This window comes from Nicotiana tomentosiformis, chromosome 11 (assembly GCF_000390325.3).
Source record: "Nicotiana tomentosiformis chromosome 11, ASM39032v3, whole genome shotgun sequence".
NCBI lineage: Eukaryota > Viridiplantae > Streptophyta > Magnoliopsida > Solanales > Solanaceae > Nicotiana > Nicotiana tomentosiformis.
In genome coordinates this window covers 96,311,098-96,383,186 of record NC_090822.1, presented here as the reverse complement: position 1 = coordinate 96,383,186, position 72,089 = coordinate 96,311,098, and the positions used below count along the sequence as shown (strand labels likewise).

Below are 72,089 nucleotides of genomic sequence, written 5' to 3'. Positions count from 1 at the left end.
CCGATGCCAAAACCAACAAAACCACGTCCGAATGACCTCAAATTTTGCATACACGTCACAAATGACACTATGAAGCTACTCTAACTTCCGAAATTCCATTCCGACCCCGATATCAAATTTTTCACTGCCGACCGAAATCGCTAAATTTTCAATTTCGCCAATTCAAGCCAAATTCTACCACGGACCACCAAATCACATTACGGACGTACTTCTAAGTCCAAAATCACCTAACAGAGCTAACATAACTATTAGAATTCAAATCCGAGATCGTTTACACATAGGTCAACATCCGGTTGACTTTTTCAACTTAAATTTTTACTTAAGAGACTAAGTGTCTCAGTTCACTCTGAAACCACTCCGGTCCCGAACCAACTAATCCGATATAATATAATATAGCTGAATAACACAAAAAAAAGTAAAAATAGGGAAGACTGGACTATAACTCTTAAAACGACCGGCCGGATCATTACATTGTCGTCGTGGTCTGTGTTGTTGAGATCAAGTTTGTTAGAAAGAAAGAAAGAAAGAAAGAAGATAACAATAATTAAAACGTAAAAGGACCTTGTTTCAATTAAGATGGACAATTGCTTTGGTTCTGCATTGCCAAAAGCAAAATGTTGATTCTTTTTGTCCAATTGAGAGAGATCCTGTTCACAAGGACAACATATCAAAATTATTAGGTGACTTAAAGCTTCACTCTGTAAAATAATTAGGTTAAGCCAACTGTCAAAACTACAGCTATGATTATAGTGTGCAGTGCAATCATTTTATTTTATTTGGTTTTGGGAGGAATTAATGTAAATATGCACCCTCAGTTTATTGTTTCATGTAATCAGCATGATAGGGAAGGAGTAAGATATAAGAGCATTACACTTCCTAAAATACTTCTTTACCTTAGTTGAAGCCCTTCAAAATCAAACGCTTTCAAAAACTAAATAAACTGAGATGGCGGCCACTAGAAACAAACAAAATTCACAAAACTAAGGAAAAATAAGTCGTGTTAAATGGTATTGGATTGTGATGGTAGGCTAGGAACACGTGTTTTAGTCGCATTCTGCACTCTAATTAATACTGCACTTTGAGCTTGTTTGAGCTTAAATGATGATGATTTGCACTTATTATGTGTTTTATGCTTTGTAGGAGATGTTTCTGAGTTAAGAAGATGTTTTGGAGCTAAATCGAATTATTGGAGCTTTCAAATCTGAGTAAAAGCAAATGAATTAAACCGGGATTGCGTCCGGGGCTCGTGGACCGGCATTGCATACGAAAGATGGAAGAAAGCGCAAGGGTTATAACATTTGTACTATTGCTTCGCACCATGCGTAGCACAGTGCGACACATCAGTGTTAATGTACGCCAGAAATTTGAGAAGTTCAGAGACTTGTAATTTTTGGGCCTGACAGATTGCGGTGAGATAAATATGATCTTTTTACTCTTAACCAATGATCTTATGTTCGAACATTAAAAATAGAAAAATATTTAATAGGATACGCTTCCTCCTTTAATACGCCTTACTCGCCGCGAATCCTGGTTAATCAGGTCACGAAGCGAGTATGAACATTAGGTGGGAAAGTAAATCTTTTTTTTTAAACAAGCTCAAAACTCAATTGGTTATGCAACCCAACGGCTATGCCAGCTTTTTGTAAAGGTCAAGTTGTAGATATAAAAGAATAAGATTCAGTTCTCTTTGGTTAGTCTTTTAAATATCTCTAACTCCTTAAACCAACTATTGGGGTCTGGGGAGCGTAGTGTATACACAGACTTTATTCTTACCCCGAGAGAGTAGAGAGATTGTTTTCGAAAGACCCTCGGCTCAAAAAGACGAAAACACGCAATATCAGTACCACCAACAGATACCATAGAAAAAATAACATCATCATAAAAACCAGAAAATAGATGTAAAACAAAAGCGATAGCCAATAAATAGAACCGGCACTATGAAAAACGAAAGAGTAGTAAGACACAACATTACCACTAGGTGTCTCAGACAAAAACCTTACCAGACTAGCCTCACAAGGTACGAAGTAAGGAAAGACTCAACTATCTCCTTACCTACAATCCTAATACTCGATCTCTATCGCTTCTTATCAAGGGCCATGTATTCAGATATCTGAAGCCTCGGCATGATAATGAAAATAGTCATATTTTGGTTGCAAGATAACCCCTTCTTCGATTAGTGAGCTTAGTATTTAGAAATAGAACGTTTAAAGACTTACAGGTCATTTGGTTGTACTATTGTTGACCCCGTAAGCAAAACAATAGTCACGACATAACTAATACAATGTTTAATTCGCAATATTACATAATATACGTATTAAATTATGTAAGATGTAATGTGAAATAAGAATACGTGTATTAGAAATGCTCTGATTTACTATTTTACGTATAATAATTCCTGCATTATTAATCACCACATAAATAATTCGTACATTATAACCTCCACATAATTAGCAAGTGAACCAAGCAACCCCTTATTCTTTGTGGATATGTTTAGAAAGGTAATAGTTTTATCTTTGTTACCTAATTTACCATTCTTTTGAATGTATAATTTAGTATCTAATAATTTAAAATATATCATATAAAAAATATATAGTGATTTGTCAATGATAATAAACTAAGAAAGACTTACATTAGATGGTTATCTTTGAAGTAATTGTTGGGAAAACCATCATTTTATAAATATGTGCTCGTGAATCACTATTTGAGATGAATTTGATGTCTTATAAATACGTAAACATATGTGAAAATGATTTCTCCATGCTTGCCACTCAATTGATAGGCAAATAGAGAATTTTGTTCAATTGGATCCATATTTAGAAGCTAATCGTGTGAAATTACAGTGAATTATGATATAGTTTAATTACACAAAACATGAAATAGTAACGATTTGTTAATATTTTGGAATTACAATGAAAGGACGCGTTACCAGTAGATAATTTTGTGTGTTTTAAATTTTCGGTTTTAACTCTTTCGGATGGGAATGCACATCATGTACTACTATATTTTAAGATTAAAATTAAATTCGATCTAAGCCAAATATAGTCAACCTCCTAGAAGTTGAATTTGATTTGAATCAAATGTTATACAGCCAAATTTGGGGAGCGTTAAGATTTCAAAGTTAGATCCTACATTAATAATTAACCAAAGCATCATCATAATACTTTCCTAGGATGATTTTCTTTTTAAAAATATAATTATGGCGTGCATCGAAAATACTTTGAGGTTTGAATAATTATGTTAATTTTAATGAAACCAAAGGAACGATGATTCATTGATTTGTGATGAGCATGTGGCATGTCGGTAATAATCGTGGATTGTTTAAGTGATCTTTTGAAACCCAACATGCCCATCTAAATAAATTTGAGCATTTAACTCCATTTATACTTCGTTTCTTGTCTGTAATTTCAAGAAAGGCCAAAATTCTTCGGATGCACTAATCATATTGATGTTGGGCATATTTTTTATATGTTTTAATGTTATTTTACTCATGTTTTAACCATTTTTTGGTGCTATTTAGTGTTAAAAATGTCCAACATGTGTTAATTATTGATTTTATGACTAATTAAGTTATGTGTGATGATTTAGGATGTTTGGAGTGTAAAAATATGAAGAAAAGATGCTTCAGCTGTAGGAGAAGAGGGCGGATGTGTCGCATCCAACCTTCCAAAAAAAAATAAAGGCTAGTTGGTTCACCTTTAGTAGTGAAGTCGGGATAAGGCATCCATCTTAGCATCTGTACCTGGGCACAGCAAGGTTGAGGGAACAGAGAGTGGACGCAAAGCATCCACCCCAGCATCCAATGCTGAGAAGTTCAAGTTGAGGCGGACGCAAAGCATCAACCCCAACATCAATTCCTGAAGCTGATTCGGAAAAGGAAAAGAGAAACTTTGACCCACGACTTTTGTACGCAATATATATGTCACACCCCAAAATCTGACCTGCCGTGATTGCGCCTATCTCGAAACTAGTCAAGCCGATAACATCAATAACCCCTAATTTTCTTTAAGTTTGAAAAATATAATAACTTGAGTCTAATAAAAGGCCTCACAATTTTCGATACAAACACTCCCAAAATCTGGTGTCACTGAGTACATGAGCATCTAATTATGAATATAAGTCTGAAAAATACGGCCCGTAACAGTTTGAGGACAAATACAGTAAATAAGGAGATAGGGAAGGAAAGGCAAGGTCTGCGAAATATGGCAGCTACCTCAGAATCTCCGGAAAATCAGCTGTATGAAAGAATCAACACCCGCTATATCCGGAAATACCTGGATCTGCACACGAAGTCCAAGGTGTAGTATGAGTATAACCAACTCAGCAAGTAACAATAATAAATAAGGAACTGAAGATAGTAACGAGCTACACAGTTATGGTTTATTTCCAGTAATTCCAGCAAAGAATAGACCTGCTATCAAATCTGGCAGTTTAATGTCAAATCAATTTTTATACAGTTCCTATTCATATAATCCGTATATAAAACTCTTTCAGAGATTTCACAACAATGACAGATAACAACTAAGTGCAACAACAAATAAAAATCAAGTACAATCTCTGAGGACAATAATCACTCACTGGGCTCCCAGCCCTCATCACTCACTCTCAATGGGTACCCGCACTCACTGGGGGTGTACAGACTCCGGAGGAGCTCCTACAACCCAAGCGCTATAATCTGCACTGCCAACTCACGTGCTGCACGGACAACTCATGTGTCATAGTATCAATATTTGGATCCGCACGGCCAACTCACGTGCTACAAGGACAACTCACGTGCTATAGTATCAATATCTGGATCCGCACAGCCAACTCACGTGCTATAGTATCAATATCTCACAATCCGGCCCTCGAGCTCACTCAGTCATAAATCTCTCCAGTCTCCCGGGCTCTCAATAATCATGAAATCAGCCCAAACAACAATGATATGATGCATCGAAAATGAACAAAAGAGACTGAGATAAAATAAACAAGTAAACTGTGACTGAGTACCAAACAACAATTTAGCAGATAATTCAATATGTACACGACCTCTGTGGGTCCCAGTAGTACCAACATATAGCCTAAACATGGGTTCTAACATGCCTTACAATCAAATTTTCACAACACATAGAGAGCATATAGCTAACAACAAGTTATTCAACTTTACAATCTCACGGGATGGACCAAGTCACGATTCCCTCAGTGCACGCCCACACGCCCGTCACCTAGCATGTGCGTCACCTCCAAAGTAATCACATGATACAAAAATTCGAGGTTTCATACCCTCAGGACCAGATTTAAAACTGTTACTTACCTAAACCTATAAAATTATTTATTCCGCTCTGCCCTTGCCACGAGAATTGGTCTCTGAAAGCCTCGTATCTAGTCACAATTAATTCGATTCCGTCAATATAAATTATTGTAATTAATTCCATAAAGAAATATTAATTTTCAATAAATTTTGAAATTAACTCAAAAATCGCCTGTGGCGCCCACATATAGGAACCCGACAAAAGTTACATAATATGAACGCTCATCCAACCATGAGTCCAACCATATAAATTTTACCAAAATCCGACACCAACTCGACCCTCAAATCTTCAATTAAAGTCTATGAAGATTTCTACCATTTTCAACTCAATCCTTACCCATTTGAACTTAACAATCTTTTCACAACCTTATTGGTATGTATATATAATACTCTTACACCCAAGAATCATACTATTAATCATCCATTTTTACTCCAAACCTGAAATTAAAGAATTGAGGAAATAAATTCTTACCTCTTTGAAACCCTAGCAAGATCCTTGTGAAATCTTCAAACCTTGAACAAGAATTGATGGGTAAATCACTAAGTCTTCACTTTCTCTCTCTAAAATGATCTCATCTCTCTCTAAAATATGAGATGAAACCCTTCAAAATGACTGCCAATAGTGTTTTATAAGAATGGGGTCGGGTTTATAAAACCAGAAAAATGAAGCTCCGGAACAGGTTTTGCGGTCGCATATGCGACCGCATAATGGTTATGTGGACCGCATATCGGTCGCATAATCAGTGTCCAATACTAGCAAACATCTGTCTATGTATGCGGTCACTATGCGGCCCACATACCTGTTCTGCGGTCGCATAGTGACCGCAGAATAGTTATGCGGTCACATATTCGACCGCAGATTTCATCCAAACTGGCCCTCTTCTGCCTCACTTCTGCGGCCATTATGCGGCCCGCAGAGTGATTATGCGGTCACATAATGGACCGCAGAAACATGTTTTTTCGCCAAAGAATTTTCTCTACTTCTCGGTGCATTGTTCAACGCAAAAAGTCCGAGCCGCGGCTAGCTTGCTCGCCACGAGAAATTTCTACAACCTTTATACTAATTGATCTACCTCGACACCACAAAACCTTAATTTTCTTAGCAAAATTCTCTGGGTCACTACACATACGTCAACATCTGCTCAACCTTTTCAACTAAATTTTGAAACCTTGGAACTAGGAGTTCCAAATCATTTAACAATCTCACCGGACCCGAACCAAATACCCACGGCAAGCCATATAACAAATGTAAAGCATAAATTGAGCAGTAAATGGGAAAACGGGGTTATAATGCTCAAAATGACCGGCCGGGTCGTTACATTTTCCCCCTCTTAAATAAACGTTCGTTCGTCCTCGAACGGGTTTAGAATAATGCCTGGAGTCTCAAATAAGTGTGGGTATTTACTCCGCATCTCCTGCTCAATCTCCCAAGTAGCTTCTCCGACTGGCTGGCCTCTCCGCTGCACCTTCACTGATGCTATGTTCTTGGACCTCAGTTTTCGAACCTGCCGGTCTAAAATAGTTACCGGCTCCACATCATAAGTCAAATTACCGTCCAGCTACACTGTACTGAAATCCAGAATATGAGACGGATCCCCGACATACTTTCTGAGCATTGATACATGGAACACTGGATGAACACCTGATATACTAAGTGGCAAAGCAAGTTCATAAGCCACATCTTCAATTTTCTTAAGCATCTCAAAAGGCCCAATATACCGAGGGCTCAACTTGTCCTTCCTCCCGAACCTCAACACACCCTTCATTGGTGAAATTTTGAGCAGAACCTTCTCCCCAACCATGTAAGCAATATCACGGACCTTCCTGTTGGCATAACTCTTCTGTCTAGACTGCGCTGTACAAAGCCGCTCCTGAATCACTTTAACCTTCTCCAAAGCATCCAGAACCAAATTAGTACCCAATAGACTAGCCTCACCCAACTCAAACCAGCCAACCGGAGATCGACACCATCTCCCATATAATGCCTCATACATAGCCATCTGTATACTCGACTGATAGCTGTTATTGTAAGCAAACTCCGCAAATGGCAGAAATATATACCAAAAACCTCCAAAATCAATGACACAAGCACGTAGCATATCCTCTAATATTTGAATAGTGCGCTCGGACTGCCCGTCTGTCTGAGGGTGAAATGTTGTACTCAACAGAACTTGTGTGCCCAATTCTCGTTGCACTGCTCTCCAAAACTGTGATGTAAACTGTGTGCCCCGATCTAAAATGATGGACATCGGCACACCGTGTAGGCTAACAATCTCGCGGATATAAATCTTAGCCAACCGCTCCGAAGGATAATTAGTACCAACTGGAATAAAATGAGCGGATTTGGTCAACCGATCTACAATCACCCAAACTGCATCAAACTTCCTCAATGGTAATACGCTCCCATTTCCACTCCGGAATTTCAAGTCTCTGAAGTAATCCTCCGGGTCTCTGATGATCGTACTTTACCTGTTGACAATTTAAATACCGAGCTACAAACCTAACTATATCTTTCTTCATTCGCCTCCACCAGTAGTGCTGCCTCAAATCCTGATACATCTTAGCGGGGCCTAGAAAAATAGAGTACCGCGAACCGTGAGCTTCCTGGAGAATCAGCTCGTGCAAACCATCTACATTAGGCACACATAGCCTGCCCTGCATCCGTAATACATCGTCATCTCCTATAGTGACTTCCTTGGCATCACTGTGCTGAACTGTGTCCTTAAGGACAAGCAGATGTGGATCATCATACTGGCGCTCTCTGATGCGATCATATAAAGAAGACCAAGAAACCACACAAGCCAAAACTCAATTAGGCTCGGAAATATCCAATCTAACAAACTGGTTGGCCAAGGCCTGAACATCCAAGGCTAAAGGCCTCTCTGTTACCGGTAAGTATGCTAAGCTGCCCAAACTCTCCGCCTTACGACTCAAGGCATCAGCCACCACATTGCCCTTTCCGGGATGATAAAGAATGGTGATATCATAATCCTTAAGTAACTCCAACCACCTTCGCTGCCGCAAATTAAGATCCTTCTGTTGAAACAGATGTTGTAGACTCCGGTGATCGGTATAAACCTCACAATGGACACCGTACAAGTAATGCCGCCAAATTTTCAAGGCATGAATAATAGCTGCCAACTCAAGGTCATGGACTGGATAATTATTCTCGTATACCTTTAACTGTCTGGACGCATAGGCAATCACCCTACCGTCTTGCATTAGTACTGCGCCGAGACCAATACGTGACGCGTCACAATACACAGTATAAGACCCTGAACCTGTAGGCAACACCAATACTGGAGGTGTAGTCAAAGCTGTCTTGAGCTTCTGAAAGCTCTCTTCACATTCAACCGACGATTTTCATATACTCATAAAGCGCAATATAACCTGTATCTAGAAATTTCCTTACTCGAGTCATTCTAGAACTCCACCTCTGCAAGTCATCACCGATTCCCAAGTATACTTCATAACAAAACAAAAAAGAAATTTGACATATAACCATGAATTGTATTGTCAATAGCAGGCTCCCCCACTTGGCTCAAAGCCATAGATTAAAATACTTAATAACTCACAATACCCATACTTTATTACTGCCTTAATACAACAATCGGTTCAACGAAAGTTCTTCTCAGGCTCAAGACACACCAACCATAAAATACCTCAATCATTCGCTAATCTCGCATTCATTCTCTTAACACTCAAGTCAACTTTCTCAACAGGATTCAAATTCAAATCTCAACACATACGCCTAGCTGGTAGAAAAGAAACTCTCCACTCAATTTTATAATGAACACGCCTACATAGATTACTGCACAGGAGATAACCTACCTGCTTAGTCTCAAATTGGCATCTTGTTATACCATTTCGCAGCCACAATTACTATGAAATTACTTAATCTTTCTAAGTCCAAACTCATTAACCAGACACGAGAATTTAATTTTCCCCAAAATTTAACGTGAAAGATCTCTCAAAACATTCACACTCGAGATTGTACGTCACATCAAAACAAAAATAAAGAACCCAATGGCCTTCCTTTACATTTCAAGGAAACACTTCTCGTCATATTCAAATCGTCTTAACACATCCCGCAGTTACATCATACTCATCACAAATCCATTCCACCGCTCATCGAGTCACAAATTCCACTCGTAAAGACATTACCAGACATATGAGTCCAAATGTACAGGTTACAACTGAAGCTACCAAGCCTAAGCTGCGGTCTAAACCTGGCCTTAAGTCCTCAAGACTAGCCTATCACCAAAACACAGAATACACATCTTGAACCTTGTTCATAGAATCACAAACCGGCAATGCACAACTGATACCGAGCGCTCATGTGCGCATACGAATGTGTGGAAGGAGTTATGTTTCAAGCTGAATCAATTCCGCACGATAGAATACAAGAAAGTGAAATTTTTCTAAGGGTTCGACAACCTCTCGAAGATAAGTACAGACGTCTCCGTACCTATCCGCAATACTCTACTAAACCTTCTCATGACTCGTGAGACCTATGTCAAGTAACAGTCTGAGACTAAATACAGTAAATAAGGAGATAGGGAAGGGGAGGCAAGGTCTGCGAAACACGACAGCTAGCTCAGAATCTCCGAAAAATCAGTTGTGTGAAAGAATCAACACCCACTATGTCCGAGAACACATGGATCTTCACACGAAGTATAGGGTGTAGTATGAGTACAACCAACTCAGCAAGTAACAATAATAAATAAGGAACTGAAGATAGTAACGAGCTACACGATTATGGTTCATTTCCAGTAATTCCAGCAATGAATAGACCAGCTATCAAATCTGGCAATTTAATGTCAAATCAATTTTTATACAGTTCCTGTTCATGTAATCCGTATATAAAAATCTTTCAGAGATTTCACAACAATGACAGATAACAACTAAGGGCAACAACCAATGAAAATCAAGTACAACCTCTCAGGACAACAATCACTCACTGGGCTCCCAGCCCTCATCACTCACACTCAATGGGTACTCGCGTTCACTAGGGGTGTACAGACTCCGGAGGGGCTCCTATAGCCCAAGCGCTATAATCTGCACGACCAACTCACGTGCTTCACGGACAACTCATATGCCATAGTATCAATATCTAGATCCGCACGGCCAACTCAAGTGTTGCACGGACAACTCATGTGCTGTGGTATCAATATCTGGATCCGCACGGCCAACTTACGTGCTATAGTATCAATATATCACAATCAGGCCCTCGGCCTCAATCAATCATAAATCTCTCCAGTCTCTCGGGCTCTCAATAATCATGAAATCAGCCCAAACAATAATGATATGATGCATCAATAATGAACAATAGAGACTGAGATAAAATAAATAAGTAAACTGTGACTGAGTACCAAACAACAATTTAGCAGATAATTCAATATGTACACGACCTCTGTGGGTCCCAGCAGTACCAACATATAGCCTAAACATGGTTTCTATCATGCCTTACAACCAAATTTTCACAACACATAGAGAGCATATGGCTAACAACAAGTTATTCAACTTTACAGTCTCACGGGATGGACCAAGTCACGATTCCCTCAGTGCACGCCCACACGCCCGTCACCTAGCATATGCGTCACCTCCAAAGTAATCACATGATACAAAAATCCGGGGTTTCATACCCTCAGGACCATATTTAAAACTGTTACTTACCTCAACCCGTGTTATTCTTTTTTCCGCTATGCCTTTTCTACGAGAATTGGTCTCTGAAAGCCTCGTATCTAGCCACAATTAATTCGATTCAGTCAATATAAATTATTATAATTAATTCCATAAGGAAATATTAATTTCCAACAAAATCCAAAATTAACTCAAAAATCATCCGTGGGACCCGACAAAAGTTACAGAATATGAACACTCATCCAACCATGAGTCCAACCATATAAATTTTACCAAAATCCGACACCAACTCGACCCTCAAATATTCAATTAAATTCTATGAAGATTTATACTATTTTCAACCCAATCCTTACCCATTTGAACTTAACAATCTTCCCACGACCTTATTGGTATGTATACATAATACTCTTACACCCAAGAATCATACTATTAATCACCCATTTTTACTCCAAACCCGAAATTGAAGAATTGAGGAAAGCAATTCTTACCGCTTTGAAGCCCTAGCAAGATCCTTGTGAAATCTTCAAACCTTGAACAAGAATTGATAGATAAATGACTTAGTATTCACTTTCTCTCTCTAAAATGCTCTCATCTCTCTCTAAAATATTAGATGAAATCCTTCAAAATGACCGCCAATATTATTTTATAAGAATGGGGTCGGGTTTATAAAATCAGAAAAATGAAGCTCCAGAACAGGTTCTGCGGTCGCATATGCGACCGCATAACAGTTATGCAGACCGCATATCAGTCGCATAATCAGTGTCCAATACTAGCAAATATCTGTCTGTGTATGCGGTCACTATGCGGCCCGCATACCTGTTCTGCGGTCGCATAGTGACCGTAGAATAGTTATGCGGTCGCATAGTCGACCGCAGATTTTATCCAAACTGGCCCTCTTCTGCCTCACTTCTGCGGCCATTATACGGCCCGCAGAGTGATTATGCGGTCGCATAATGGACCGCAGAAATGTGTTTTTTCGCCGAAAAATTTCCTCTACTTCTCGGTGCATTGTTCAACCCAAAAAGTACGAGCAAAAAGGGAATTCAATCGAGGGAGAGCAAAGAGCCGCCGTAGAGGTCAGATTTCATCTTCTTCCACAAATTTAGTAATTTTTATGTTTCTTTGTATGATTTGTTGTTTAGCTACCATGTCTATAGGGGGCTAAACATCACATTCTAGGATTGTGGTTCTTTCATTACTATTGTTATTCGAATATTGATTTTTCTTTCTTGATTTATCATATTAGTTTATTTATTCAATCTTGCGCTTAATTATTTGATTGTTTGATCATCAATTGAATACTATCTACGAATCTAGAATTGAACTCGAAAGTGGAAATTCTAAATTGCACATAGGATTGAGAAGAGCAAGTTCTTGAACCTGGGCATCAGGGAACAAATTCGCGATTAGGATAGACATATACCTAATTGCATTGCTTGGTTGATGTACTGGAATTATAAATGCATTCTTGTTAGTCTAATTCCATATACATATAGGCGTTAGGTTGGCTTGAATAGGCGAGTAAGATCTCGACAGATTCTTATGAGCAATATTAACCATGTCAACCAATAAACTAGATAAATTAGTTTGTCAATTCAATTGAAGAATACAATAGGAATGTTAGATAGCCCATAATCCTAGATCGTTTTTATTACATTGGTAACATAAAAATCCGCGCTTCCTTTATTCAGACTTCACTATTTATTTTCTTTTTAGTTTAATTACTTTAGCATCACTACTTTTGGGTTTAATCCTTGTTTAGATAATTAGGATAGTCTGATCTAGCTAATAGTTGATAACAAGTCCTCGTGGGTTCGACACTCTATCTTATCACTTTATTACTTGACGACCGCGTATACTTGCGTGTGCGTTTGATCGCAACACATATTTATATCTATCTATTTATATTTATATTTATTTATCTCTATCTATATTTTATATTTATATTTATATTATTATACAACACAAATATTGAAAATCAACTATTGAACGTCTAATATACTGTTCAACTATTGATTGAATTTTATGCCCTTAATTAGTTACATTTATTTTCACAAGCAATCATAAGAAAAGGACAAAACTGAAAACCATTAAGATAAAGAGTTGTAATAGAATAGGAACTTAAACGTGGAATTTTGATAAATATGCGATAAATTAAATCCATTCGAATTCAAATTGAGTATGTATGTGTAACAACTTCAAAATACAAATTATATTGATAGTAATATCTAACGATTACAACTCAAAAGAAGCAGAACACCATTAATGGAAATATGAAATTCAGGAGCTAAGTAAGATAGGAGAGAACCAAAAGAAGGAGATGAGAAGATAGATTGAAGAAGGAAATGAGATGCCAGAAGAATCAGGACGAGAAACTCAGAATTGCCTTAGCACATAATTCACGATAGCGTGTGAATGTGATATCTTGTATTATTTAACGACGATATCAAGTGCCTTCAGCTTGGATCCCAAATTAACCTTTCTGAAGGCCTGGCCAATTGCTTATTCTCAGTCCAAGATCTATTTGTGTGACATACTTGATGATATTTTTATTGGGCTGGGATTGATTAATAAGAGTACGACTTCAATCTCTTTACGTAACTATATTAGCTAAGCAAAACAGTCACAAAATTTATCAAACAAACACTGCTCTGAAGAAAGAGAATCCAAAAAAGAACTGTGACTGGATATTAGTTTGTTTTTCCATACAAGACAATTACTATAAACGCTTCGTCAATTTTCTTTGAAGAGTACAAGCTTTTCTTGTAGGGCTTTCAGTCTAGATCTGCCCTCCTTTGGCTTAGGGTGCAAGAATGAATGTTGCTCTAATTAAGTTGAATCTCTATCCAATCCTTTAGACTTTACAAGCGTGTTACATGCCAATAATTTCGTTATGTTTTATTCAATATCTACATGTTCTCACTAATGATTATATTTTATCATGTTGTTCTCTTTTATTTTTTGTTTTTTTAAAAAAAAAAATTCTCATCATAAATTTTTTGATATCCGATGTAGTTCGAGAAAATCGCTAGGAAAAAGAAACATAACATTAGGAATATTTTCATTTAGCTAGTAAGATCTGTTATATGATGGGGATAAGGATCTATTGATAATATTTCTTTGAGGACTATGGTTGGGGTGTCATCCGACACTGTTTTGTCGGAAAAAAATTATTAAATATTTATACTAATATTCTGCAAAATTAAGCAATATATAATAATGACACCCCTTCTTGTCAAAGAGTACTTCTTAGTTCACTAGTCAAGCTCATATTTGGGCTTGTAAAGGTCATAGGTTTGAGGCTAGACCTAGACATTCTTTTTTTGAACATCTTTGAGCGAGTATTTTTGTTAAACTTTTGAGGTTAAGAATAATCAAAACTACACCTCTATTTGCAATAATATTCAATTAAATCATTGGGCCAAAGTTTTCAACTTTTTGGAAAATGATATTAAATAATACTTATTTTTTTAAAATATAAATATGACACCGCTTCCAAAAAATTTTACATACGCCCCTTGTTATATGGCTTTTGGTATTGGAGATGAGTTGTTCCATATATCGATTTTTTAACATGCTAGAACGTTAAATATGGAACGATACAAATATCTAAGCTTATTAATCGACTTTTATGCTCTTCTAAAATTAAATTATATATTCACAATGATATTATCTCAATTACATTTAGGAGTATCTACACCTAATAGACACGAAATTGAACTCAAGAAAGTTCTCTTAGAATTCAAAATACTTTAGGAATCTTCTACGTCAAGTAGACATGTAATTGAACTAATTACTGTAGCTTAGGAATATGCAAATTCCGCACCGCTGGACTCTCCACAAGTTTGCCAATCTCGTCACAAATATATACACAATTATGTAATATATAATATTTACAAACATATGTCAATTTTCTTTCACAAGAATTTTCATTTATAACGATTAGTGAAAAATATACGTGAAACACACATACATAGAGACTAGTTAAACTAAAAGTAGAAAGCTCATGCATTCAAAGTTAATTTACAATAATATCCTTTGAAACTTGAGTTATCATTTTGCCCCTAAAGAAAAATAATAAACCTTCAATTAACTAATAGGTCCAAATCTTCCCTGAACTTTACGATACGGACTACAAAACCCTCGTTAGAAGTTTGGCCCATTACCAACCTTGCTGTTACACTCTTGACTCGGATACCCCCTTAATTTTAAACGGATGCCACAGTGGATAAGTTATCTACTCATAATTTGACATGTGGAATTTTAATTTACACCCAAATATTTTAATTCATACCCAATCGGATTTAATTAGCCTACTCGTTACCCGACCCATATAACTTAACCTTTTTATCTCGTATAGTTAAAAATATTTACCGACTAAACCACATTGTTTTGTCTCGTTTGGTCCGCTAAATTCCCCTAGGGTTTCTGCATATGCGAAGAAATGCCAATCGAAGGAGGTTTCTGCTGAAATTTACAATATATTTTTGACTTTTCTAGTCAGGGTAAGTTACTTTGCTTCTTTTTGTTACATTTTACTGTTGGGTTAGGGTTTTAGGATTAAAATCGTTTTAATATGCCATTTAGTGGAGTTAATGTTTGTCTGTTTATAAGCATTATATATGTTGGTTTATTGCTGAATTTTGTGTATTCTTATGATTTTGTTGGGGATTTGGTGGTCCCGAAATCAGATTTGTCTTTTAGGGTTTATTTTTATTCTATGCTTTATCTTTATACGTATCTTTTATGATGTGGTCCCATCTTTGTTTTTATTGTTTTCTATTTGTTTTCCTAGCTTTCGAAAGATAATTTTAGAGGTTGATATTGTGTTCAATTATGGGGGTAAATGGGTATTTTCACCTGACCTAGGAATTTGTGCACTTTTGGACGGACATCATTCGATCATGATTTATTGAGTTATAAGGATATATGTGATGAGTTTACCTCTAGATTAGGGTTTTTCAAAATTAAACAATTGTTAGTGGTTGGGCCTTCGGGTACGTACTATTTGGTAGAAGGTGATGAGAGTATCAGGGCTCTTCTTTGCTTATTATGTAACAAATTAAAGGTCTTAAATTTCTTTAATGCTGATGAGATTGAGTCGACTGTTTTTGCTCCACATATCACAGACCATACAGAAATATATTATGTAGATATTGGGGTTCGTACAGACTGTGAACATAGTCTTGGTTTTGGTGGGGAATATTGTCACGACCCAAAATCTTACCACATGCGTCATGATGGCAGTTAGTCTCTAAGACTAGGTAAGCCGATTATAATTACATTTCGAGCCATTTTTTAAACATATATTTTAATACAAGTGTCGAAACCAAAAGCGGAAAATAAATATAACCACCTCCCAAGACTGGTAATACTATACATGCAATGATCTAAAGGGTCGAATATACAATATTGTTCGAATAAGAGTTGACAGTACAATAAAATGGAAAGACTCCAAGGGACTGCGACGGCCAAACAATTCTACCTTGAATCCTTGCGATCAATACACTAACTCTATCCGATTCCGATATCTTCAATATCTGGCTCTGCACAAAAATGAGCAGAAGTGTAGCATGAGTACACCACAGTCGGTACCCAGTAAGTATTAAGACTAACCTCGGTGAAGTAGTGACGAGGTACGTCAAGACACTCACTAGTCAAATAACATGTGCAATATAGCATATAAAAATAATAGAAAGCAAATAGCAGTGATAGCAACAACAATCAACTCACGTGCCAATATTATCACCATTTACTCACGGCACCTCGTGCCCACATTTCATATCACAACTGCATGGACAATTCACCAGGAAGAAGACATAATAATATAATGAAATGACCGAGAAGTGAACAATGAGAAATTACAGAAAGATAACAACACAACAAATAGAGGTAAATTGTAGGGGCGCTCTCGAGGTACCGCCTCGTAGTCCCAAAGTAAATACACAATTGGAAAGCTCCCGAGGTATCGCCTCGTAGTTCCAAAAGTAAATATGCAACAGGGGATCTCCCAAGGAATCGGCTTGTAGTCCCAAAAGTAAATATGCAACAGGGGATCTCCCGAGGAATCACCTCGTAGTCCCAAAAGTAAATATGCAACAGCAAAGATGAAAAAATAACTCAGCAAGAACAACTTCTTCTTTAATCCAAAATTTCTGATAAATATATTGAGGTCTCAATTTAAACTTATTTAATAAATTATTTGCAGATGGAAAATCCATAATATAATTATTTCCAGGAGATGTCAACTCAACAAGCACACGGAATTCACATAAAAATTACAGTAGCAATCACACCAAATTATCATATAAAACACATTCGACAAACAAAGAAAGAGGCATGACAAATAATGATTTAATAAGTGCCAGCAATTTCCAATTTAATACTTAAAAATGCCTACGAATTTAAACCAATAAAATTTACACATATAAGTCCGAGTACGTACTCATCACCTCGCGTACACGGCTTTCACATTACACAAATGGCACATACAACTAAATACCTAAGGGGTAATTCTCCCACTCAAGGTTAGGCAAGATACTTACCTTTTTTTTTTTGAAGTTACGTCGATATTCCAAAATAGCCTTCTTGCTTGAATTGACCTCCGAAAAGCTCCAATCTATCCAAATTAATTGTATAACTTCATTAAAATTCATCGGAAAGAATTTTGGATAATAAAATATTAACTTAAAATTTTACGTTAAAAAGTCAACCAAAAGTCAACGCGGGGCCCGCATCTCGGAACCCGACAGAATTTTTACGGAATCCGAATACCCATTCCGATACGAGTTTAACCATACCAAATTTACCAAATTCAGACATCAACTCGACCTTCAAATCCTCAAATCTTATTTTCAAATCCTTAGGCCCAAATTCTCGAATTACACCTCAAAAGCACGTAATCTAGTCGGAATATTCGATGATAATTCAATATTATTGACTAACAATGACCACAAGTGACTTACCTCAATATTTTCCATGAAATGTCTTTGAAAAATCGCCCCAGCCGTGCTCTTTCGCCCAAAAATGTTGAAATGAGCTACAAAAACAAAACTGCTCAATAGAAATCCATTTTCCATCACTAAAAGTCCAAAATCACCATAAGGAGCAATTGGAACAATCAAAACTCCATTCCGGGGTCGTTTGTACAAAAGTCAAACTTCGGTCAACTCTTTTTACTTAAGTTTCAATAAAATGAGAACTGTTCTTTTAATTTAATCCTGTATCATCCGAAAACCAAACTCGACCATATATGTAAGTCATAATGCACATTACAAAGATGCTAGGGACCTTAAGCTGCTGAAGGGAAAATAAATTCTCAAAACGACAAGTCGGGTCGTTACATTCTCCCCATCTTAAACAAACATTCATCCTCGAACGTGCCAAGAATCTTTCCGAGGATATTAAATTACTGAGTTTATTATTACACACACACTCGCGGGTGAGTCTACGTCACCATAAATTTAACATAGATCCGACAATGCCATCCTAATCGAAGATTATTTCTTTCATCCATACTTATAAACTTTAAAACCAAATTTCTTACACTCCAAACATTTTAAAAAGGCCTGATTTTCATATCAACACACGGTATTAGTCTCAACCGGCTGTAGTAACTTGTGCCTACACACACATCATACATATGCCCATAACCACATCTCTGGACATAATAGTTGTTGATAATCAATTTCAGCATCGTCAATTAACCATATTTTAACCAAAATCGCGTTTCGAATTTTCACAACACTGACAGCAAAGCGTGAGGCATGAAGACCTCATAATTATTTATTCGACTTAACGAGTCACATTTAACGCCACCTAGGCACTGACCTCGTGGGCTAAAACTCAATAATTACAACACGAAATGGCTAAATATGCATAGAAAAATACATACAAGAATTATCAAGTAAGCCTAAGAGGCATGACTCCCTATTAGTACTATAGTAATAATTTAATTTCACAAGGGAGAATTTAAACACATAAATTTTCATCACAAGGATCTCGTCCTTATATAACTTCCACCGCGGCTTGTAGCCCGATTTAAACATATCAAATCATATTAAAATGCGAGGATCCCATCCTCAGCTCTGAATCACAAGTAATATGCACATTGTGCCAATCGAAACCTTTCCATTTTCTTCTTTAAAATAATTTCCGTTAAACAAGGTCACAACACATAATGAAACCCTATACCAGTAGAGCATATAATTCATAAAATTGAAATCAATTATCTCGAAATTACATCAAAACCCATTCTAGGGAGTAACAGAAAGTAACTTTTGGACTCATAGTCCTCAATAGTGTGCAAAACAAAATGATAGACACAGGCTAACACCATCAAATCTCCCAACAGGGATAAACACAAAAGTAGATTACAGAATTACGAAGCTCGCCTATAAGTGGAGCATGATAGGAGGACTCACCTCGATACACAGAACCAGATCAAATTATGGGAAATATTCCTTTATAACAAATCAAGATCGTACCAGTAACGACAAGATCTAGTGTATCGGCCTCAACCAATTCATAGCAATTATATCAACGGGCTGGGCCTCCCCCCTAGGGCGCTCACTACCCGCCTGTCCTCCACCCCTAACTTGCTATGCCTGTGGAGTAGTAACTGGAACATGGCATGTAGCCTGAGTGCTTTGATGAAATACGTCTCTCCCTAGTCTGGGACAATTTCTCATGATGTGCCTAGTATCACCACATTCATAACAACCCTCTTTGTGGGTTCGACTGCTCATACTAAGTCTGTGCCGGATAACTGAAATAACCATTGTAAGAACCTCGTGCCAGTGGTGCACTAACAGTATTAACTGGAGCAGTACGAGTACTCTGAATTGTGGACTGGATTGACCGACTACTCGAGCTTCCGCCATGATAAGTGATAGCTACAAAGTAGAATCCACTGAATTCTCCAAAGTTTCGAGACCTCTTGGCCTCCTGTAGACTCCTTTTCCGCACTTCGAAAACGTTCTAACATCCTGACAATCTCCACTACTTGCTGAAATGGAGTATCAAACTGCAACTCCTGAGCCATACATATTTTAAAATCATAATCGAGCCCTTCGATGAATCTGCGGACTCGCTCTCTAACTGTAGGAACCAAAATAGGTGCATGGCGGGCTAACTCACTGAACCTGATAGCATATTCTGACACCGTCATGGCGCCCTGACGCAACCGTTCAAACTCTGTGTGCCACGCATTCCGGAGAGTCTGGGGAACAAACTCTTTCAAAAAATATCTCTAAAAATTGAGCCCAAGTTGGTGGTGTTGCAGTGTCACGACCCAAATACCTAACCAGTTGTGATGGAGCCTATCGTGGAACTAGGCAAGCCGACATTCTCAATATGCTTTCAATATATAACAGAAGTGAGCTAAAGCAATTAAACTAACTGAAGGTTTACATAATAACGGGGTAAAAACCCAAAACACATGTGCGGAATGATAGCTCGACATCGGGGTGTCACTAAGTCATGAGCATCTAACAACCAATCTAGAAACAGAGTCTACTACAGTCCGTGCCAAATGCCAATACAAGAGAGAAAAGATAATAAGAAAGGAGAAACAAGGACTGCGGAAGCCGGCAGGTAAGTCTCCGATAATCAGCCCACGCACGAACTCAACGACCGCCAGAACCGTACACACCTGGATCTGCACATGAAGTGTAGGGTGTAGCATGAGTACAACCAACTCAGCAAGTAACAAAATTAAATAAGGAACTAAGAAGCAGTGACGAACTATTAAAATACAGATCATTTCAAAAAGATTTCAGTAAAGAGTGAACATGTTTTCAAATCCGGTGGTATAAGTCAAATCAGTTCGAGCTAAAGTAAAACAGATATGAATCTTCTAGAAATTTCACAACAACAACAACAGATAACAACTAAGTGCAACCATAAATAAAAACAAGTACAACCTCTCAAGGCATCAGCCGCTCAACTCATCTTAACAGCTCATACGCTCGGCTCTCAGTCATCAATACACACTCTCAATAAGTACTTGTGCTCACTTGGGGTGTACAGACTCCGGAGGAGCTCCTTCAACCCAAGCGCTATATTGCTGTGGCGTGCAGCCCGATCCAATATTGTTGCGGCGTGCAACCCGATCCAATATTGTTACGGCGTGCAACCCGATCCAATAAGATATATATATAGCCCGAAGGCTTGTTGCGGCATGCAACCCGATCCAATATTATTGCGGCGTGCAACTCGATCCAATATTATTGCGGCGTGCAACCCAATCCAATACTATATATATATATATATATAGCCCGAAGGCTTGTTTCGGCCTGCAAACCGATCCATATACCTCACAGCTCGACACTCAAGCCCTATCTTAGTCACTAACCTCTCCAGCCCCTCGGGCTCACAGAATATCATAATAATTAGCCCAAATAGAGAATACAACAAGTATCAACAAGAAATGAGAGGGAACGAAGATATAACACACAAGTAAGACTATGAGTGAGTACAAGACAACAATTAGCAGTCAATTCAACAAGTATTCGACCGATGCGGGTCCCAATAGTAATATCATATGGCCTAAGCGTGGTTTCTAACATGAAAGGCAGTCAATTGCTCAAAGACAAGGAAAAATAAGTAATAACAATGGCTATTCGACATTACAATCTCACGGGATGGACCAATTCACAATCCCTCACGGTGCACGCTCACACGTCAGTCACCTCCAAATATTCACATCATACCAATTCTTGGGGTTTCATACCCTCAAAACCAGATTTAAGACTGTTACTTACCTCAACCGCGCAAAAATCCTACTCCGAAATGCCTTTGCCTCTCGAATCAGCCTCCAAATGTCCCGAATCTAGCCACAAACAATACGAGATAATTAATATTGGCTAAAAGGATCAATTCCACAAGAAAACTACTAAAATATAGTCTAATATCTGAAATCGGCTCAACCCTCCCCCGGGCCACGTCTCGAAACCAGATGAAAGTCACAAACCCGACGAAAGTCACAAAACCCGAAAGCCCATTCACTCACGAGTCTAACCATACCAAATTTATCAAAATCCTACCTCAATTGCCCCTCCAAAACCCCAAGATTCACTCTCCAATTCCCAAGCCCTAATCTCCCAAATCTCACCTCAAACACTCACCAACTAGGTGTAAAAGCAGTGGGGAAACACCATTATTAAAGATAAATAGGCACAAGGAACTTACCTCAGTGATTACTCCGAAATCTCTCTCAAAATCCCAAAAATCCGAGCTTATAAATGATGAAAATGATGAAACATCTCGAAGTGTTCTATTTATAGGTTCTGCCCAGACTTCTCACACCAGCGGCTCCATTTTCGCATCTGCGGGCAAAGCCCCGCTTCTACGGAAAAATCCCTAAACACTGCCTCCGCTCCGGCGATCAAGTGACCGCATCTGCGCTCTTCGCGGGTGCGGGAACTACATCGCACATGTGGTCCAAACTCGCACCTGCGCCCCTAAATCCGCTTCTGTGACCATCGCATGTGCGGGAATGCCATCGCACCTGCGTCCTCTACCCAGATCCTTCTTAGCCACATCTACAGCTCCTCCTTCGCTTCTGGGGGCTCGCACCTACAGTTCCCACTCCGCAGGTGCGGTTACCCTAGTAGCAGCAGCTGCAGCTGTAATTCCTCAACTCCCATCAAGCCGTTAACCACCTGAAATCACCCCGGAGACTCCGGAACCTCAACAAATCATACCAAAAAGTCATATAACCCCATGCGAACTTAGTCGAACCTTTAAATCACTCAAGACAACCTCAAAACACCAATTACACCTTGATTCAAGCCTAAAGAACTTCTAAACTTTCAAATTCCACAAACGACGTCGAAACCTACCAAACCACGTCCGATTGACCTCAAATTTTACACACAAGTCAAAAATGACACCACAAACCTATTCCAACTTCCGAAAATCCAATCCAACCCCGATATCAAAATTTCCACTGCCGGCCAAAATCGCCAAAATTTCAACCTTCGCCAATTCAAGCCTAATTCTACTACGGACCTCCAAATCACATTTCGGACGCGCTCTTAAGTCCAAAATCACCTAACGGAGCTAACAGGACCATAAAAATTCAAATCCAAGGTCGTGTTCTCACAAGTCGACATCCGTTCGGCTTTTTCAACTTAAGCTTCCAATTAAGAGACTAAGTGTCTCAATTCACTCCAAAACCACTCCGGACCCGAACCAACCAAACCGGTAAGACATAGTACAAATGTAAAGCATAAAAGAAGCAGAAATGGGGATAACGGGGCTATAACTCTCGAAATGACCGACTGGGTCGTTATATCCTCCCCCTCTTAAACAAATGTTCGTCCTCGAATGGGTCTAGAAACATATCTGGAGTCTCAAATATGTGTGGATATCTGCTTCGCATCTCCCGCTAGGTCTCCCAAGTGGCCTCCTCCACAGGTTGACCTCTCCACTGCACCTTCACTGAAGCTATATCCTTTGACCTCAACTTCCGAACCTGCCGCTCCAAAATGGCCACCGGCTCTACATCATAAGTCATATCACCATCCAACTGAACCATGCTGAAATCCAAAACATGGGACGAATTGCTGATATACTTCCGGAGCATAGAAACATGAAATACTGGATGCACACTCAACAAGCTAGGTGGCAAGGCAAGCTTGTAAGCTACCTCCCCGATCCTCTGAAGTACTTCAACAGGCCCAATGAACCGAGGGCTTAACTTTCCCCTCTTCCCAAACCTCATAACACCCTTCATGGGTGATACCTTCAACAGAACCTTCTCCCAGACCATGAAAGACACATCATGGACCTTCTTGTGAGCATAGCTCTTCTGCTTAGACTGCGCCGTGCAAAGCCGCTCCTAAATCAATTTCACCTTCTAATGCATTCTGGACCAAGTCTGTACCCAAGAGCCTAGCCTCATTCGGCTCAAACCATCCCAGCGGAGATCTACACCGCCTCCCTTATAAAGTCTTATACGGAGCCATCTGAATGCTCGACTGATAACTATTGTTATATGTAAACTCCGCGAGTGGCAGAAACTGGTCCCCTGAACGCCCAAAATCAATGACACAAGCGCATAACATGTCCTCCAATATCTGGATAGTGCGCTCGGACTGTCCGTCCGTTTGAGGATGAAAGGCTGTGCTCAACTCAACCTGAGTACCCAACTCTCACTGCACGGCCCTCCAAAACTGCGATGTACATTGTGTGCCTCTATTTGAAATGATGGAAATTGGGACACCATGAAGGCGAACAATATATCAGATGTAAATCTCAGCCAACCGCTCTGAAGAATAAGTAGTGCCAACTTGAATGAAGTGCGCAGACTTGATCAGCCGATCCACAATCACCCAAATAGCATCCAACTTCCTCGAAGTTCGTGGGAGCCCAACTACGAAATCCATGGTGATTCTCTCCCACTTCCACTATGGGATCTCTAACCTCTGAAGCAAGCCACCCGGTCTCTGATGCTCATACTTAACCTACTGACAGTTGAGACACCGAGCCACAAACCCAACTATATCCTTATTCATCCTCCTCCACCAATAGTGCTGTCTCAAATCCTGGTACATATTTGCGGCACCCGGATGAATAGAATACCGCGAGCTGTAGGCCTCCTCAAGAATCAACTCCCGAAGCCCATCCACATTGGGCACACATATCCGGCCCTGCATCCTCAACATTCCATCATCACCAATAGTCACATCTCTAGCATCACCTCACCGAACCTTGTCCTAGAGGACGAGTAGATGGGAGTCATCATACAGACGCTCCCTGATACAATCATAAAGAGAAGACCTAAAGACCACACAAGTCAATACCCGACTCGTCTCCGAAATATCCAATCTGACAAGCTGACTAGCTAAGGCCTGAACATCCAATGCCAAGGGTCTCTCTGCTGTTGGAAGATACTCTAAACTCCCCAAACTCTCCGCCCGGTGACTCAAGGCATCGGCCACCACATTAGCCTTCCCGGGATGGTACAAAATGGTGATATCATAGTCCTTAAGAAGCTCCAACCACCTCCGCTAATGCAAGTTAAGATCCTTTTGTTTGAACAAATGCTGCAAACTCCGATGATCAGTTTAAATCTCACAATGGACCCCGTACAAATAGTGCCGCCAAATCTTCATGGCGTGAACAATAGCTGCTAACTCAAGATCATCGACATGATAGTTCTTCTCATGGGTCTGCAATTGGCATGAAGCATAAGCAATCACTCTACCCTCCTGTATCAGAACACATCCAATACCTATTCACGAGGCATCACAATACACTGTGTAAGAACCAATAGTTGATGGCAGAACTAGAACTAGGGTTGTGGTCAAAGCAGTCTTAAGCTTCTAAAAGCTCTCCTCACATTCATCCGACCACCTGAATGAAGCACCCTTTTGGGTCAATTTGGTCAAGGTCGATGCAATAGATGAAAAACCCTCCACAAAACGACGGTAATAGCCTGCCAAACCAAGAAAGCTCATAATCTCTATGGCTGAGGACGGTCTGGGCTAACTCTGCACTGCCTCTATCTTCTTCGGATCCACCTGAATACCCTCGCTGGACTCTACGTGCCCCAAGAATGCTACTGAACCGAGCCAAAACTCATACTTGGAGAACTTTGCATAAAGCTTCTCCTCCCTCAATCTATGTAACAATCTCCTCAGATGCTGGGCATGTTCCTCCTGGCTACGAGAGTACACCAGGATATCATCAATGAATACAATAACGAACGAGTCCAAATAAGGCTGAAACACACTGTTCATCAAATGCATGAACGTTGTTGGGGAGTTAGTCAGCCCAAAAGACATCACAAGGAACTCATAATGGCCATATCGGGTCCTAAAAGTTGTCTTAAGAATATCCAAATCCCGAATCTTTAGCTGGTGATACCCTGACCTCAAATCAATCTTAGAGAACACCCTCGCCCCCTGAAGCTCATCAAATAGATCATCAATACTTGGCAAAGGATACTTGTTCTTGACCGTGACCTTGTTCAACTGCCTGTCGTCAATGCACATCCTCATAGAACCATCTTTATTCTTTACAAATAGAACCGGTGCACCCCAAGATGACACGCTAGGCCGAATAAAACCTTTATCAAGGAGTTCCTGAAGTTGTTCCTTCAAATCCTTCAACTCCACCGGTGCCATACGATACAATGGAATAGAAATTGGCCGAGTGCTCAGCACCAAATCAATACCGAAGTTAGTATTCCTGTTAGGGGCATGCCCGACAGGTCTATAGGAAGCACATCCAGAAAATCACGCACCACCGGAACAGAATCAATGGCAGGAGTCTCTGCACTGACATCCCTCACAAAACCCAAATAGGATAGACAACCCTTCTCAACCATCCGCTGAGCCTTCAAGTATGAAATCACTCTACTGGGAACATAGTCTATAGAACCGCTCCACTCAACTCTCGTCAACCCCGGCATTACTAACGTCATAGTCTTAGCGTGACAATCTAGAACAACATGACATGGAGACTACCAATCCATACCTAATATCACATCAAAATCGACCATACTGACTAGCAAAAGATCCACTCTGGTCTCCAAACCCCCAATAGTCACCACACATAACCGATATACGTGGTCCACAATAATAGTATCACCCAAATGAGTAGATACATAAACAAATGAAATTAAAGACTCATGGGGCATATCCAGAAAATGAGCAAAATACGAGGAAACATATGAATAAGTGGAACCAGTGTCAAATAATATAGAGGCATCTCTGTGGAAAACTGAGACAATACCTGTAATCACAACATCTGAAGCAATGACATCTGGTCTAGCAGGGAGGGCATAGAAACGGGCCTGGCCACCTCCTGATCTGCCTCCCGCTCTCGGGCGACCCCTAGCTGACTGGGCTCCATCTCGGGCTGGCTGAGCGGGTCGTGGAGGGGCTAGTACTGATGACATAAACTGGCTCCTCTGTGGAGCTAGACCTCCCATTATACGTGGACACTCTCTCGTCATGTGAAAAAACTTCCCACACTCATAACAACTCCCCGGTGCTGGTGCAGGGGACTGAAGGAAGCCCCGAGCACCAGGATAACTGGTAGAAGGACCTAGCATAGACAAACCCTAACCCAATGGAGCATGAGATGAACTCTGCACTGGGAAGGCACCGGGAGATGAACGACCTTGCTGATAACTATGTGAACCATGGCCAGATGATGCACCATGGTGACCTGGATGAGCCGTCTGAGCATGTCTGAAAGGACGGCCTCTATCGTGCTGGAACTGACCCCCAGAAGGAGCACCGCTAAATCCTACCTATCCACGAGGATTCTTGGCCTCCCTCTCAACCCTCTCCTGGCTGCGAACCATCTCAATCTGATGAGCAATGTCGACAACCTCGTCAAAAGTAGCACCAGACACTCTCTCTCTAGTCATAAGCAATCGCAGCTGATAACTGAGGCCATCTATAAACCTCCCGATCCTCCCCTTGTCTGTGGGAACCAACCAGATAGCATGACGGGCCAACTCCGAGAATCGCATCTCATACCGTGTCACAAATATATCACCCTGACGAAGCTGCTCCAATTATCTGCACAGCTCCTCTCTGCGGGGCTGAGGCACGAAATTCTCCAGAAAGATAACGGAGAACTGCTGCCAGGTAAGGGGCATTGCGCGGACCAACCTACGCCTCTCGTAAGCCTCCCACCAACTGAATGCAGCCCCAGAGAACTGAAAGGTAGTGAACGAGACCCCACTGGTCTCCAGAATACCTATTGTACGGAGTATCCTTTGACACCTGTCTAAGAAACCATGTGCATCCTCTCCCTCTGCACCACTGAAAGATGGAGGCTGGAGTCTCCCAAACCTCTCAAATCTACGCTGCTCATCCTCAGGCATAGCAGGAACCACATAGTCCTTAGCAGCTACAACCGGCTAGGCTGGTGGTGCCCCCAGTGTCTAGAATCTTTGTACCACCTGCTCTACTGTGCGGGCAGTGGGAGTCTGAGCACCTCCCCCCAGCCTGAGAAGTGGCTGTTATGGCCGGAACAGAGATCGCCTGAGCAAGACTGGTACACGCGGTCAGAATCTGAGCTAAGGCCTCCTGAAGGCCTGGAATCACAATAGGCACAGGTGGTGCCTGAGCTGGTGCATCAACAACTAGAATCTGGTCCTGATCTAGGGCAATTGGTAGATTTGCATGTATTATCCCAACTGTTATGCGGGCTGCACCTCTACCCCTACCGCGGCCTCTACCGCGTCCTCGGCCTCTCGCGACCTTGGCTGGTGGTACTGGTGGCTGTCCATCCTGCCCGGTAGTATGAGTCCTTACCATCTGTGAGAAAATGAAACAACAGATATTTAGTTACTAGAATTAACAGATTCGCACGACAAGAATTCAAGAATGTGGATTTTCCTAAGGGTTCTGCAGCCTCTCGAAGATAAGTACAGACGTCTCCGTATTGATCTGTAAGACTCTACTAAACCTGCTCATGACTCGTGAGACCTATGTAACCTAGGCCCTGATACCAACTTGTCATGACCCAAATACCTAACCAGTCATGATGGCACCTATCGTGGAACTAGCAAGACGACATTCTCAATATGCTTTCAATATATAACAGAAGTGAGCTAATGCAATTAAACTAACTGAAGGTTTATATAATAACGGGGTAAGAACCCAAAACACAAATGCGGAATGATAGCCCGACATCGGGGTGTCACTAAGTCATGAGCATCTAACAACCAATCTATAAACAAAGTCTACTACAGTCCATGCCAAATGCCAATACAAGATAGAAAATATAATAAGAAAGGAGAAACAAGGACTGAGGACGCCGGCAGCTACCTCGTAAGTCTCCGATAATCAGCCCGCGCACGAACTCAGCGACCGCCAGAACCGTACACACCTGGATCTGCACAAGAAGTGCAGGGTGTAGCATGTGTACAACCAACTTAGCAAGTAACATAATTAAATAAGGAACTGAGAAGCAGTGACGAACTATAAAAATACGAATCATTTCAAAAGTTTTTAGTAAAGAGTGAACATGCTTTCAAATCTGGTGGTATAAGTCAAATCAGTTCGAGCTAAAGTAAAACAAATATGAATCTTCCAAAAATTTCATAACAACAACAGATAACAACTAAGTGCAACTATAAATAAAAGCAAGTACAGCCTCTCAAGGCAGCAATCACTCAACTCATCTCAACAGCTCATACTCTCAGCTCTTAGACCTCAACACACACTCTCAATAGGTACCTGTGCTCACCGGGGGTGTACAGACTCCGGAGGGGCTCCTTCAGTCCAAGGGCTATATTGCTACGGCGTGCAGCCCGATCCAATTTTGTTGCGGCATGCAACCCGATCAGTATTGTTGCGGCGTTCAACCCGATCCAATAATATATATATATATATATATATATATATATATATATATATATATATATATATATATATATATATATATATATATATATATATACTGAAATATTGTTGCGGCGTGCAACCCGATCCAATATTATTGCGGCGTGCAACCTGATCCAATATTGTTGCGGCGTGCAACCCGATCTAATAATATATATATATATATATATATATATATATATATATATATATATATATGTATATATATATAGCCCGAAGGCTTGTTGCGGCATGCAACCCGATCCATATACCTCATAGCTCGCAGCTCGCAGCTCGTCACTCAGGCCCTATCTCAGTCACTAACCTCTCCAGCCCCTCGGGCTCACAGAATATCATAATAATTAGCCCAAACAAAGAATACAACAAGTATCAACAAGAAAAGAGAGGGAACATAGATATAACACACAAGTAAGACTATGACTGAGTACAAGACAGCAATTAGCAGTCAATTCAACAAGTATTCGACCGCTGCGAGTCCCAACAGTGATATCATATGGCCTAAGCATGGTTTCTAATATGAAAGGCGGTCAATTGCTCAAAGACAAGGAAAAACAAGTAATAACAATGGCTATTCGACTTTACAGTCTCACGGGACGGATCAAGTCACAATCCCTCACGGTGCACGCTCACACGTCCTTCACCTAGCATGTTCGTCACCTCCAAATATTCACATCATACCAATTCTCTGGGTTTCATACCATAAAAGCCAGATTTAAAACTATTACTTACCTCAACTGCGTAGAAATCCTACTCCGAAATGCCTTTGACTCTCGAATCAGCCTCCTAATATCCTGAATCTAGCCACAAACAGTACGAGATAATCAATATTGGCTAAAATGATCAATTCCACAAGAAAACTACTAAAATATAGTCCAAAATCCGAAATTGGCTCAACCCAGCCCCCCCCCCGGGCCCACATCTCAAAACCGGAAGAAAGTCACAAAACCCGACGAAAGTCACAAAACCCGAAAGCTCATTCACTCACGAGTCTAACCATACCAAATTTATTAAAATCCGACCTCAATTTCCCCTCCAAAACCCCAAAATTCACTCTTCAATTCCCAAGCCCTAATCTTCCAAATCTCACCTCAAACACTCACCTACTAGGTGTACAATCAGTGTGGAAATAACATTATTGAAGATAAATAGGTACAAGGAACTTACCTCAGTGATTACTCCAAAATCTCTCTCAAAATCCCCAAAATCCGAGCTAAAAAATGGTGAAAATGGTGAAAAATCTGGAAGTGTTCTATTTATAGGTTCTGCCCAGACTTCTCGCACCTGCGGCTCCATTTTCACATATGTGGAGCCGCATCTGCGGGAAAAGCCCCGCTTATGCGGAAAAATCCCTAAACACTGCCTCCGCACTTGCGATCAAGTGACCGCATCTGCGCTCTTCGCGGGTGCGGGAATTACATTGCACCTGCGGTCCAAACTCGCACCTGCACCCCTAAATCCGCTTCTGCGACCATAGCAGGTGCGGGAATTCCATCGCACCTGCGTCCTCTGCCCAGATCCTCCTTAGCCGCATCTGCTGCTCCTCCTTCGCTTCTGCGGGCTCGCACCTGCGTTTCCCACTCTACAAGTGCGGTTACACCTGTTGCAGCAGCTTCAGCTACAATTCCTTAACTCCCATCAAGCCGTTAACCACCTGAAATTACCTCGAGGCCTCCAGGACTTCAAACAATCATTCCAACAAGTCATATAACCCCATGCGAACTTAGTCGAACCTTCGAATCACTCAAGACAACATCAAAACACCAATTACACCCAGATTCAAGCCTAAAGAACTTCTAAACTTTCAAATTCTACAAAACGACGCCGAAACCTACCAAATCACGTCCGATTGACCTCAAATGTAACAAATAAGTCAAAATTGACACCACGAACCTATTCCAACTTCTAAAAATCCAACCCGACCCCGATATCAAAATTTCCACTGCCGGCCAAAATTGCCGAAATTTCAACTTTCGCCAATTCAAGCCTAATTCTACTACGGACCTCCAAATCACATTCCGGACACGCTTCTAAGTCCAAAATCACCTAATGGAGCTAAGAGAACCATAAAAATTCAAATTCGAGATCGTTTTCCCACAAGTCGACATTCGGTCGACTTTTTTAACTTAAGCTTTCAATTAAGAGACTAAGTGTCTCAATTCATTGCAAAATCACTTCGGACCCGAACCAACCAATCTGGTAAGACATAATACAACTATAAAACACAAAAGAAGCAGAAATGGGAGAAATAGGGCTATAACTCTCGAAACGACCGGCCGGGTCGTTACATGTATCGACTGGTCTACCCTCTTCATAAACTTGCCACCATTGATACGCTGCTCCTGACAGCTAAAATGTAGTAAAGGTAACTCCGCTCACTTCCACAATACCCATGGTACGGAGAATACGATGACACTTCTCTAGAAGTCCCTGGGCATTCTCGGTAGCTGTGCCACTAAAAGTAGGTGGACTATACCTCTTAAATCTCTTTTGTTCTTTTTCTGACGTCTCTGGCATGACCTCAGGCTAAACCGAAATAACAAGTTGTACCGGCAGCACATCCGGAACTTGACCAATGTGAACCTGTTGCTCTGGAGTACAGGCGGTAGGTGTTTGAGCTCCTCTTCCTATCTGTGAAATATTTGGTGAAACGGAGATCAATCTCGCCTCAGTTAATGTACCAAACATATTCAGGAACTGTGCTAAAGTCTCCTGAAATTCGGGGGGGGTAACAACATGTGCTTATGGTGCCTGTTTCCTAACTGGAGCTACTGGTGGCTCCTCAACTGCTACTCTGACAGGTGCTCTAGCTGCGGCATGTACCCTTCCTCGGCCTCCACATCGGCCTCTACCTCGACCCTGGCCTCTTGCGGCCCTAGCAGAATGTGCGGGTGTCTGCTCAGCTGACTCGGTAGCACGTTTCCTCACCATTTGTGAGAGAAAATTTCCTAACCGTTCTGTAGCCTCTCGAAGATAGGTACAGACATCTCCGTACCGATCCGCAAGACTCTACTAGACTTGTTCCTGACTCGTAGAACCTATGAACCTATAACTCTGATACAAACATATCACGACCCAAAATCTCACCATATGCATCGTGATGGCACTTAGCCTCTAAGACTAGGTAAGTCGATTACAAGTGTCAAAACCAAAATCGAAAAACAAATATAACCACCTCCCAAGACTGGTAATACTGAGTCATGAACTCTAACTGAATACATGCAATGATCTCAAGGGTCGAATATACAATATTGTTTGAATAAGGGTTGACAGTACAATAAAATGGAAATACTCCAAGGGACTGCGACGACCAAGCAGCTCTACCTTGAATCCTTGCGATCAACACACTAACTATGTCCGAGTCCGATATCTCCAATACTGGCTCTGCACAAAAATGTGCAGAAGTGTAGCATGAGTACACCACAGTCGGTACCCAGTAAGTATCAAGACTAACCTTCGGTGGAGTAGTGATGAGGTACATTCAAGACACTCACTAGTCAAATAACCTGTGCAATATAGCATACAAAAATAATAGAAAGCAAGTAGCAGTGATAGCAACAACAATCAACTAGTGATATAAACAGCAAGGTAACAAGTACACTATAAATATTGTTCCAACGAATAATAAACACCAGTACAACTAATTAATCAAGTCCTTCAAAATATACATCTTTTATCTATAAGTTCTTCAAATAAAAATCTTTAGAATGTAATCCGTACAATTAGATATATCTCGAATATACTTCCTTCAAATAAATATCTTACGAATATAATTCTTTCAAATATAATTCTTCCAAGTAAATATCTTTCGAATATAATTCTTTCAAGTAAATAACTTTCGAATATAATTCTTTCAAATAAATATCTTTCGAATATAATTCTTCAAATAAAACCTTTCGAATGTAATTGTTTCAAATAAAATCTTTCGAATATAATTGCTTTCAAGTAAAAGTCCGCATTTGACACCTCATTTCATAATCATAAAAATTACAGGTCTCAGCCCACTATCACATTTTCAGGGCACCTCGTGCCCATATATCTATCAGAATCGCACGGATAACTCACGTGCCAATATTATCACCATTTACTCAGGGTACCTCGTGTCCATATTTCATATCACAACTGTACGGATAATTCACCAGGCAGAAGACATAATAATATAATGAAATGACTGAGAAGTGAACAATGAGAAATTACAGGAAGATAACAACATAGAAAATAGAGGTAAATAGCAAGGGCGCTACCGAGGTACCGCCTCGTAGTCCCAAAGTAAATACACAATAGGGGAGCTCTCGAGGTACCTCCTCGTAGTCCCAAAAGTAAATACGCAATAGGGGATCTCACGAGGAATCACCTCATAGTCCCAAAAGTAAATATGCAACAGGGGATCTCCCGAGGAACCGCCTCGTAGTCCCAAAAGTAAATATGCAACAACAAAGATGAAAAAATAACTCAGTAAGAACAACCTCTTCTTTAATCCAAAATTTCTAATAAATATATTGACGTCTCAATTTAAACTTATTTAATAAATTATTTGCAGATGGAAAATCCATAGTGTAATTATTTTCAGGAGATGTCAACTCAACAAGCAAATGAAATTCACATAAAAATCACAATAGCAATCACACCAAATTATCATATAAAAAAAATTTGACAAACAAAGAATGAGTCATGACAAATAAGTATTTAATAAGTGCCCGCAATTTCTAATTTAATATTTAAAAATGCCTACGACTTTAAACCAATAAAATTCGCACATATAATTTCGAGTACGTACTCGTCACCTCGTGTACACAGCTTTCACATTACATAAATGGCACATACGACTCAATGCCTAAGGGGTAATTCCCTCACTCAAAGTTAGGCAAGATACTTATCTTTTTTTTTGAAGTTACATCGATATTCCAAAATAGCCTTCTTACTTGAATTGACCTCCGGAAAGCTTAAATATATCAAAATTAATTGTATAACTTCATTAAAATTCATCAAAAATAATTCCGGATTATAAAACATCAACTTAAAATTTTACGTTAAAAATCAACCAAAAGTCAACGCTGGGCTTGCATGTAACAACCCGGTCGGTCGTTTCGAGAGTTATAGCCCCGTTTTTCCCATTTCTGCTTGATTTTATGCTTTTCATCTATATTATGATATATCGGGTTAGTTGGTTCGGGTCCGGGGTGGTTTCAGAGTGGATTGAGACACTTAGTCTCTAAAGTAGAAGCTTAAGTTGGAAAAGTCAACTGGACGTTGACTTATGTGTAAACGACCACAGATTTGATTTTTGATGGGTCTGTTAGCTCCTTCAGGTGATTTTGGACTTAGGAGTGCATCCGGAATGTGATTTGGAGGTCCATGGTAGTATTAGGCTTGAATTGGCGAAAGCTAAAATTTTGGCGATTTTGGCCGGCAGTGGAAATTTTGATATCGGGGTCAGATTGGATTTATGGAAGTTGGAGTAGGTTCATGGTATCATTTCAGACTTGTGTGCAAAATTTAAGGTCATTCAGACGTGATTTGGTAGGTTTCGGCATCGTTGGTGGAATTCGAAAGTTTAGAAGTTCTGAGGCTTGAATCCGGGGGTAATTTGGTATTTTGATGTTGTTTTGAGTGATTCGAAGGTTCGACTAAGTTCGTATGGTTTTTAGGATTGGTTGGTATGTTTGGTTGAGGTCCCGGGAGCCTCGGGCATGTTTCGGATGCTCAACGGGTCATTTTTCGACTTAGGGAGTTGGCAGATTTTCTGGTGTTATTGAAGACATTTGTCTTCATCGCATTCGCGAGGGAGATCTCGCGATCGCGTAGGTTATCTGAGAGGTCAGCTAAAATTGCTCTTCACGTTCGCGAAGATGAAGACGCGATCGCGTAAGGTTATCAGGCAGTGCACCGTGAATGCATGGGCTAGGCCGCGTTCGCAAAGAAGAAGTGAGGCAGTAGTGGAGTTTGAGTGTTACTCTTCCCGATCGCGTGAGGACAATTGCGATCGCGTAGGTGTGAGCAGCTAGTGCATTGCGTTCGCGTGAGGTGTTACGCATTCGCGTAAAGTAAATTTCTGAGGGAGCGAAGTTGTTCTTCGCGATCGCGAGGCCTTTTCCGCGATCGCGATTAAGGAAATCTGGGCAGCAGTGTTAAATTTCAAAATCGAGGGTTTGAACCCATTTTACATATTTTGAGCTAGAGACCACGGATTAAGGCGATCTTTGAAGGGATTTTCAGGGAGTTGATTGGGGTAAGTATTTCTCACTTGATTTTGGTTTAAATTCCATGATTATATCTTGATTTTTATCATCTAAATTATGATTTGGGTTGAAAAATTGGGTAAAAAGTGGAAGAGTTCTTGAGATGGAATTTTGAGGTTTTGAAAGGGATTTTGTTGTCGGATTTTGGTAAATTTGGTATGACTAGACTTGTGAGTGAGTGGGCTTTCGGGTTTTGTAATTTTTGTCAGATTTTGAGACGTGGGCCCGGGGGTCGGGTTTGGGCCGATTTCGGATTTTGGCTATAATTTGGTATTTTTCTTGTGGAATTGATCCCTTTTGATCGTATTGTATTGCTTGTGGCTAGATTCGGGATGCTCGGAGGCCGATTCGAGAGGCATGGGCATTGCAGAGTAGAGATTTTCTCGGATTGAGGTAAGTAACGATTGTAAATCTGGTCCTGAGGGTATGAAACCCCAGAATTTTGTATCATTTTACTATTTGGAGGTGGCGCACATGCTAGGTGACGGGCGTGTGGGTGTGCACCGTTGGGGATTGTGACTTGGTCCATCCCGTATCAACTGTAAAGTTGAATATTTTGTTGAAACAATATGATTCTTATGTGTTTTAGAAAGAATTTCTATAAGTCAGGTTGGATGCCATGTTTAGGCCTTATGCTAGTGTTGTTTGGACCCTTAGAGGTCTTTTCTTTCTATCCTCTCATTATTTTTGATTAAAAATCTATACCCAGTCATGTTTATACATATTTACAGCATAACTCAGTCTCTATTACTCTATTTTGATGCATCATATAAATGTTGTTTCGGCTGAATACTTTGTTTTCTGAGAGACCGAGAGGTTGGAGAGGTTTATGACTGAGTGAGGCCGAGGGCCTGATTTATGAGGATATTTATGGGATCGGGGCTTCACGCCGCATCATGTTTGATATAGGCCGAGGGCCTCATTGATTTATGTTATGATTGGCTTGATATAGCGCTTGGGATGAAGGAGCCCCTCCGGAGTCTATGCACACCCCCAGTGAGCGCAGGTACCTACTGAGTGCGAGTGTCGAGTGCCGAGTGCGCAGTGACTGGGGGCATGAGTGATAGTGAGGTCTGCCCAAGGGGCTGTATACGAGTGATTGTGAGTTTTCTCGAGGGGCTGTATATGAGTGATGTTGCCCGAGGGGCTGATTATGATTTCATTATTTTTTGCTTACTTTTGCATTGAGCCTTTATTTGAAAATTGTTGACAGATGTCTTTAAATGATTTTTCTGGAACTGGATTTAAAAGAGCTTATTTGATTCAAACCCTAGTTTTAAAATCATGCTGTATTTTACTGAATTTTTTTGTGATATGAACTTTACTTGCATTATTGCTCATCACTACTTCTCAGTCTTTATTTACTGTTGTTACTTACTGAGTTGACGTACTCACGTTACTCCCTAGACCTTGTGTGCAGATCCAGGTGTATCTGGATACGGTAGCGGCTGTTGACTATTCTGATTGCAGATTTTCTCGGGGATAGCAAGGTAGCTGCCTGGCGATCGCAACCCTGCTCTTCTCCCTCTTATCTTCCTTTAGTTGTATTTAGCTATTTTCCAGACTATGTTAGTCTTGATATTGTCGGACAAATTATAGTAGATGCTCATGACTAGTGACACCCCGATGTCGGGCTTTTCTTTTCCGCACTTTTATTTTGATTTGAACTCATTTACGAAGGTTTTTATGTTAAATAGCATTGAAATTATCTTTGAAATGAAAATATTGATTTTTTTTGGAAATTAGTCGGCTTGCCTAGTTCGACTATAGGCGCCATCACGGCAGGGTTAGTTTGGGTCTTGACACTGCATCTCGGAACCCGGCAGAATTTTTACGGAATCCGAACACCCATTCCGATACGAGTTCAACCATACCAAATTTACCAAATTCCGACATCAATTCGACCTTCAAATCATCAAATCTTATTTTCAAATCCCTAGGCCTAAATTCTCGAATTACACCTCAAAATACGTAATCTAGTCGGAATATTCGATGATAATTCAATATTATTGACTAACAATGATCACAAGTGACTTACCGCAAGATTTCCCGTAAAATTTTTCTGAAAAATCACCCTAAGCCGTGTTCTTTCGCCCAAAATGTTAAAATGAGCTAAAAATAAAACTGTTCAATAAAAATCCATTTTCCGTCACTAAAAGTCCAAAATTACCATACGGAGCTATTGAAACCATCAAAACTCCATTCCGGAGTCGTTTGCACAAAAGTTAAACTTCGGTCAACTATTTTCACTTAAGCTTCAAAAAAATGAGAATTGTTCTTTTAATTTAATCATGTATCATCCGAAAACCAAACTCGAACATACACGCAAGTCATAATGCACATTACAAAACTGCTTGGGACCTTAAGCTGCCGAAGGGGACGTAAACAACAAGTCGGGTCGTTATAAATATGAACCTTTAGATGGTGAGGAATATTATTCTGATGAAATGGAGGGTATTAGCAATGAAAGGAAGAGGGTTGTAGATGATATGTTGGAAAACTATAAGGAGTTGAAATTTGGTATGTCATTTAAGGACATGAAAAAAGGCAGGCAGGCTGTGAATTTCTATGCTTTAGCTAACAAAAAGGCTTTGGAGTTGATTAAATGTGAAAAAAAGAACCAAGTATGGTTGTCAAGAAGGGTGCCCATTTAGGTGTCTAATTTCTAAAGATGGGAGAACTGGTGGGTTCAAGATTAAAACTTGGAAGGATGTACACATATGTGAGGATGCCTTTAAGAATACTAGAGCTGATTATGCCACATTAGCTCAGTATTTTAAGAGTAAAGTCCAAAATAACCCTAAATACATTATTAAAGATATGAGAGGTGAGCTTGAACATGGTTTGAAGTTGAATGTGACTAGATCCAAACTGAAAAGGCTAAAAATATGGTTCTTCAAAAATTGGAGGGTAGTTTTATAGATGACTACAACAAACTTGAGGCATATTGCCAAGAAATTAGGTTGTCTAATCCGGGAAGTGATGTAGTCATAAATATATATCTCCTAAGATGCACTAGCATAAGGTAAGAGAAATATTTTGAGAATATACTTATGCTTTAATGCTTTGAAGCAAGGCTGGAAAAATGATTTGAGACCATTAATTGGAGTAGATGGTACATTCTTAAAGGGTAGAACCAAGGGCCAGTTGTTGGTGGCATTAGGACAAGATTCCATGAATCATTTCTACCCACTAGCATGGGCTATGGTGGACAAGGAAACACGCAGGACTTGGAGTTGGTTCATAGAGCTGTTGAAGTTGTCTTTGGAGCTAAAAACTGGTGAAGGAATCACATTCATATCAGATATGTAAAAGGTAAATAGTTCTAATTTTCTTTCATTCTGTATTTTAAAGTATCTGGTGGTTTGCACTAATAGTCTAATATTTCTTTCATTCTTTATTTTTGATTCACTTCACAGGACTTGTTGGATGTTGTTAGCACAGTACTTTCTGAGGCTAATCACAAGTACTTTGTGAGATATATTGAGGCTAACTAGTGCAAAAAATGGTAGAGTGGTGAAATGAGAAAGTTGTTACGGTGGTGTGCATGGAGTTCATATGATGAGGAGTTTAAAGACCAATTAAAAAAATTAGGGAATCTGTCAGAAGATGGTGCAAAGGATATCTTAAAGTATCCCCCAAGGGTATGGTGCAGGGCTTATCTTGCACTCAATGTAACAATATGATGGTTGATAAAAACTTCACCGAGTTATTTAATGCATGGATTCTTGAGGCTAGAGGAAAACCAATTATCAAAATATTGGAGGACATAAGAGTGAAAGTGATGGTGTTGTTAGGAGACATTGAGGCTAAGGTGAGAAGTTGGAATGCAGAATATAGTCCAGCTTTCTTGAATCTGTACAGTGATTGGAGGGGCATAACACATGACTGTAAGGTCATATTCAAAGGATATTGGGGATATGAAGTGTTTGAAGGAATTGATAGACACACTGTCAATATGCAACAAAGAAGATGCACATGCAGGTTATGAGATTTATCTAGCATATCTTGCCCTCATGTAATAAAAGCAATGATACATAAGAGGTAGATCCTGTAGGTGAAATCCATTGGTGGTATAGTCAATAGGCATACTTGCTAACATATAAGGAAAAGCTTCAGCCTGTTAGGGTTCGGCAGTTCTGGAAAGTTGAACCTTCACATGCGATGTTACCTCCTGATATTTTGAAGCAAGTTGGCAGACCCAAAGTGAAAAGAAATAGGGAACCAAATGAGGCAAGAAAAAGGATAGGGCAATGGAGTCAATCAAGTAAAGGGACACATATGAAATGTAGTAACTGCGGTGAGCCAAACCACAATGCAAAGAGTTGTTACAAGGTAATACTTTTCTTATTCCGTAATAGTTGTACTGTTAATTGATGCTGGAAAAAGTGTAACTGTTTAGCAGTAGTAGTTGCATTGATATTGTTAATTGACTTTAACTTACTATTTTTGAATAGCCTAAGTCTTCTAGAAATGTTGCAAGTTGCAATCAACTCAAGAGTCTGATCAGCCAAACCACAATCAAAGGGGTTGTTACAGGGTAATACATTTCTTAATTTTTGTTTGATTGAATAACAGTAATAGTTACATTATGTATTGACTTTATTTTAAAAAAAAATTCAATAACCTAAGTCTGCTGGAAAGAGTTCTCAATCAAGTAAGAGAAAGTGTGCAAGCAGCAGTCAAACCCAAGAGTCTTATGCAATGGAGAGTGACCAAGAGTCACAAACTAATTTTGGACCATTTGCTGCCACCCAAGAGTTTGAACCATATGGTTTGGAACTTGACTGTAACGACCCGACCGATCGTTTTGAGCTCTAGCGCATCGTTCAGCGATTTGAGGCCTCTAGTAGCTTTACTTCAGGTATTATGACTGGTACGTGTGGTCGGAATTAATTTTGGGAAAGTTAGGAGTTGAATTGGAAGGAAAATACTAAATTCGGAAGCTTTAAGTTGAAAAAATTGACTAAGGTTTGACTTTATAGTAAACGACCTCGGAATCGAGATTTAAAGGTTCCAATAGGTTCGTCTGATGATTTCAGACTTGGGCGTATGTTCGGGTTGAGTATCGGATCACCCGGGAGTATTTCAGCGCTTATTATGAATTGTTGGCATTTTGAAGATTTTAGAATTCCCTAAGTTTGGATTGGAGTGGATTTTAATGTTATCAATGTACGTTTGGGATTCCAAGTATGGGAATAATTTCGTATGGTGATTTTGGTCTTAAGAGCGTGTCCGGATATTGATTTGGAGGTTCGTAGGTCATTCCGGCATCAATTGGAGAAAGTTGGAAATTGGATGATTTTTGGGAAATTTGACCGGGAGTGGACATTTTGATATCACAGTCAGATTCCAATTTCGGAAGTGGGAGTAGGTTCGTAATGTCATTTATGACTTGTGTGCAAAATTGAAAGTCAATCGGACTTGATTTGATACGTTTCGACACAAGATATAGAATTTAGAAATTTATAAGTTTGATTCGAGGCGCAATTCATGATTTTTATGTTGTTTGACGTGGTTTAAGGCTCGATAAGTTTGTATTGTATTTTAGGATTTGTTTATAGGTTTGGTTAAGGTCCCGAGGGCCTCGGGTGGATTACAGATGCTTAACGGATTGAATTTGGCCTTATGAAATTGCTGGTGGCAGCACATGTGGTGTAACCGTACCTGCGAGGTTTTGGCCGCAGGTGCGGAGCCGCAGAAGCGGCCAAGAGGGTCACAGATGCGGTTGTTGAGAGACCTGAGGGGAGCCGCAGAAGAAGAGTCGGAGCCGTAGAAGCGGCTAAAGTACCGCAGATGCAAGATGTCGCTGGGCAGTGAGGTTTTATAAAAACGGGGTTTGGCCCCTTTTACTTCCATTTTCACTTGGTTGGGGCAATTTTGAAGAGCTTCAAGGGGAGATTTTCATCAAGCAACACAAGGTAAGTGATTCCCACCTATTACAAGTTAAATACATGGTTTGTATATGGATTTAAGCATGGCGTTTAGTAGAAATTTGGGATTTTGGTAGAAAAACCTAAACTTTGGTATTTTTGAATTTTGACCACGAAATTTGACATGGAATTTGGAATAAGTTATATATTTTAGTTTGTGGTGTTATGGGTAAAGTTTATCTTCAAAAATTTTTGAAATCCAGGCACGTGGGCCCGAGGGTTAATTTTATCGACTTTTCGAGCGGAGTTGGGAATTGTTCAAAATGATTAATTATGGGTATTAGAATATATTTTGATTGGTTTGAACATTTGTTTGAATAGTTTTGGATCGACGGGCATCAGTTTGAGGTGTTAGAGAGGCTTTGGAGTCGGTTATGGAACTTCGGAGCGAGGTAGGTCTCCTGCCTAACTCTATGAGGGGGAAACTACCCCTAGGTGATGTATTTGTTATGTGTTACTTACTGCGGGGGCTACGTACGCACAAGGTGACGAGAGTTCGTGCGTAGCTAGATTCATGTTATGCCCGGGTAGACTTAGGTTCATGTTATTTTACGTTGTGAATTGAGGCTAGACTTGTGTAGAGTAATGGACTTACTATTATAGAGATTCGACGGGCTTCATGACTAGCCGCTATATAATTATACTCCTCTTACAAATTTCCTCCACGTTATGCGTTCTCATCGAAGAGTTCTCTTAAAATTTATAACTCATACGACTATTCGTGAGTGGGGTCGAGGACCCGACATAGCTTCTTATTATAATGGGATCGGGTCGTTCGCCTCGGGAGGATAGATACATCTATGGTTCGTGCCGTTCGACCCTCGGCAGTGCGCACACTATAATGGATCGGTCTGTACGCCTCGACAGGATTATGTACCACACTCTCATGGGAGCAGGCCGTTCGCCTAGGCAATAAAAATAGATGTATCTATGATTTGGAAATGTTATGATGGATTGGGTCGTACGCCTCGGCATTTTTATAAAATACTGTTATAAAATCGTGCATAATAATTGGCAAGAAGCAAGCATATCTATGAGCTTTTCCTGATTTAACTGTGACGACCTATTTGGTAAGGTCCATTACATATATATTCCGATTGAGGAGGTCACTACTAGCTGAGAGTTTGAGCTATTGCTGAGAGGAGGATTGTACCACGTATTATACTTGTTATTTCGCTTATTTACTCTGACTCACATTTGTTTACTTCTACTGTATCTGTCTTATTAGACCAATAGTAAGTGTCAATGTTGACCCCTCGTCACTACTTTTCTGGGAATAGGCTAGATACTTACTGGGTACGCATTGATTTATATACTCATGTTACTTGCTGCAATTTTTGTGCAAGTACATATATGTCTGATGGTCTTTTGGGAGCAACGACGCGGTTATTGCGGGGACTTTACCGCGTGCTGCATTCCATGTTACGCTCTGCTTCCTACAAAGTCTCCATAAGAGTTATTTATATTTTTCTATCTAATTTGTTCCAGACAGATGTTGTATTTTATTATATTCCCTAGTTGATATTCATGCACTTGTGACACCGGATTTTGGGGGTTCCGACGGTTGTTGGTTATTGTAGATCACGTAGTTATTAATATTTTATCCCTGTATATTCCATTTTATACTATTTAAGTAATGGAAATTATGATTTCAAAGTAATAAAATGAGTAATTAAATTGATCAATCACTATTGGCTTGCCTGACGGCGACGTTAGGCGCCATCATGACCTTTAGCGGATTTTGGGTCATGATAGCTTGGTATCAGAGCACTAGGTTCACTTAGGTATCACGAGTCATGAGCAAGTCTAGTAGAGTCTTGCGTATCGGTACGGAGACGTCTGTACTTATCTTCGAGAGGCCACAAGACTGTTAGGAGCACTTCCCTTCTTGATTCCCTCATCGTGCGGTTTGATTCCATTGATACTTGTGCCTGTATTTCCTTCCTACTCAATCTTACACGACGTGAAGCGCTTGTTATCAATTAGGCGTCGAGGAGTTATAGTGGTACTACAAACGTGGTGCAGGATATTTTTCCTTGTGTGTTCGGGTAGATTGTTATCGTCGCATTGCAGAAGGATGTTCTTTTGTTCCAGCTCAATATTTGTATTTTCTATGGCTTCGAGACTATGCACGGATTGCTACGATGTCTATGCATTGTTATCGCACAATGTTGATGTAATGGTAAGGTGCTTAGTTATGTATCGAGGCAGTGAATGACTCGAAAGGAGGATTTTTCAATGCATGATTAAGGGGCTCAGCATTTAATTCCAGCAGAGGAAATGCAATCGGACTATAGATGTCCAGGTTTGGTTGATGAAGTAACGAGACTTGATATTTTTGAGTGTGCTGGAATTCTTATTTGTGATGTGGCGTCGTCGTCTTTGTTGGAATGCATTAAGGCCCACCGGTGTTATAGTCTTCTTTGATTTTTGCCTTCGAGGCAGGGTATTATGAAAGGGTACCTAAGACGCGGTTGTCAGAGATAGCAGTGTGTAGCGATTCTAAATCGAATTGGTGATTCTAATGTTGATGGTTCGAGAAAGATGATCTACCAGGAGGTTTAGAGTGGGTAGCAATTCATTAGTTTAGGTGCTACAAATAAGGATTTGATTTGAGTCAATAGTTTGGCAACAAAGTATAAGGGATGACATGGTGGGAAGTGTTTTGCGGTGGTTGAAGTACTAGCAAGTCAAGTATGAAAAGCAGAGGTTGAGAAGTTGCTTAAAGGAGATGGTTTAACCGAAGTAAGAGTGGCAGATTAGCATATGGATTCTGTGGTAGGTTAGCCGCTGCCTTAAAAAAGTGTAGAACGGTTTGGGAATCGTGATGGAAGCTGATTTGGTCTACGGATTTCATTTGGAATGATGGTTGTTGTACAAAGAAAGATTGAATATGGCGGAAAGGAGTTTGCTTGAAATGAAGAGGGGCGTGAAGATTGATTTATCGTTTCCGATGAAAGATGACTTGATAAGAGAAGGCATTGTTGAACTTTCAGTTGATGTCAATGGGGCAGGAACAGACTTATACAGTTGGTGTACGAGCATGGGCTCAGGAGAGTTTACTGATTTCGTGGTAGTTGTAACCTGTGCAGCACCGTTGGAAGATGTCTGCATGGAGTTCCACAGGTGGGTTATCTCCTATGAATAAGTTAGCGGTTGCGTGAGTTTGATAAAGTTTCTACAAATAATTCTACTTACTACCCGGTAAGAGGTCGAATATGTAATTATGACTGATGATTCAAAATGTTCATGAAAAGATTAAAAAAAGACTCGAGCTAACAACATCTCTAGTCAAAACATATAAACAGGATCAGGCTAAATTGAAAGGTACACAAGGCACATATAAGGCAAGTTTATGCTTGTAATTCCAGAAACAAAGTTTAAGAGTGACATGATTGACCATCATAGGGTAGTAAACCATTCCAAAGAGTTTCAAAATGAAGCATGGCTCAGAATAAACATTAGATGAGAGTTTAGCAGAATCAGACAAGAAACAAGCAAAGCACCACCTTCACATGAAGGTGTCTATCATGAAAAGCCTAATGAAAGGAACAACATAACAAAGTAGGTTCATGATCAAGAAACTACTTAATGGAGCAGGGAAAAAACTTTAGCATGTTGAATATTAGTCACAATATAAGAGACATATTAAGCTTCAGCAGTAAGAGAAGCAAGCATCAAGTCTAATACTATTTGGCCATGTGTGGTGAAAGAAGGTCATCCACAAGATTTATTCCTAAGGTCTTAACTGGTACTAAGGAATGTAAGGTTGAGCAAGTCATCAAACACACAATGATAACGGGTCCTTATGAACAGCAGGATCAGAAGAGTAACAAGTTAAGCATGAATTCAATTACTTCCTAAGCATGAATTTTGTTGGCATAATAATCCAGAACAGGGCAGAAAGGCAAACTCAGGATTCACAACAAGCATTAACATAACATAGCAGACTAAACAGGTTTAGTAGAGCCAGAATTTATACTAGGCAAAGAATCATTAAGAACTAGATTGTCACATAAAGGCTAGATTGCATCTCACCTTATAGACCATAAGTAGTATTAAACAATACAAGATTGAACTAAGCATGGAGCACATATTAAGCTCACAATTGACTGACACTATAGTTAGGAATTGGTCATAGTAGAGTATCAGATACGTTAGAACACATGAATTGATCTATTACAAGGATGCAGAACAAAGTAGGGGGATAAACAATAGTTAAAAAAATGCAAATGTAATTATATAAAACGAAATAAAATGTTATAAAGTATATATGTGGGTGTAAACAATAGATTTGGATGATTGAGTCATCACCAAATAATTTGAGGAATAAGTAATAAATATTTGAGTAATTTAAATGCAAGAAAATTATTTTAAAACTTTAAAAATTATAGAAAATACTTATATGACCCTTGTAAATTAGGTAGTGATGCAAAATAATATTTTGAAAATATATATATATATATATATATATATATATATATATATATATAAAATATGAGGGCAAAATTGTGTATCAACACCTACAGCATTATTTAGTTCTAACTTGGTCAAAAGCAAAGGAGAAACTTCAACATTGAATGTGATTTCTATCACTTGAAAGGCCACACGAAGGAAGAATGTTATAAGTTGATGAAATATGGTTAGTGCAATAAGAAGGGACATTTGAAGGCCAATTGCTACAAACTGATAGGCTATCCAGCAGACTTTAAGCCTTAGAACAGAGCTAATATGGTTGGAAGTTCAAAGAACCAGCAGATCTCACCTTCTTCAATCATGATGACTCAGGAGCAGCACTATTTGGGACCTATGCAAGGGTTCACCTCTGAGCAGCACACTCATCAGGGATAACAAAACTTAGGACCTATGCAGATGTTGACTCCTGAACAGTACAGTCAGATCCTAAACCTATTGAACAAGGCATCAGTCTCTGAATCCTTTGCCAGTGCACACATGGCAGGTAATGCAGGAAATATACAGCTGCCTACTGGAGAATCTACTAAGGTGCCACATGTTGGTAGTTATCAATTAGATGGAGGTTGATGACGTCCAAATCCACTGCTAAAAAGTAAATGGACACGATCGCATGCAATATAATTTACCCAACTATGAGTCGGGTTCGAATCCCATAGAGAATAATATGTAGGCGATTAGGTGTGTAAGAGAATTATCACTTATTATGCTAAGCCAAACACTTAGAAAGATTTTGAGAAAATATTTATAACTAATTGCGAAAATGTAAATTAACCTAGAAAGCAAGTAAAATGGTCAATGTCTACAAGCATGGATGAATTGGGAATTACACTCAAATAATGATCCAATATATTTCACGATTTTACAAATATGAGCGAGTTTATGTTAATTAGCCTCGGGTAATAATTGTATATTAGCTTCTTCCGAAGACTAAAAAGACTTTCTAATTGAATTATCCCTAAAACAATTAAGAGATTAAGCACACCCGAATATGGTGACAAGTAGTTCAATCATATCCCTAGGTAGAATCTATAAGGGTTAACACCTTAAGTTCTTGTTAATTAATCTTTCCCAACCCCAAATTATCTTTCCCAAAATTAATTCAAAGTAAAGGGGCGAGTTCTAGGGTTAGCTAATCCCTTTGGAAACATTAAAGAACAAGAATAATTAAAGAAACAATAACTCACTTCATAATAAATAAAAGTCGTTCAATACATAAGCACAACAAGATATTTAATCCACACTTTAAATACGAATATTCCCATAAACTAGATTCAAGTATTGAAAAAAATACTACACACTTAGATATTCAATACAAAGCAAGGAAATGAAGAAATGAACATAAATAGGTAAGAAATTCTCAACCAAAAGCTTCAAATCTTCAAGTCCCAAGTGTGTGTGCAAGAACCCTAGAACCAAAACTTGTGTTCTCTAGTCAAGAGACTGAAAATAAGCCAAAAGATGTGTTTTCAATAAGCTAGGTCGTGTATTTGTGGGGTTGGAATGGGAAAAATGCGAATTGTCAAGACAGCTCAGGTCTGAAAACCCGCTGACCGGACCGGCGGAAAAATCCGCGCAGGTGCGCTTCCGCATATGCGGATGCCTGCTCGTAGAAGCAATGATTGGTGGAAAATAGATGTTCCGCATAAGTGGCCAAAAGGATGGAGAAGCGCATCCACAGAAGCGGTCATCAAGCGCAGAAGCGCGACCGCAGAAGCGGTTCATCAATCGCGGATGCGATTCCTATCTTGCAAGTCTCATTCCGCAGATATGTCCCTTTTCTCGCAGATGCGATACTGCATATGCGGACCTCCCTGTGCAGATTTGATTCCACTGGAAATATTTTCACTCCTTTTACTCTTTTTGCACAATTTCACTTCAATTGATTTCAACTCTCTTCAAGGTTCATTGTATCTAAAAATCTAGCAATGCACACTATAAATCACCTCATTTTATAATTAAAGAATACAAAAACTAAAGAAAAAAGATTAGAATAAATGATAAAATCACCACTCATCAGAGGTGATACCATTAACAATGTCTTATATGTACCAGCTTTTAAGTTTAACCTTTTGTGTGTTTCTCAATTGACAAAAGCTTTAAACTGTTGTGCTGCATTCTTTCCAAATTTTTGCATCTTTCAGGATCTCTTCACTGGGAGGGTGAAGGAGATTGGTAAAGAGGAAGAAGGCTTATATATGCTGCATTCTCAAAGATGAAACATGAATACAGTTAGATCCTTAGTAATGGCTGCACACAGGAATGAAGCTGAACTATGGCACAAGAGGATGGGACATGTTCCAGTTCAAGTTTTAAAGACGATTCCTAGTCTTAATAGCAGTAGTAGAGCATAATAAGCCCATGTGGCATATGTCCATTAGCAAGACAAGATTGGACACCTTTTCCAGTTAGTAGTAGCAAAGCAGATCATGTTTTTTATATGATGCATATGGGTGTTTGGGGACCATATAAAGTTGCTACATATAATGGAAAGAGATATTTTCTCACAATGGTTGATGATCATTCTAGATGGATTTGGATTTTCCTATTACATCTTAAGTTTGATGTCATTACAGTCCTCAAAAATTTCATTATTATGGTGAAAACTTAATTTGGTAGAATGATCAAGTGTTTTAGGTCAGACAATGGTTTTGAGTTCTTCAATCATAATTTTGCTAATTTGTTTCAAATGCATGGGATTATACATCAAAGCTCATGTCCACACACTCCTCAACAAAATGGAGTAATGTAAAGGAGGCACATGCACATTTTGGAAACTACAAGGGCTATCAGATTTCAGGGGCACTTGCTAGTGAGGTTCTGGGGTGACTGTGTAGATACAGATGTGTACATAATAAACAGGTTCCTTATACCATTCTAGGAAACAAATCACCATTTGAAGTCCTATATGGGAGACAACCTTCTTTGTTACATATGAGGATCATAGGGTGCATATGTTTTGACTCTAATCTACCAAGGGGTGATAAATTTGTACCTAGATCTATAAGGTCAGTGTTTTGGGGTATGCATGTACACAAAAGGGATATAGACTGTATGACATTAAACACGGGACATTCTTTGTTAGCAGAGATGTGCTATTTCAAGAAGATGTATATCCATTTCATGGTTTCACTCAAGATTCTTCTTTTTCTATAAATGAGTTTCAGAGGCTTGGTTATCCTAATGATCAGCCTCATATGGTTTAGCCTTCCAACGATAGAGAAAGGGAAAACTTAGTTCCACATGCATCTCCTACAATTGCTGAGCCTGTTCCTAAAGCATTAATTCATCACTAGCTACTTCTATAATGCCACTTGCAGAAGAAGTAATTGTTGAGAGACATGAAGGACACACAAGTGATAATAGGGAGTTGAGAAGGACAGGAAGAACTACTAAGCCTCCTATTTGTCTTAAGGATTACATTGGGAAATAACAAAAGCCCAATTCTTCCACCGTTGTTCATTGTAAATATACTATTGGTGATTTTATTCAGTATAAAATATTATCAGCTTCATATCAGGCCTACATCACTCAGTTGTCTTCTGAGATTGAACCAAGTTATTATCATGCAACAGTTAAGGATGTGAAATGGATTGAAGTTATGAAGGCAGATATACAAGTGTTAGAGGACAACAAGACATGGGAGGTAGTGTCATTGCCTCTAGGAAAAAAAGTAATTGGATACAAATGGGTATACAAAATCAAGTACACATTCAGTGGGGAAGTTGAAAGATATAAGGCTTAATTAGTGGCTAAAGGGTATAGTCAAAAGGAGAGATTGGATTATCAAGAAACGTTTTCACCTGTAGTTAAAATGTTTACTATCAGGTCTGTAATCTCCATAGCAACAACCAAAGGATGGACTCTGTATCAAATGGATATTTACAATACTTTCTTGCAAAGAGATTTGGAGGAAGAAGTGTGCATGACTTTACCTCAAGGTTTCTGCCATCAACAAGGGAAGTCACAAATGTGTGCAGATTGCTTAAGTCACTCTATGGACTTAAGAAAGTTTCGAGGCAATGGAATATTAAGTTGACCACATCACTTCTTAATTTAGGATTCCAGCATTGCCACTTTGACTACTCCCTGTTCACTAAGAAACATGACTCTCATATTGTAGTTATTTTGGTCTATGTTGATGACCTTCTGATTACTGGTAATGATGCAGACCTTATTTCTGCTACCAAATAGATTCTGCATCAAAACTTCAAAATTAAAGACCTGGGGAGTTGAGGTATTTTTGGGCATTGAATTTGCCATAAGCAAAGAAAGGATCATGTTGCACCAGAGAAAGTATACTCTTGAGCTCATCTCAGATGTTGGTCTTACATGATCTAAGCCTGTTCATGCTCCCATTGAGATAAATCAGAAACTCACCTCAGTTACATATGATGATCACCTTGGTCTTAAGGATGATTTTTTGCTTGAAGATCCTAGTGCCTATCAAAGACGGATAGGCAAACTCCTCTATTTGATAATTACAAGGCCAGACATCTCATTTGATGTGTAATGTCTAAGCCAGTTTATGCAAGCTCCCAAGAATTCGCACATGGAAGATGCTCTTAGGGTGGTTAGGTACATCAAACAAAGCCCGGGTATGGGGATTCTTATGTCAGCTACTTCATTTACACAATTAAAGGCTTATTGTGATGCTGAATGGGCAGCTTGCCCTAATACCATGAAATCAGTCACTGGTTACTTGGTGCACTTTGGCGATTCCCTCGTTTCATGGAAGTCCAAGAAGCAAAGCACTATTTTCAGGAGTTCTGCTGAGGCAGAGTATCGTAGTCTAGCATCAACAGTGGCTGAGATTGTACTTGTTGGTTTGTTCAATGAATTAGGTATTGCTCTCACATTGCATGTTCCCCTTCATTGTAATAGTAAATCAGTAATACAAATTGCTGCCAATCTTGTGTTTTATGAACGAACGAAACATATTAACATTGATTGTCATTTCATCAGTGAGAAGATTCATTTAGGCTTGGTCCAAACAGTCTACTTGAGGTTTCTTGATCAACCTGATGATATCTTAACCAAGGGCTTGAGTAGTCTTCAGAACACTCACTTACTGTCCAAGCTAGGCCTCAAAAACATTTTTATTGGTCCTAGCTTGAGGGGGGTAATGAGATATGTAATACGTGTCATGATCCAGGTTAACTGTATAGGCTTAGTGAACTTAACCATGGTTAGATTAGTAGTAATTATAGTTAGGTGTTAATATGGTTAATATGGTAGTTAGTCGGTGATTGGTGTTTTTAACTATAAGAGTGTAGAGTGTTTGGACATAACAGAAAATTGAGATTTTTTTCTCTCATCTCTCTCTCTCTCTGCTTTGTTCTTCCTCTCATGCGAGAACTGAGCTTTTCAATTCATTTCTGCTCGTGCAAAATTCATAAAATTGACAAAAAGTGGTTATTGGTGCTCTTAATCCATTGCTTACAATACATGTGAATGTTAAGGAACATAATTTTATACATAAGGTAGATGAAAACTATTAATTAACGCATAAAAGAAAATATTCCCATTTCTAATATATATGCTAAAGTACGGAACTGCAGTCATGGCAACACAATGAGTACTGAATAACGTCAGTCGACATATATTCACAGATACAGATGATGATATATGTGACTGCAAGAAGGAAGAACTCGCAAGAGTTCTCCTTTCATAGCTGGATCAAATTCCCCATCATAACCGATCATTCCAACGACTGGCCCATTGTTGTGAGTAGGCTAAGGATTTTTTATCACATTAAGGGCCTCTTCCTCCCTAACTATTTCCTTGACCTCCATGAGATCCTCCACTACTCTTTTGAGAGTCCAATAATCCTCAGTATCGTGTCCCACTACTCCATAGTGGTATTCACATTTGGCATCAGCGGTGCGATGGGGACTCGGGGTTCGGCCGGTTCAGGGCCATTGACTGCAGCAGACCTAGCATGGTTAGCTTTTGGAACAAACTTGATTATGATTCACCAATAGGGGGTTCTCTTGGACGAGGATTGCATTAGGAAACAATGTGTTGGGGATTATAAGGAGCTTGGTAGGGACGGGCATTTTTGGGACGTGGAGCTTGGTTTTGTGTATAAGATTGTGGTCGTGTGTAAGGTTGCGCATTCATCACCGTATAGTAAGGCGGTTCCATAACATATGCCTCATCATGGTACCAACAAAACCAACAACCTGAAACATAACCTAAGCTTTGGGCAGACACAACATATTTGTTAGCTCAAAGCATTTAACAGATAGCAAATCACACATTAGGATGCAATGCACCTAACAGTTAAACATTTCTATCATATGTTTGAACGGTTGCGTGTTTCATCCCGGTTTTAACTAATTTTTTTCCACTCTATACCTTGTTTCTTTCATTTTCTGCCATTTTTTATTTTTATTTTAACACTCTGGGTTCGTCGCTTTCTGTTTTTGTCACTATCTTTTTTCTCTTTTTTTTTTTGTTTTTCACTTAGTTTTTTGTTTTTTGTTTTTCACTCACTTTATTTATGGCTATGATCGCATCCGATAGGGATTACCTACATATCATGAAGCCGCATGAATCAGATCATTACGTAGTTCAAGAAGATCAGGAATAAAGTAAATAAACTAACTCTTACTCTTATACAATTCAGACCATGAAAAATCCTAACAAGGAAAATATTTTTCGGATTTCTAAATTATTATTTTTTTGAAATTTTCGAATGAAAGACTTTTAAAGAAGAAAGAACATATTTTTGAATTTTGAACTTTTATTTTGAATTTATGAAAGAAAAGACTTCTCGAGAAAAAAGAAAATTTCTTTGAATTTTGAATTTTCTTTTTAACTTTCGAAATAAAAAACTTCTGAAGAAATTAAAGAAAATACTTTTGAATTTTTTTAAAATTGGGGGCCTGACCCGATGAAGGTTGCCTACGTATCTCACATCTAGTGAGAATCAGACTTGCGTAGTTCGTAAGTTTTGACACGTCAGGAAAAACATGTCTTTTTGAAAATATTGGCTCATTTTGAAATGACTTTTCTTTTTTCTCTTTTTTTTTTTAAAAAAAAATTTCAGCAGAGTTTCAAGGTTTTTAAATACCTAGATTTTTTAGGAACCGGGTAAATTTTCTCTTTCCTGCCTCACTCTCAGTTTTTCTTTTCTTATTCTAGAAGCCGGTCAACATCCAAGCCGAAACAAGCATATGCACAAGTAACACGTAAAATGCATCAAGATGATCTTTTATATTGGATACACCTGTCATAATCATAATCAGTTGGATTCTTCTCTAGAAGGGCAGGAACCTTACTTTTGGTGGAACATAACTAGCTAAATCTTCTTTTTAGTATCACAATTCAGTAAAATAGGCGACAATTGCTATTAGACTATGTCCATAAGACATCGACTCTCTAAAAATAGGATTTCCTATCTAAGCATGGGTTCCTTTTTAACGATCTCTTGTTGTTTCTTCAATAATGCTGCACTTGTTCGTAATGGTTGGAATTTTCTATGTAATATCTTCCTTTTCTCATTTGAATTGAAAAATATTCTTTTCCTCATTCTCTTTCCCAGCCTATTTCTTGTGAGTTAAAATATTTACTTACTTTTTAAATTTTATTTTTTCTACTTTGTCAAGTATACTATAATTTTCTACTGCCTGGAATTGGACATGCGCCAGCGATTTGTTAAATAATTTTTTTGATACTTCGGAATCCAAATCATTCCGGTCTAAGAATTCATATTATGTTAGGGGTGGGCGTCGGTCGGTTCGGTCGGTTATTATGAAAGTACGGTTCGGTTTATCGATTTTCGGTTTTGTAATATTAATAACTAAATCAAACCAAAGTATTTACGGTTCGGTGCGATTTTTTCAAAGTTCGGTTCGGTTATTTTCGGTTTATTTTTTCGGTTTTAAACGATTGAAAGAAATTTATGTTTCTCTGGCAAAAGGAAATAGATTGTCATAATGAATAAATAGAAAAGAAGATATTGGTCCAACAACCATTGCACATAACAGATACGACATTAACATCTATTGAATAGAAAAGAAAGTATTGTCATAATAAATGAATAGAAAAGAACTAAAACACCAAAAAAAGAAGCCTTATCTTAATAAAAAATCAACCAAAGAAATCTTGAACACCTTTTCCAGCAAAACTCTATCAGAAAGTTCTGCCAAAACAGCATTAACAGTGACCAAACCTGTAAAACGACACTGGACCCAACTCAACTCAGAACTCAGAAGAAGTCGCACTAACCCGAGGAAGAAGGATGAGCGACGAGCTGAGGAAGAAGGCATCACAGTCGAGTTGAGGAAGAAGGCAGCAGTCGCACAGAGCTGAGGAAGAAGGCAGCAGTCGCACAAAGACAGAGCTGAGAAAGAACCCTAAATCTAGTTTTTTATTTAGGTTTGGGAAATGGGAAGTAAGTGACTAAGTGTAACGTATGAGACTATCAGTAAGTTTGGGTAAATTGGGCTTTAAAGTTCAAATGTGTATTGGATTATTGGGCTTCAGCCTAAAATGAATAATAAGTTTTGGACTCATAAAAGAACTCACATGTTCAAACCTATTTTTCTTAACTAATAACCAAAATTTTGAAACACCAAAACTGTAAACCGCACCGAAAAACCGAAAATTAATAATTTAAAAACCGTGCACCGACCGAAAAACCGATTAAACCGAAATCGAAAAACCGAAATGAACGATTTGGCCGGTTTTTTCGGTTCGGCCGGTATTATGCCCACCCCTATATTATGTGGTTCTTGAGAAGTATGAGTTATAATCTCATTTAGTAGATTAAACTCGCTGTTGGCTTCAATTAAAGTCGGTAACCAAAAACACCATAAAGTCACATCAAATCCCAAAAATCGCAAATTACATATTAATTCGTATTTTATCATTTCAGAATGTAATTTTTCAAACCAAAAAAAAAAAGAAAAAAAAAAAGAGGCAAAGCTAAGCTCTAACTCAAATTTTCTAGTTATTACAAATTTATTCTAAAAAGGGGCTACAAGTCAAAGAAAACTCAATATATTCAAAAAGTTCAAAAAGTTCTTGATTCTACTAAATGTCGTGTTGCTCTTTATATTCAAAAAGTTCTTATATGTCACGTTTATCCACATTATTATGCTAAAAGTCAAAGAAAAGAAGCTTTAAGATAATACCTTTAATCCTGATCACATCTACTAAAATGTCGTGCTGCTCTTTTCAATTTTCCGATGCAAATTTAAGCAAATTTCATTTATGTTGAGTTGCTATTTTCAAATTTCCAATGGCAAATTTCGGCATATTTCATTTATGAAACTTGTCACATGGCTCCTATTTAAGCGCGCATCAAATTATTTCAAGTATACATGCATTCAAGTGTTTGTTCTGAGTACGAGAGAGGTATGTACTAAAACTCTCATTCAAGAACTATATATTTGCGTAGTGAATAGTTAGAATTATGTTTTTATCAATAGCATCATTTATATGTTTTTTTTTCCTACAAAAATAAATAAAAAATATATCCATTTGATCCCTTTTATATGTGATACATGTAAAAGAAAATTTTAACTAGAACCTTGTGTTGTAGAATTACTAGCTTTATATTCTAGAAGTACTTAGAAGTCTCCTGATCAGATTAAAAATAACCAATTTGTCATTTTGTTAAGAAAAATTGAATTTCAAGGAAAGATTCATTATTTAAGCTTCATAACAGAACTACTAGATTTTGGCAGGCTGTTTTCACTCTCTAGTAACACCTTCATGAAAGGTTATAAATGATGTTGATATTCTTACCTTATATAGTCAGATCTCCCTTTAACAACATTCTTATATAATAATACTTCACTATAAAAGTCAAACATTTTTCGGAATCAATTTTCATGTTATGTTATAATATATGTTCTCTATAACAGCACTTCGCTATAACATCCAAAAATATTCGGAACAAACGAAGCTGTTATAGAGAGGTTTGACTATATGTGTTTTGTTGATTTCTCACCCGGCGTCTGGTATCTACATTGGGGTCCGATTAAATTCGAATTCGCATGGGAAGTCCTACATTAAAGGATTTGCGATTCCTAGTAAAGGCGACTCTATACTCTGGACTCAAACCCGAGACCTCTGATTAAGAATAAAATATGACTTATTGCTCCACCACAACCCCGGTTGTTTACCCAATATGCTTTCTATTTCTAAATGAAGACTTAACACAATAAACAAGTTCATTAATGTAATAAGTTTTAATTACGCATAGATTATACACAGATTATATCTATTTTTGAGTAATAAGTTTTAATCGCCCATAGATTATACACAGATTATATCTATTTTTCATTAAACGGTTGTATGGGCAGCTATTTAGGAGAAGTTTTCTACTTTTTTTTTACAGGAAAATGTCTTCGAGCGCGAGTGCTTCTTCTTCGAAGAGTAAGAAAAGAGTTGGACCTGATAATGACTTCAAAGTTGGGAAACAACTCAAAGTACTCATAGTTGATGATGATGACGTGTCTCAAACAACGCACATTTTATTTCTTCAGAAGTGCGGAGTGGAAACTTTGGGAGTGAGAAATGGTAACGTAGCAGTCAACATCCATGATATTACACAAATGCGTTTCGATTTAATCTTTATGAACTCTGTGCTGCCGCTTATGGACGGTATCCAGGTAAGCTTTCTGAAATCGCAAGATTACTTTCGTAAACATCCGAGCCCGCACGGGTTGGCTGAGTTGGTTGGCTGGGTGGTTTCTCACAAGGGAGATCTGTGATCGATTCCCCTCACCAGCAGTCTCCTCAGTCAGAATTCGTTCTATCGGATTTGCCCAATGTTGTTTACATCTCTTGTGTGGTTTGCGAACTATTGCTTCTGTATGGTTTACGAACTATTGCACAGTGAACATGCACCCGTAAGGATAGCGGCTGCAGTTTCATGGGAATTTTCTGGGAAAATAAAATTATTCGATACAAATAAATTTTTATCATTTTATATATGTGCGGAACATGTTTCCATTTAAAAACAATTTAACCGAATTTTTCCATATATAGGCAACAAAAAAGCTTCGAGAAATGGGAATTACAACTATGATTGTTGGAATGACTAATGTGAATGACAAGGAAGAAGTTCGCAAAGAATTTATGGAAGCTGGTCTTGATGATTGCTACGAGAAGCCATTGACCCCTGAAATATTTCGCAGCCTTCTTGAAAAACTTTCCAACAAAGCTTAAGATCAAGTCATCTCTTATCAGACTAAAATTATATGTTGTTATTTAGTTAATTATCTTATTATGAATTATAAGTAGTGATGAAGTACTCTAGGATTCATGTACTTGACCTATACAAGTACTTTCAAAATGGTATGTATCAAAGATGTAGCAAATATATGATTATGATGCTATGAACTATAATATTTATTTTTAAAATGTTGAGCAGTAGTTTCAAAATTTCAATAAAGTACGACACATCGACATCGCTTAATTTTTTGTTTTGTTTTCTATATTAGTTGTTTGGTAGCTGCTTTGGGGTCCGACTAATCTGGATTCTTGTGGAACAATCTCACTTAGGAATAAATCGCACCCTGTAAGAGTTTATGGACTTGCACATATATTTTGTATTAAGAATAATTGTATGTTGGTTGTTATCGTTAAAAGGTTGACCCAATTAAAGTGATCTGCTAAGGTTTAAAGTTAAATGGGTATATAAGACACCTCCTAAAGTATGAGGTCTTATGTGTAGATACCCGCATGTAACTTCTAATTTAATGATGAGCTAAATTAGAATTACATAAACATGTACAATTATAAATGGGTTATGGTCCCCAAATCAGACGTATGGTTTTCTTTTCTAATATCCCGTCGTTGGAAAAGTTGAGAGTCACCCACGTCTTGGTTTGGAGGATCAATAAATTGCAAGACGAAGTATTTCATCGTCTCTCATGGATTTAGGTACGCTTCCGCATCTAATTTTTTATTCTTGATGATTTGACATGATAGGTCTTGGATAAAAGATGAAGAATTTCATCTCTAATGTATTTTGGTTCTAACAATTGGTATCATCGTCATTATCAGGTTAAATCATTGAGATTTGTTAAAGATATATTGATTCAATAATTTGGTGGTGTGACGGCTTCAATAACTGAACAGTGAGTTTAACTCGTTTTTCTGAAAAGGGATATTGGTTTGTAAAAGCTTCTGAGTACTCCGATTGACTAGTTTTGCTTAATATTATTTTGTTTTGATAAATAAAGAGAATATTATTTGAGTAAAAAGTTGCAAATTGGTCGCCGCTGCAGCGGCTTGAGATTTATCATTTGAACATATGTGGTTGGTAGAGGACTTGCTCAAGTTATTATATATATAATATAAAGGAACCTAAGGGCCTTATAATAAACTTTTTTGAAAAAGAAAGACATTTGGAGATTTACCCCATTGGTCTACTGCCAGAGAAGTTGAAAGTTTATACCTTTTTTGTGGTTATTTAATATTCTGGTTTTAGTAATTTGTTTTTTTAAAGATAGGTTGCTGGTTAAATTGCCTCCGTTGCGCGGCATAAGATTTATGTTTATAGGTTTTTCGGTGCCACTTTAAGGATTATTTTGGTTAAGATTTTGGTTAACAATAAGATAAAAGTTTAAAACTTGCAGCAATTTCAAGGTGCCGTTATTGCTGCACTGACACGTTCGGTTAAAGCATTTGGTATATATTCTTTTTGTTTTTTGGTTTGCTGATTTGGGACGCCGCTTTTGCGGCATTATTGTTTGGGATTTGGGAATTAAATCCCATCTTTATATATGCTGCCAGAGAATAGCACTAAGGTGCTTTCTGATTCTATGTTTACGTGTAAATAATAAATTGGCTCAAAGGAAAATTTACTATTCGGCATATTTTTTATTGTCCGTGTTTGATTATTATACCAAGATACCACTTATAAGTTAATATTTTATCCAAAGATAAAATATTAATAGAGTGACTGGTACCTTGAGATGGGGTTTACCTTTATTCAAATTTATTTTCATTTTGGTTTTAAGTATATGTGAGCTTATTTCGTTGTTGTTGTTCTCTGATATAGCTGAAATTACTCTTGTAAGTCATGGCAAGAGAATCTCAACATAAATCTCAGAGTCATGGATCTCGACCTTGCGTTAAGGGTTGATTTTCACCACCTCTTACAAATAAGAGTACCTCTAATGAAAAGAGGGAGATGAAAAGGTGGGAGAGATCAAATCGCATGTGTATGATGATCATGAAGAAAGTGTCACGACCCAAAATTCGCATGTCGTGATGGCGCCTATCTCAATACTAGGCAAGCCGATAACCTCAATAAATCATAATAATCTTTTAACTTTGAAAACATAATATTTAGATTTAATAGAAAAATTCCACAAATACTGATACAAATACACTCCCAAAACCCGGTGTCATTGAGTACATGAGCTTCTAAATGATAACATAGTGTGACTGATACAAACACCGTCTAGAAATGTAGGCATGCTTTCAAGTTCAACAGTTAAACTCAATACAAATAAAATACTTCAATTCTGAATAATATGAGGAATATGACATCTATATATCTACATGCCAATGTACATGCTGTATGTGATGCACCTCAGTGGAAAAACCTCATGTACTCACACTCTCAAAATACTCAATCACTCAGTAGTGTGTATGGCTAACCCATCCCAGGGAAGATCCATCCCAAATATAATATCAACTGACAGTCAGTCACTCAGTACTATATAAGGCCAATCCAGTCCAGAGAAGGTCCATCCCCAAATATATATGATTCGGGCAAGATCCATGCCCAGGGAAGATCCATGCCAGGAAAAATTCATCCCAAATATGTAAATAATTCGGGTAAAATTCATGTCCAAGGAAGATCCATCCCTCAATATAATATCAATTGCGCTCAATTTGTGGGATGTAGACTCCGGAGGGGCTCCTTCATCCCAAGCGCTATAATAAATCAGATCCAGGTATAAATAAATAAAATATGATGCGGTGTGCAGCCCGATCCCATAAATATCACTCAAAATCTCCAGTCTCTCGAGCTCTCAATAACATGAAAATCAACCCGACATGATGATATGATGTATCAATGAATGACAACAGAGACTGCGATATAATATGCAATTAATAGATGTGATTGAGTATAAAATTATAATTTAAACAAATAATTCAACAACAATACGACCTCTGTGGGTCCCAAAAATATCGGCATGTAGCCTAAACGTGATCTTTAATATGAGTCTCCACTCAATTCCTTTAACCCATGAAAGTACATGGATAATGCCAAGATTATTTGACTACACAATTTTACGGAATCAATTTCGTTATAATTTCTACGGTGCACGCCCACACGTCCGTCACCTAGCATGTATGTCACCTCCAAATAAATCACATAACACGTATTTTCGAGGTTTATATCCTAAGAACCAAGTTTAGAAATGTTATTTACCTCAAACCGTGAAATTCTTTATTCCAATAAGCCTTTGTCTCGCGAATTGGCCTCAGAATGCCTCGTATCTAGTCACAATTAATTCGATACAGTCAACACGAATTATAGGAATCAATTCCATATGAAAACACTCAATTTATTAATTAAAATCCGAAATTCACCTCAAAATTTAATAGTGGGATCCACATCTCGGAACCCGATAAAAGTTATAAAATATGAACGCTCATTCAACCACGAGTCCAACCATACCAATTTTATCAAATTCCGACATCAACTCGACCTCCAAATCCTAAAATCTTATTTTCAAATCCCTAGGCCTAAATTTTTGAATTACACCTCAAAAACACGTAATCTAGTCGGAATACTCAATGATAATTCAATATTATTAACTAACAATGTTCACAAATGACTTACCTCAAGTTTTCCCATAAATTCTCGCTCAAAAATCTCCCCAACCCGTGCTTGAAATGTCTAAAAGTGAGAAAAAATCTCGGACACTTCGATTTATACACTGCTCAGCATTTTCGCATCTGCGATGTACTTGGCCGCATCTGCGGTGAAGCTTCCGCTTCTGCGACTGACTTCGCTTCTGCGGACAAGAAGTCTTCTTCTGCAGACTCGCTTCTGCGAAGAAGCTGTCCGCTTCTGCGAAGCAGCCTCCCCTCTCGCCCTTCCACTTCTGCGATCGCACACTTGTAGGTGCGACCCGCTTCTGCGGTCCACCTGCCCACTTTTGCGATCACTGCCTCAACCCACGCCTATCCACTTCTGCGATGGAAAACTCGCTCCTGCGAGGTCGCATATGCAAGCAAAACTCCGCAGGTGCGATTGCACCAGAAGGCAAAAAATTTCAGTAGTTGTTTAAGTCCAAATTTTGATCAATTAACCATCCAGAATCTACCCGAGGCCCTCGGGACCCTAACCAAAAATACAAACAAGTCCTAAAATATTATACGAACTTAGTCGAGGCCTCAAATCACATCAAACAATACTAAAAATATGAATCGCACTTCAATTCAAGCTTAACGAAAACTAACGAATTTTAACTTCTACCGTCTATGCCGAAACATATCAAATCAAGTCCGATTAACCTCAAATTTTGCACACAAGTCATAAATGATATAACGGGCCTATGCAAATTTTCAGAATTGGATTCTGAGCATGTTATTAATAAAGTCAACCCCCGATCAAGCTTTCTAACTTTTCATTTCCTATTTTTGCTATTTCAAGCCAAATTTAACTACGGACCTCAAAATAAATATCCGGACACACACCTAAGTCCAAAATCACCATAAATAGTTATTGGAATCATCAAAATTCTATTATGGAGTCGTTTATACATAAGTCAACATCTGGCCACCCCTTTCAACTTAGGTTTTCATCCTTGAGACTAAGTGTCTCAATTCATTCCGCAACCTTACCGGATCCAAACCAATTACTCCGGCAAGTCACATAATATCTGTAAAGTATAAAATGAGTAATAAATAGGGGAACGGAGCTGTAATACTCAAAATAATCGGCCGGATTGTTACAAAAAGCCATACCAGAAACATTCAGGGGTACTATATCCGACAAGGTTAAGACGGCTAAAGAATTTATGGATGAAATTGAAAAAGTATTTGTCAAGAGTAAAAATGTTGAGATTGGTATAGTCTTGACAAGTCTGATTTTAATGAGGTATCAAGGCAAAGGTACCATCAGGGAGTACATCATGCAAATGTCTCATCTTTCTTCTAAGTTGAAAGCACTTAAGTTGGACCTCTCTGAGGACTTGCTAGTGTATTTGATTTTGATATACATTCTACCATAATTTATCTAGTGTAAGGTGAGCTATAATTGTCAGAAAGAGATTTGGTCTCTAGATGAGCTCATCTCACATACTGTTCAGTAAGGGGATAGACTGAAGCAAGAAAAGATAGAAAGTGCTCACTTAGTCATTGTGCCTAAGGACAAGAGAAAGAGTTTCCTGAACTATCGAAAGTCTAATGATGGTGAAAGATACATCTACGATGGTAACGACAAGTCGGTGGAAGTCGAAGCAATTGAAACTTTTGGATTATTATTAAGAACCAATTTTATTTGAATTTGAATGAGACTTATGTTGCACCATTTTTTATGGTATTTGATTTCTATTTTTGTATTAGATAAGTTTGGTTATTTTTATTTATTTAAAAATAAAAAAAAATAGTCTCTTTCATTATTCAAAATTTGTTGGTCCAGGTTCTTTATCAGGTTACAATAATCTATATTACTTGATATGATTGCTTCGTTCAATGAACCTTGTATGTTAACATAACTAGTAATAAGGGTAAATTAACCATCCAGTAGACATCTTCTTTATAGAACGGGAGATTAGGTCATATCTCTAAAGAAGACTTAAGAGACTTCTGTCCAATAATATTTTCTATTCCCTCAATTTCTATCCCACTACTAAGGCTACTTTTTTCAATAATGTGAGGTTTTTTGAGGATGTTGAGTTTGTGGAAGGAGAGAGAGTTAAGGACTTTCTCTTTGAAGAGGAACATATTGACATTCCTCTAATTATTATTGTCAATCCTTAGGAATAACTTTCTATAACTGACATAATTCAATAAGCAAATTTAGATCAAAGACAATATCATTCAAACCCGTCTTTCAAGAAGTAGTTCCCAAAGAACAAACCTTTCAACCTCAAGAATAAATTTCAATAAAGAAAACCATCTATGGACTTAAGAAAGTATCTCATTAATAGTATTGCTAATTTCTTCAAGTTATTGTCTCATTTTATTTTGAAATAAATCTTGTTAATTATTATGTATACCACAAGTTTAGTGGGGGGGAGGGGGAGAGAGGGGTAAGTATATTTTTTAATTGTTTGATGTATGATAGATTTGTATGTATCTGAATATTTCATTTAATTTAGGGATGGGCAGATATTTAAATAATTTCAAAACTTATCTTTTGAAAGCAACTTAAAGATTCAAAAGATAATTACAGAGAACAAGTATTTTATGTTCACATAAAAGAAGTCGAAAAAGTTAAAGATAATCAGGTATTCGAATATCGGCTTCACTAGATGTTGATATAATATGACTACTTGGTGGACGAGCTATATAAGGAAGAGTGTTAAACAAACACTCATAGCTCTTTTCACCATGGCAGTTAATATATAACATATTATGTAACATATGATTATGGAATATGACTGCAGAATTTTGTCAGTGGCTGCAAGTTTATGGATAAATTTGAAAGCACACTTGAGTTACTTTGTGACAATAAGTTAGCAATTTTGTAATCTAATAACAATAGGAGTTCGGTAAAAGTCAAAGCACATTGACATAAAATCCATGGTTGTTAAAGAAAGAGTTCAGAGTGATTAGATATTTATAGAATATATTGGTACAAATTCCATAGGTGTGGATCCACTTACTAAGAGACTACCACCCAAGGTTTTCATGAGCATATTGCTCATAAGGGTGTCATGTCATTTAAGGATATTCAGTTTCAGTCGGAGTTTGTAACCTCTTAAATATTCTTTATGGACACAATTTGGTTTCAGTTTTAGGTTTCAGGTAATGATTTTAGTTTAAGGATATTTGAGGTTATTTCTGCAGAAATAAAGTATTCAGTTTATTTTCCACTCTGACTTATTTTTCAGTTGGACCAGTTGGAAATAGACATGCTTGAATCACATTGCATGTAATTTCAATGCTACACATCTATACTTGATCTATGTCATTTGATTATATTGGTATTCGTGATCAGGGAAGGTTTAGTTATGATAAATAAAACAAAAGCCGCCTTGGTCCATATTGGCATGATTGATATACGAGATTGTTTGGAGGTACTATGGTTTATGATAGAAAACATGTTTGAGCTTATAAGGTGACATACATTTATAAAGTTATGTGTACATATATATGTGTCGTCCAAGTGGGAGATTGTAAGAGTTTATGGACTTGCACATATATTTTGTATTAAGAATAATTGTATGTTGGTTGTTATCGTTAAAGGTTGACCCAATTAAAAGTGATCTGCTAAGGTTTAAAATTAAACGGGTCTATAAAATACCTCCTAAAGTATGGGGTCTTATGTGTAGATACCAGCATGTAACTTCTAATTTAATGATTGGCTAAATCAGAATTACATAAACATGTACAACTATAAATGGGTTATGGTCCCCAAATCAGGCGTAGGGTTTTCTTTTCTGATATCCCGTCGTTAGAAAAGTTGAGAGGCACCCACGTCTTGGTTTGGAAGACCAATAACTTGCAAGACGAAGGATTTCATCGTCTCTCATGGATTCAGGTACGCTTTCGCATCTAGTTTTTTATTCTCGATAATTTAACATGATAGGTCTTGAATAAAATATGAAGGATTTCATCTCTAAAGTATTTTGGTTCCAACACAACCCTACCAAAGGTGACTCCATTCTCAAGACTCGAATTTGAAATTTTTGAATGAAAAGAGAGAATTGTTGGTCATAAGTTTGGTCTAAATAACAAAAAATAAACAATATATGAAATATGAAATCCATAAGAAAATTGAATAATAGGATATCACAAGTTTCCAGTAAAAAATTCGACTAGATCCAAAGATGAAATTTACTACAGAACTCTTTATTTCTCTATTCTTCAACTATAATTCAGTTGAATACACAATATTATTTTTACTGCTTTACAATCTGAATTTACACTAAGGTTGCTATAGACAAAATAACAAAAGAAACTTTAATCATCCACTTTTGGGAAACAGAACAGTTCAAATTCTTAAGAAGATTTGAAGAAAAAACAAGTATTCAGTATCATTTGAGACATAATGAGCACTTGTCCTTGTGATCCAGGCCACAGAAAATGTCTCCAACTGTGTGATATTCCGCGATTTAGTTAGATTTCTGAGTCAGTAAACTTTCTAAGTATTTCTCCACATAATCTAGACCACACTGCGTCTTCACAACAGGTAATATGGCAGGAACATCCAGATAGAATTCTGAAGCAGACTCGTCGAGCTTGCCCCAAACTTTGAGTTGTTCTCTTGCTGCTTTAACGGCCGCTCTTGTTGCACAATGGACTGAAGCTGCAAGTAGCAGTGGCGGTTCACCAGATGCTGCAAAAAAGTAATAAATCATATTAGGTTCAACAATTTGTACTAATGAATATACATATATGATTCAATGAGTTTGCGACATATTCCTCTCAACTAAGTGAAGAATCAGTAGAAAAGTTTTCATGATTTTCGCAGATATAAACGAACAAGCGAAGAACTTGTAAACTTCCTTGACAGAAGGGAAGGGAAAAGAAATAATACCTTTGGAAGAGAGAACACGTTTTTCGTGATGTCCACTGTTTACCAAATGAACGTTAAAATTCTGGGGTATGGTGTCGATTGTTGGGATCTTGTATGTCCAAGTGCTATTTGAGACCATCAACCCATCGTCGTTTGTAAGATATTCTTCATGCATAAAAAATCCAATTCCTTGTACGTAAGCTCCTTCAATCTGCGAGGAAAGAAACAATAATTGAAACTATTTATAACATCTTACGATCAAGAATAGATTGGTCACCAGTTTGAATAATAGCTCAAATGCAACATGCACCTCTCAATTACATAAGAAATTCCAACTGCAAAATCTAAATTATACAACAAAGGCAAGACTGTTATGAACCTGTCCCATATCGACAGCTGGATTCAAGCTCTGCCCACAGTCGTAAATAATATCCGACCGCAAAATGGTAGTCTCTCCAGTCAGAATATCTATCTCCACCTGCAAAAAGAGCTTTTGCTATTACTTATCCATAAGAATGTTCTTCCGCAAAATTATCCACAATCAGAGTTTCCAGCCAAGTGTTGTGCACTCAAACATACCGAAAATCGATAATCATTGAAACAGACTGAAGCAGGGAACGCTACCAAAGTCATGGATAGTCAAACCAGAAAAAGCAACAGAAAACACAAGTTTACCTCACTGACAGCGGCATCAAAGTTCAAATAACTAATGGAACTGGATTCTGGTACATAATAAGAATTTGCTGCTAAGTTTACTGCTTGCATTTGTGCCTGCAGAAAGAAGGGAGGTGGGTGGGAGAGAACTGCAAACTCAGATATTTAGCACACGAGAAACAGTGACCTAGTGAAAAATTAGAACTTATGAGAATAAGAAAGGAGGTGGTGTATTAGGAAGCGTGTCACGCTAATAGAAGGAAAAAAATATTTAAAAGAGAAAAGCAATAAATTGCACGAGACAAGATAAGACAAGATTTACGTGGTTCGGTAATTTTTGCCTACTCCACGACCACACCAAAGAATAACTCTTTATTAATTCAAGAGAAAGAAAAAGTTGAAGGATGATTTACAACTGAAGGAGGGGATGCCTATTTATAGGCAGAACGTCTGCTGAAATTTTTTTTTCACCGAATGTGAATACGAAGAAAACGGCACCGCAAATTGCGCGTCGAATTCTTCCTTCACATTTGCAACCTGCCAATTTTGATTTGTTGGGGGGTGAGAGAGGTTGCCGCAAAATTTTTCCACATTTTCTTTCTTCTCTTTTTCTCTCTGTCTTCTTTTACAGCTTTTACTTTTCTTTCTTTCTTTTACCAAGAAAGGGGTTTGTTCCCATCAATCTCCCCCTCAAACCTATGATACATCAATAAAGGAAGAAAAGAAATAGTTTGCTATTCTTTGGTGTAGCGCCTTCACATTATCAATCTTCAAGGCTAACTGAGGCAGTGCACAACCTCAATTTGTCAACACCGATAACTTTGGTAAACATGTCTGACGGGTTCTTCGATCCTGATATCTTCTGTAGGGAAATAGTTCCTTCATTTATCAACTCTCGGATGTGATGATACCTCAGCTGGATATGCTTCGATCTTGCATGAAACACTAGATTCTTGGCAAGATGAATTGCATTCTGGCTATCGCTGAAAAGCTCACAATTGTCCTGCTCTTTACCTAGCTCTTTAAGAAAGTTCTTGAGCCAGATCATCTCTTTTCCAACTTCTAAGATTGCCATGTACTCTGCTTCAGTGGTAGATAGAGCAACACTTTTATGAAGTCTGGACATCCAGCTAATAGCAGTACCACCTAAGGTGAACCCGTAGCCCGTGGTACTTTTGCGACTATCCATATCGCCACCTAAATTTGCATCAACAAAACCTTGTAAGATAATATTGCTCCTTTAAAAATAAAGTGTCATACCTGAGGTGCCTTTGAAATATCACAATATCCATTTTACACCATGTAAAGACCCGACCGGTCATTTTGAGAGGATTAGATCCGAACCCTTATTTATTGCTCCCTCTATTTCATTCTGTGGTTACGAGACTTGCCGGGAGGTTTGGTTTTTGGTTTCAGAGTGAAATGGGACACATAGTCTCTAAATTGAAAGTTAAAGTCATAAGAGTCGACCGTAGTTCAAATTGTGTGAAGGCGACTCCAGAATGAAGTTTTGATGGTTCCAATAGCTCCGTAGGCGATTTTGGTCTTAGGAGCATGTCCGGATGTTGATTTGGAGGTCCGTAGGTCATTTCGGCGTTAATTGGCGAAAGTTGGATGACTTTTTGTAAGTTTGACCGGGAGTGAACATTTTGATATCGGGGTCGGATTCCGATTCCGGAAGTTAGGGTAGGTCCATAATGTAAAGTATGACTTGTGTGCAAAATATGAGGTCAATCGGACGTGATTTGATAGGTTTCGACAACAGATGTAGAAGTTAGAAGTTCTAAAGTTCTTTAGGCTTGAATTGATGCGCAATTCGTGTTTTTATCTTTGTTTGATGTGGTTTTTGGCCTCGGGCAGGTCCTTATGTGTTTTACGACTTGTTGGTATATTCGGACGGGGTCCCAGGGGCCCCGGGTGTGATTCAAATTAAAATCGGAATAATTTGAGACTTGTGAAATCTGCTGAATGTTGAGTTGTTCTTGTATTTCCGCAGCTGCAAAGGGTTTGACCGCAGGTGCAGGCTCGCAAAAGCGAGCTCTTGGTCGCAAAAGCGAGTTTGGTCATGCTCAGCAGTGGTCGCAGAAGCGGAAAATATTTTGCAGAAGCGACTTCGCTTCTGCGATGGCAAGGGGCACAGAAGCGCCAGTGGTCGCAGGTGCGATCCTAGTCCTGTAGATGCGGTTCCGCAGATACAGGCCCTTATCCGCAAAAGCTTAAGCCCTGGAATTGAGTGTTTTCCGCACCTGCGATTATTTTTTCACAGGTGCGGCATCGCAGAAGCGATTCTTGGACCGCGGATGTGGTTTGACTGGGCAGAAATAGGGAAACGTCGAGGGGTTTGTTTTATTTTCAGTTTGGGACTTTGAGAGCTCCGATTGAGGCGAGATTTTGGGGAATTTTCAGAGTAAACAATTGGGTAAGGATTCTTGACTTGTTTTTGATTAGTTTCCACTAATCTATCTTTAGTTTCTTCATCTAAGAAGTTTTCGGTTGAAACATTTGGGAAAAAAGGCGTAAAGATCTTAGAACAAATTTTTGGGTTTTGAGGGGCCAAATGAGGTCGGATTTGGATAATTCTTGTACGGTTGGACTCGATATAGAATGGGTGTTTGGATTTTATAATTTTGATCGGGTTCCAAGACGTGAACCCGGGTTGACTATTTTGAGCGATTTTTCAATTCCTTGATAAAGTTGTAGTTTAATTATTTATATTAGTTTTTCATAGTTATATTTGTAGTATGTAATTGCTTTTGGCTAGATTTGGGCCGTTCAGATTCGGAAAGTCGAGGCAATTGCATTCTTATTGATTGATTGAGCGAGATTTGAGGTAAGTGACTTGTCTAACCTTGTGTGGGGGAAATTTTCCTTAGGATTTGGTACTGTTATAGTATTTGCAATACGTGAAGGCCGTGTACGTAAGGTGAGGAGTGCGTACTGGGGCTAAATATTGAAAATACATTTTTTTGCTAAATAGTTCCTTTTTATTCCCTTAATTGAGTTACTCTAGCATGTGTAGTCATCATGTTTAGGCTAGTGTCACATGCCTACGTGTCTCATCTCCTACTTGTAAATTTGTGCAACATACTTAGTTGAATTACCTACTTCCTTTGATTTCGTATTCATTCTTTAACTGTAGGATTCCTCGCTGTAATTTTATTGTTCCATTTGTTATGTGTTATTTTCGTGATTTTTGTTGAGATAACTGATTGGTTGTGGCACGAGTTTCTGTCGTGCAGAGTGTTATTGTGGCACGAGGTTTCTGCCGTGCAGAGTGTTATTTTGGCACGAGGTTTCTATCGTGCGGAGTGTTATTGTGGCATGAGGTTTCTGCCGTGCAGAGTATTATTGTGGCACGAGGTTTCTGTCGTGCAATTATCATTGTTTGCACGAGGTTTCTGCCATATTGTTGTGAGATATTTACTTTTTGGACTACGAGGCGGTACCTCAGGAGTGCCCCTTGTTGTTTACCTCTATTTGTTACATTGTTGTTGTTGTCGTTGTTGTCGTTATTCCTTAACTTGTAAGATTGTGCTTCCTTACGCGTTCTAATTGTATTCCTTGATTCCGTGTTGTTATCTTCTGTGAATTTCTAGTGTTACACATCTCTATCATTTCATTACAACATTTTATCTTCTACCTTGTTTTCCTATTATTTCTAGTAGGTCCCTAACCTGACATCGCCACTACTCTACCGAGGTTAAGCTTGGCACTTACTGGGTACCGTTGTGGTATACTCATTCTACTCTTCTGCACATCTTTTTTTGTAGATCCAGGTTCTTCCTACCAGACCAGGTATTAGTGAGCTAGCCCGTGCGTGGAGACTTCAAGGTATATCTGCCAGCATCCGCAGACATCAGAGCCCCCTCTATCTTTATTATGTTGTTTTCTATATTCTTATTAGACTCTAATGTATAGAGATATTTAGCATTTTCCTTTAGAGCTTGTGACTTATTTCTACCGGGGTTTGGGAGTTATAATTTTTTTGAATCGCAATTTTTATTTATTTCAGATGATGAGGTTTGAGTTTCAGCTTTATATTCAGTTATTCCGCAAAATTGTTAGGCTTACCTATTCTTAGAGACTAGGTGACATCACGACATCCTACGGAGGTAAATTGGGGCCGTGACAAGTTGGTATCAGAGCTCTAGGCTCATAGGTATTACGTGTCACAAGCAGGTTTAGTAGAGTCTCGCGGATCGGTACGGAGACATCTGTACTTATTTTCGGGAGGCTATGGAACTGTTAGGAAAAACTTCACTTCTTTGATTCCTTATCGTGCGAAATTTTTTATTCTAAATTTCTATTTTTCTATTCTCTCACAGATGGTGAGGACTCGTACATCTGGATCACATGACCAGACACCCTCGCCCCCTGTTAGAGCGGCGAGAGGCCGAGGCCGGGGTAGAGGCAGAGGACGTCCACGTGGTTCAACTAGAGCACCCGCACGAGCTACTATAGAGGAGCCACCAGTAGCTCCAGTTGAAGGACTAGCACCTAAGATGCCTGTTACCGCACCAGCCCTCCAGGAGACTCCCGCCTAGTTTCTGAGCATGTTCAGCACCTTGGCTCAGGTAGGATTGATACCACTTGCTCCTGCCACATCTCAGGCTGGGGAGGAGCAAAGACTCCTACCCCCCATAACCCAGAGCAGCGGGTCCAGGTCGACCGGGTTCTAGAGGTCATACCAATGCAGCCTGTAGCCCCAGTTCAGTTCGAGGTTAGGGTAGCAGTTTATGAGGAGGAGCAACTCAGGCTCGAGAGGTACAATAAGTACCACCCTCCTACTTTCAGTGACTTGGCGTCAGAGGATTCCCAGGGTTCTCTTGATGAGTGCCATCATATCCTCCATACTATGGGTGTTGCGGAGTCTAGTGGGGTTTCTTTCACTACGTTCCAACTTAGAGGAGCAGCCTATCAGTGGTGGCGAGCATACAAGTTGGGTAGTCCGGTCGAGGCAGCTTCACTCACTTGGACACAGTTCTCAGATATGTTTTTGAGGGAGTATGTCCCCCAGAGTTTCAGAGATGCATGGCGCGCAAAGTTTGAGCAATTGCGCCAGGGTTTTATGACCATGTCGGAGTGTGCAGTCCAGTTCAGTGACTTGGCTAGGCATGCACCAGCCTTGGTTCCTATTAATCGAGAGCGGGTTTGTCTATTTATTGAGGGGCTCAACCCCAGTATCAGATTTAGAATGGACCCGAGAATTGGAGATGGACATCATATACTAGTAGGTGGTGTGGATTGCTAGGAGATTGGAGGGTATGTTGACTCGGAAGAGAGAGGAGAGGGAGGCCAAGAGGTCTCGAGAGTCCGACACATATAGTGGTACTTGTGCCCTAGCTACAACTCATCAGGGTATGGGCTTTGTGGGTCATCCTGTTCATTCAGCACTTCTAGCCACCAGTAGTACTCCGGTCACTCCTAGGCCCTAGGCTCCCTATTATGCACTACCATTGTCTAGTGCACCTCCTGCATGGGGTGGTTTCAGAGGTCAGTCCAGCCGATCAGGCCCAAGTCAGTCACAACAGCCACATACGCCGAGAGCTTATTTTGAGTGTGGTGACACTCGTCATATGGTGAGGGATTGCCCCAGACTCAGGAGGGGTGCGCCTCCACAGACGACTCAGGCACCGCATGCTCCACCGGGTCCTCAGGCTATGATTACAGCACCAACTACCACCCCACCTGCACAGCCAGCTAGAGGTGGAGGTCGAGCAGGTAGAGGTCGCCCTAGAGGGGGAGGCTAGGCCAGATACTATGCTTTTCCTGCTAGGACGGAGGCAGTTGCATCCGACTCTATCATCACAG

General features: G+C 38.9%; 2 protein-coding genes and 1 long non-coding RNA gene across 3 annotated transcripts; 2 read left to right on the top strand and 1 right to left on the bottom strand.

The window, feature by feature from the left end:
* Positions 1-37,998: 37,998 nt before the first annotated feature.
* On the top strand, positions 37,999-39,285 carry LOC117279422 (uncharacterized). Its single transcript, XR_004509852.2, has 2 exons — positions 37,999-38,855; positions 38,960-39,285. It is a non-coding gene; the product is annotated as an uncharacterized lncRNA (long non-coding RNA).
* A 15,841-nt stretch (positions 39,286-55,126) lies between these two features.
* On the top strand, positions 55,127-57,353 carry LOC104107318 (two-component response regulator ARR22-like). Its single transcript, XM_009616081.4, has 3 exons — positions 55,127-55,312; positions 56,301-56,574; positions 56,954-57,353. The coding sequence occupies exons 2-3, from the start codon at positions 56,305-56,307 to the stop codon at positions 57,131-57,133; spliced, it is 450 nt and encodes a 149-aa protein (XP_009614376.1). The 5' UTR covers positions 55,127-55,312; positions 56,301-56,304; the 3' UTR covers positions 57,134-57,353.
* Positions 57,354-64,895: 7,542 nt separating this feature from the next.
* On the bottom strand, positions 64,896-66,650 carry LOC104107319 (indole-3-acetaldehyde oxidase). Its single transcript, XM_009616083.4, has 4 exons — positions 66,300-66,650; positions 66,004-66,102; positions 65,646-65,835; positions 64,896-65,444 (listed from the first exon to the last, which is right to left on the bottom strand). The coding sequence occupies exons 1-4, from the start codon at positions 66,387-66,389 to the stop codon at positions 65,221-65,223; spliced, it is 603 nt and encodes a 200-aa protein (XP_009614378.2). The 5' UTR covers positions 66,390-66,650; the 3' UTR covers positions 64,896-65,220.
* Positions 66,651-72,089: the final 5,439 nt, after the last annotated feature.

What these genes read in the sequence shown, in the direction of transcription:
- LOC104107319 (XM_009616083.4), bottom strand. Translation starts at nt 66,389, where the DNA reads ATGCAAGCAGTAAACTTAGCAGCAAATTCTTATTATGTACCAGAATCC. An exon ending in CAGCTGTCGATATGGGACAG is followed by an intron (nt 65,836 to 66,003) that starts GTTCATAACAGT and finishes CTTTCCTCGCAG; the next exon opens with ATTGAAGGAGCTTACGTACA. An exon ending in ACGTGTTCTCTCTTCCAAAG is followed by an intron (nt 65,445 to 65,645) that starts GTATTATTTCTT and finishes ACTTTTTTGCAG; the next exon opens with CATCTGGTGAACCGCCACTG.
- LOC104107318 (XM_009616081.4), top strand. Translation starts at nt 56,305, where the DNA reads ATGTCTTCGAGCGCGAGTGCTTCTTCTTCGAAGAGTAAGAAAAGAGTT. An exon ending in CGCTTATGGACGGTATCCAG is followed by an intron (nt 56,575 to 56,953) that starts GTAAGCTTTCTG and finishes TTCCATATATAG; the next exon opens with GCAACAAAAAAGCTTCGAGA.